Source organism: Theropithecus gelada, chromosome 19 (assembly GCF_003255815.1).
Source record: "Theropithecus gelada isolate Dixy chromosome 19, Tgel_1.0, whole genome shotgun sequence".
In the NCBI taxonomy this organism is placed as follows: domain Eukaryota; kingdom Metazoa; phylum Chordata; class Mammalia; order Primates; family Cercopithecidae; genus Theropithecus; species Theropithecus gelada.
The window spans coordinates 32991600-33053870 of record NC_037687.1 but is presented as its reverse complement, the minus strand read 5'-3'; the positions used below and the strand labels follow the sequence as shown (position 1 = coordinate 33053870).

Sequence of the window (62271 nt, the reverse complement as noted above, 5' to 3'; positions counted from 1 at the left end):
TGTGTGTGTGTGTGTGTGTGTGTGTGTGTGTGTGTGTGTTTCTTGAGATGGAGTTCTGCTTTTGTCACCCAGGCTGGAGTGCAGTGGTATGATCTCAGCTCACTGCAACCTCCGCCTCCAGGGTTCAAGCAATTCTCTTGCCTTAGCCTCCCGAATAACTGGGATTACAGGTACCCGCCACCATGCCCAGCTAATTTTTTTTTTTTGTACTTTTAGTAGAGACCAGGTTTCACCATGTTGGCTGGGCTGGTCTCGATCTCCTGACCTTAGGTGATCTGCCCACCTCTGCCTCCCAAAGTGCTGGGATTACAGGCATGAGCCACCGTGCCCGGCCTCTCTGTATGTTTTCATCAGGTTTTAGTAAATATTAACATTTTTCTGTTTAACACTAAGATTTTCTCTACCACTGGGCCATGGAGTTTCCATCCCCTCTGATTTTCTTTTCTATTGACTCTCTCTCTTTTCCACACGAGGAGCTATGTCCTCCCGTGTTAGGTCCCAACCTTAGCGTCACTTCCTCAAAGAAGACTTCCGGGGCTGCCTTATCAAAACAAAGTTCCTTTTCACAATCAATTACTCTCTAGCCATCTAATATTCGAGCAACTATAACATGCTAGGTGCTGAGCCAGGTGCTGGGGTGCCAGTGGCTAAGGAGTCATTGGGCACCCAGTCTCCTGTTGTTTATGTTTAGAATTGTGGAGCTGATGTCTTCTCCATTCTTACTGATGAGACTGACTACTTGTAAGCTATTGGGAGAGGCGGGTTCACAGCTCCTATCATGTTTCTGGATTGGTGTATTTTCCCTTTAATACAGTAGTCCCCCCTTCTCTGCAGGGTCTATGTTCCAAGATTCCCGGTGGATATCTGAAACTGTGGATAGTACTGAACCATGTAGATACTGATTTTTAAAAATACATACCTAGGCTGGGCGTGGTGGCTCACGCCTGTAATTCCAGCACTTTGGGAGGCTGAGGCAGGCAAATCACCTAAGGTCAGGAGTTCGAGACCAGCCCGGCCAACATGGTGAAACCCCGTCTCTATTAAAAATACAAAAATTAGCCGGGCGTGGTGGTGCGCACCTGTAATCCCAGCTACTAGGGAGGCTGAGGCATGAGAATTGCTTGAACCTAGGAGGTGGAAGTTGCAGTGAGCTGAGATCGCACCACTGCACTCCAGCCTGGGTGACAGAATGAAGACTCCGTTTCAAAATGGAAAAAAAAAAATACATACCTAGTTATGATAAAAGTTTAAATTATAAATTAGGTACAGTAAGAGATTAACAATAATAATGAAATAGAACAATTATAATACTATACTATCATAAGCAGTATGTAAATGTGGTCTCTCTCTGTCTCAGAATATCTCACTCTACTATACTCATCTATTTTTGACGATGATCGGCCATGGGTAACAAAATTCAGAAAGAAAAACCTTGGATAAGGGGACGACTGTAGTCCAGCTCTGCTTTATACATATGGAAGATGAGCTTTTGGATTACAGCATCCTCCAGTGGGATTAATCCTTTGTTGCTGCAAAATGGCCCTTTAAAATCTTTAACCTTCTTGCTTTAAATATAGCACTGCTGACATCAGCATAGCCACACCAGCTTTCTTCTGTTTACTGTTTCCACGGCATACGCTTTTGCACTATTTTACTCCCTACTTCTCTATGTCTTCATTTGACGTTCACCGCATTTAAGCAGTATTCAGTTAAGTTTTTAAAAAATATGCCCATATGGGCTGGGCGCAGTGGCTCACACCTGCAATCCCAGCACTTTGGGGGACCAAGGCAGGCGGATTACCTGAGGTCAGGAGTTCGAGACCATCCTGGCCAACATGGTGAAACCCCATCTCTACTAAATATACAAAAAAAAATTAGCTGAGTGTGGTGGTGGGCACCTGTAATCCCAGCTACTCAGGAGGCTGAGGCAGGAGAATCACCTGTATCTGGGAGGTAGAGTTTGCCATGAGCCGGGATTGTGCCATTGCACTTCAGCCTGGGTAAGAAGAGCGAAACTCTATCTCAAAAAAAAAAAAAAATTAAATTAAAAGAAATGCCCATATGAGAGTCTTCGCCTTTGGGTTAGATCTAGTATCTGCCTCCACTGTTTGCATTCTTGTTCAGATGGCCAATAAGCGATAGGGGTGGCGAGTAGAGTATTTAGCTGCCCTGCAGCCAAGCCCACCCCGAGTTTATCCACCAGATCAACACTCACCATTTATCTCTCTGTGTACTAGAGCACACATTTTATCACGCTTCATAACGGCAAAGATGTTTGAAGTCACATCCCAAGCTCGTCGTCCAGGGAAACGTTCTATCAAGAGATGAACCACCTCTGCCCAACTGGCTCTCTTGACCTGGTCCCAGGTGATAGGCGTGGTGCCAGCTCTGAGCTCATTCAGTAAGAACTGCTTGAACCATTGTAGCTCCTCGTTGCTCACATATCTCATGTACAGCATGACCCCATTTTCACAGGGGGAGCCGGGGTAGCAAGAGAATGTCCAGGGTGGATTACAAGAACTGTGAGTGGAGGAGGATGAAAAGGGAACGGGGGTGTCAGAGGGTGGATTCACATCACTCATCTTTAGTCAAGGCAGAGAACACCTCAGTGTCCACGATAAACACAACTGATTGGAAGAGAGAAACACGAGACCTGCGGAAACATAAAACAATAAAACAAGAAGATGAAAACACCACCCAAGAAGACAGATTAATGTAAGGCTTACTTGGCAGAGTATTCTGTGTGCCATGTACTCCCTTTACCTCCTTTCCTCAAAGATTCTCTGCCCTGTGGAAAAACTGAAGATGCATTGAATGTTTGGGATTAGTCCATTAGACTGATGGATTGTTTGTAGTTTTTATTCTCTATGCTTCCTGGGGAAGCATATTCTTCTGGGGAAGAAGCAAGCAAAATATCAAAACCTTCACAAAAGCTTAGCACAGGTTACCTGTTCCTGTGTTAGTTTGCTAAGGAATAATAGTCTCCGACTCCATCTATGTTCCTGCAAATGACATGATCTCATTATTTTTTATGGCTGCATAGTATTCCATGGTGTTTATGTATCACATTTTCTTATCCAGTTTATCACTGATGGGCATTTAGGTTGATTCCATGTCTTTGCTATTGTGAATAGTGCTGCAATGAACACTTTTCACAATGAGATGACATCTCATTGTGGTTTTGATTTGCATTTCTCTAATACATGATCCATTTTTTAAGAATAAAAACTTTGTTGAATTTGAGATCACTTTTAATCTAATAGAGCCTTCTAACCAACCATATATTTTCTAGATTTTAGCTTCACTGAATTATTTTACCTGCTTCTCATTGTTCTTTTCGCTAAACTTTTTGTGAAGGCCTTTGGGAGGCCTTTTGCTAAACCTTTTGTGAAGACCTTTGGGAGGCCAAGGCAGGTGGGTCACCTGAAGTCAGGAGTTCCAGACCAGCCTGGCCAACATGGTGAAACCCTGCCTCTACTAAAAACACAAAAATTAGCTGGGCATGGTGGTGGGTACCTGTAATCCTAGCTACTCAGGAGGCTGAGGCAGGAGAATTGCTTGAACCCAGGAGGCAGAGGTTATAGTGAGTGGAGATTGTGTCACTGCACTCCAGCCAGGGTGACAGAGCAAGACCCTGTCTCAAAAAAAAAAAAAAAAAAAAGAAAAGAAAAGAAATTTGCAGGGCAAGGGAGGATGTTGACAATTACATCATTGTTTTGCTTTACTTTCATTCACTGCCGAAGGGAACATAAGCAGGGGGAACCTCTCTGAAAGGCGTTTTCACAATATCTAGCAATCATGTGTGCACTGCTAGGGAACCCAGTGGTTCTACTTCTAAAACTGCAACCTGAGGCTGGGTGCGGTGGCTCATGCCTGTAATTTCAGCAGTTTGGGAGGCCGAGCGGGGAGGATCACGAGGTCAAGAGATCGAGACCATCCTGGCCAACATGGTGAAACCCCATCTCTACTAAAAAAAAAAAATAATACAAATATTAGCTGGGCGTGGTGGCATGCACCTGTAGTCCCAGCTACTTGGGAGGCTGAGGCAGGCGAATCACTTGAACCCAGGAGGGGGAGGTTGCAGTGAGTGGGCTGAGATCCCGCCACTGTGCTCCAGCCTGGTGAGAGAGCAAGATTCCGTCTCAAAACAAAAACACAAAAGGCAGGCGCGGTGGCTCACGCCTGTAATCCCAGCACCTTGGGAGGCTGAGGTGGGCGGATCACGAGGTCAGGAGATTGAGACCATCCTGGCTAACACGGTGAAACCCCGTCTCTACTAAAAATACAAAAAACTAGCCGGGCGTGGTGGCAGGCGCCTATAGTCCCAGCTACTTGGGAGGCTGAGGCAGCAGAATGACGTGAACCTGGGAGACGGAGCTTGCAGTGAGCCGAGATCACGCCACTGCACTCCAGCCTGGGTGACAGAGCGAGACTCTGTCTCAAAACACAAAACAAAAACCAAAACTGCACCTCACAGATGCACTTGCACATGTGAGATGGTATCTGCACAGGCCAGTCTGTCTTAGGCTGTCTGGACTGCCATAACAAATACCATACACTGGGTGGCTTAGTAACAACAGACATCGATTTCTCTCAGCTCTGGGGGCTGGAAGTCCAAGATCCAGGTGCCGGCAGATTTAGTATCTGGCGAGGGCGGCTTCCTGGTTCATAGACAGCACCTTCTTGCTGTGTCGTCCTCACATGGAGGAAGGGGTGAGGGAGCTCGCTGGAGTCTCTCTCATAAGGGCTGGAATCCCAATCATGAGGGCTCTGGCCCCATGACTTAATCACCTCCCAAAGGCCCTACCTTCTTCTACCATTACCTTGGTGGTTAGAGTTTCAGCCTGTGGATTTTGGGAAGGATGCAGACATTCAGTTCATAACACAGTCCTTCTGGATTCACTCACTGAAATATCCCAGTGTCAAATATTATGCTCTCTATTTTTGGCACTGGGGATATGTTGGTGAGCAAAAGACGCACAAAAAGTTGTCCTCCTGCGGCTAACATTTCAGGGGAGGAAAAACTTCTCTCTCTCTCTCTTTATTGATCTTAGATTCATTGGCTGGAGCCTTGGATGTTATGCTCATGAAAGACAGATTCACAAAAGCATAGCAAACAGAAGTTTATTTATGTGTGCATGCCCATGGGAGCACACTATGATGTGATGGAAGATTATATGCACCATGGAAAAAAGAGCCAAGAGAGATAACAGAATTGAGAAATACCCTGCTGCAATTTGTAAAAGGTTGACGGAAGGGCTCACTGAAGCAGGGATGTCTGAGCAAAAGGTTGGAGGAGAGAAGGAGGTAAGAGGTCATGGAATGGGCTGTGTGGATATCAGATGAGTTCCAGATAGAAGGGCAAGGACCACGGCCCTGTGGCCAGGATGTGCCTGGAGCTGTTGAGAAACCGCAGGACCGGCATGAGTGGAGGTGAATGGGCGAGACGAAGACAGTGGAGATGATCACAAGAGGTCACACGGGACCTGATTGGACTGGTGTGGGATGGTTATAACTTTTAGAAGGATCTTTCTGGCTGGCTCTCCTACGGAGAATAAGGGTAGGGAGCTATAGACATAATCCTGGAAAGAAGAATCGTGACCTGTTGCACTAGTATGACAAATTTACCATGAACTTAGTGGCTTAAGACAACACAGTGTTTTTTTTTTTTTTTTTTTTTTGAGACGGAGTCTCACCCTGTCACCCAGGTTGGAGTGCAGTAGTGCAATATCGACTCACTGTAAGCTCCGCCTCCCAGGTTCAAATGATTCTCCTGCCTCAGCCTCCTGAGTAGCTGGGATTACAGGTGTGCACCACCACGCCCGGCTAATTTTTGTATTTTTAGTAGAGACGGGATTTCACCATGTTGGCCAGGATGGTCTCGATCTCTCGACCTCGTGATCTGTCTGCCTCAGCCTCCCAAAGTGCTGGGATTTCAGGTGGGAGTCACTGCACCCGGCCGACAACACAGCATTTTTAAGATAAAACATTCAGTTATGGAGGCTAGAAGCCTGAAATGGGCTAAGATCACTGGACTAAAATCGAGGTGTTGGCAGGGCTGGTTCCTTCTGGAGGTTCTAGGGGGAGAATCTGTTTCCTGGCCTTCTCCAGCTTCTAGAAGCCTCATGCAGTCCTTGGATTTTTGCTCTTTCCTCCTTCTTCAAAGGTAGCAGTGGGACATCTTCTATCTCATTCCCTCTTCCATTTCTAATATCCACGAATCAACCTCTCTTTATCCCTCCTCCCTGCCACCCTTGCCATAAATACATAGTTATTATGCATCAATAAAAAAAAAAAATCAGGCCGGGTGCAGTGGCTCACGCTGGTAATCCCAGCACTTTGGGAGGCCGTGGCAGATGGGTCACAAGCTCAGGAGTTTGAGACCAGCCTGGCCAACCTGGTGAAACCCCATCTCTACTAAAAATACAAAGATTAGGCAGGTGTGGTGGTGAGCGCCTATAATCCCAGCTACTTGGGAGGCTGAGGCAGGAGAATCGCTTGAACCCGGGAGGCAGAGGTTGCAGTGAGCTGAGATTGCGCCATTGCACTCCAGCCTGGGTGACAGAGTGAGACTCCGTCTCAAAAAAAAAAAAGGTTTTCCTAAAGATGGAAATGCTGTGGGATGTCTGTACATCCAAGGGGGTAGAGAAGAGAAAAGCAGTGTTGGCAAGTGAGGAAATAACAGCAGGAGAAGGGGATAATTGAGGACACAGGCTGGGTCTGAAGCGCTCTTGGCAGGAAGAGGGTGGAGAGCCCACATCCAGATGCAGGTGGGTTTGTGGGTCTGAGCAAGGAGTTCCTGGCTTTTCAGAGAAATGAAGGATGGCAGAATACACCACCCTCAAATATTCCAGTTTGGTGTACTGAGTTTTAAAAATTGGTACATGATAATGGTACATATTGACAGGAAAGGCAGGTGGGAGGGGCTGGATGAAGAGGGGTTGGTTAACGGTCACAAAAATACAACGGATAAAGGAGTAAGTTCTAGCGTTTGATAGCACAGTAGCGTGACTATAGTTCATAATAATTTATTGTGTATTTCAAATGGACTATTTTGAGCTGAAGATGCTTGAGAAGGAGCAGACACAAGAAAAATTCTCTGCCTTCCCTTGATTTGCCGAAAAGCAAGACATCAGTTTGTAAAGGTGCCCCCTTTCCCCTTCTCTACCGGGAAACACAGAAGTTAATCGCCGGAGACAGCTCCAGACACGTACAGCCCTGAGAAGGCACCAGACGAATCTACACAACAAACCCTTATGAGCCAGCCCTCATCCTCCATTTTTTCCCCCACACATTTACCTTCTCACAATTTACCATCCCAGGAATTTGAGGTCTTTCTCATCTGTCTTTTCACTTTTCTAAGAATGTATTGTTCTGGCCACAGGTGCGATGGCTCACGCCTGTAATCCCAGCACTTTGGGAAACCGAGGCGGGTGGATCACCTCAGGTCAGGAGTTCGAGACCAACCTGGCCAACATGGCGAAACCCCACCTCCACTAGAAGTAGAAAAATTAGCTGGGTGTGGTGGTGGGCGCCTGTAATCCCAGCTACTCGGGAGGCTGAGACAGGAGAATCACTTGAACCTGGGAGGCAGAGGTTACAGTGAGCCTGGGCGACAGAGTGAAACTGTCTCAAAAAAAAAAGAATGTATTGTTCTTTTGTTAGCATGACAGATAAGCCTAAGTTCTAACCACGCCTTAGTGTTACTCATCGCTGAGTGCTCCCATGGGTATGCACACCTAAACTTGTTTGCTGTGCTTTTGTTCATCTGTCGTTCATGAAACTAATGCACAGGCTCCAGCCAATGAATCTGAGATCGATAAAGACAGAGAAAGGGAAAAGCATACTTCCATCCCCTACGGAAGTATATCAAGATCATCTACACATGAAATAAGCCAGGCACAGAAAGACAAACATTGCATGTTCTCACATATTTTGGGGATCTAAAAATTAAAACAGGTCAGGCACAGTAGCTCAAGCCTGTAATCCCAGCACTTGGGGAGGCTGAGGTGGGCAGATCACTTGAGGTCAGGAGTTTGAGACCAGCCTGACCAACATGGCGAAACCCCATCCCTACAAAAAATACAAAAATTAGCCAGCTGTGATCCCAGCTACTCGGGAGGTTGAGACATGAGAATTGCTTGAACCCGGGAGGTGGAGGTTGCAGTGAGCTGAGATTGCACCGCTGTATTCCAGCCTGGGTGACAGAGCGGGAACGTGTCTCTAAAAAATAAATATCAAAACAATTGAACTCATGGATATAGAGAGTAGAAGGATGGTGACCAGAGCCTGGGGAGGGTTGTGGGGGGTGGGGAGGAAAGTGGATGATGGTTAATGGGCAAAAAAAAATTAGAAAGGATGAATAAGACCTTGTATTTGATAGCACAACATGGTGACTATAGTCTATAGTAATTTAATTATACATTGAAAATAACTAAAATAGTATAATTGGATTGTAACACAAAGGATAAATTTTTGAGGGGACGGATACCCCATTCTCTATGATGTGGTGATTATGCATTGCATGCTTGTGTCAAAGTATCTCATGTACCCCATAAATACATACTTCTACTATGTACCCAGAAAAATTAAACATTAAAAAGCAGGCCGGGTGTGGTGGCTCACACCTGTAATCCCAGCCCTTTGGGAGGCCGAGGCAGGCAGATCACCTGAGGTCAGCAGGAGGAACCGTCATACTGTTCTCCATTTTCCATCCCCATCAACAATGCACTAAAGTTTCATTTTTCTCCACATTCTTGCCAACACGGATTATTTTCCATTTTAAACATCGCTATTCTAATGGGTAAACATTTTTAAAAGATAAAAGTCTGTCATCTCCATCTGGTTCTGTGGTCGAGTCTTGATCACCCTAGAGTCCATATAACTTTAAGTTTTGGTAAGAATTATATCCCATGAATCCTTTTCCGTCCATTTTACAAAGGAGAAAACGAAAGTTGAACTAAGTTAAGTAAATTCAGCCCAAGCTGTGAGTGTTGGAAACCAGCAGTTGGAACCTGACCAAATTCCTAAGCCCATGAGCTGAGCCGTGTGGGTGACTGACACCTGCATTTATTGAGAAGGAATATTTGCAGAGGGGCAGTGTCAAAGTCAGTGCTGCTGAATCCTGCAGCTTTCTTCTCTGTGCCTCGCGATTTCTTCTTCACGTCTACAGCTATCTTGATTTTTTCCTGACTGCATCTGCCAGTGGCTACCCTGGACCTCTGGACACCTGGAGACCCCACGAAGTCTCTTTCAGGTCTTAGAATTTTGCTAGTGCTATGAGTCTCCTGGCTCTCAGATCCTCAGAGCTGAAAGAAAACTTGGGAATTTAGGACTCCACTTTGGGGTCAGAAAAGCTGAGTTTCAGAGATGGGCAAGGATTTTCTGAATGAGAGCTGGTAATGTCTGCAGTTGAATCTCTAGCTCTCACTTGTGATTTTCAATATGGACCCACTGGGTGCGGCCAGCTGGAGGGTCTAGCCATTGTAACTGTAAGGAAGTGGATGATGAGGAAAAGAGAAGAGAACAAAAAACAGAACTCACCCCTGCAGAGAATTATTCTTGCTGGCTCCTTCCTGTCCAAAGCATCTCCCAAAGCAGACATCACCTGCTCTGCCCCACCCCCCAACCCTTATAGGGGCCGGGGAAGTCAGGCAATTGGCACCTTCTCTTCCCATTGGCGGAGGCTGGCTCACTAGAATTCCTCTGCGTTGCACCAATTGGAAGGCATTTAGCTCCCTTGATTCAGAATGAATGGGCTGCAGGTCTTGATCCTACAGGTGCTTCCAATTTGTAAAGGAACCTCTCCCTTGCCTCTTAGGTCTAGAAGAGCAAGCAACAGGAAGTTACATGTTTCGAGAGCTTCCCAGGCTCCTTAGAAGGCTAACACCGTGTTCAGTCTGAAAAAGCCACTTCCCATTTGGAAACATCGAGAGCCATTCATTGGCTCATCTTATTTACATGTTCATCTCTTCTACTTAGGATAGAATTGTATCGAGCAAAAGGAGGGTCTCAAGATCATCAGGGCCCAGTCTAGGGCCCACATACAATGGGCTGAGTCTCAGGGAGACCCAGAGACAGAGCTTGTGGGAAAAGGAAAACTCACCAGCAGAGTGCAAGGTAGGGGCGTTGGGAAGGACTGGCTTGAGGAATTTTCTTTAAAAAAAAAAAAAAAACAAACACCTACAGTTGGCCGGGCGCGGTGGCTCACGCCTGTAATCCCAGCACTTTGGGAGGCCGAGGTGGGCGGATCACCAGGTCAGGAGATCGAGACCATCCTGGCTAACACGGTGAAACCCCGTCTCTACTAATAATACAAAAAATTAGCCGGGCGTGGTGATGGGCACCTGTAATCCCAGCTACTCAGGAGGGTGAGGCAGGAGAATGGCGTGAACCCAGGAGGCAGAGCTTGCAGTGAGCCGAGATCGTACCACTGCACTCCAGCCTGGAAGACACAGCGAGACTCCATCTCAAAAGAAAAAAAAGTCACCTATAGTTGTTGGGGAGAAAACCCACAAGATAACCAACTTTATCAAGTTTGCATCAACTCATGTTGGAATATCAGCAGTTTTTACCTAGGAGTTTTAAATTTTTTTCAATTTTATCTTATTTATATATTTTTGAGACAGGGTCTCGTTCCACAGCCCAGGACGAAGTGCAGTGGCGTGAATCATAACTCACCCCGCAGCCTCGGCTTTCTGGGCTCAAGTAATCTTCTGCCTCAGCCTCTCCAGTAAACGGCATTACAGGAAAGGGGTCCCGGTCCAGACCCCCAGAGAGGGTCCCTGGATCTCGTGCGAGAAAGAATTCAGGGAGAATTTGTAAAGTGAAATCAAGTTTATTAGGAAAATAAAGGAATAAAGAATGGCTACTCCATAGACAGAGCAGCCTAGAGGGCTGCTGGTGGCCCATTTTGATGGTTATTTCTTGATGATATGCTAAACAACGGGTGGATTACTCATGCCTCCCATTTTTAGACCATATAGGGTACTTCCTGACGTTGCCACAGCATTCATAAACTGTCATGGTGCTGGTGGGAGTGTAGCAGTGAGGACGACCAGAGGCCACGAACTGTCATGGTGCTGGTGGGAGTGTAGCAGGGAGGATGACCAGAGGCCACGAACTGTCACGGTGCTGGTGGAAGTGTAGCAGTGAGGACAACCAGAGGTCCCTATCGTGGGCATCTTGACTTTGGTGGGATTTGGCGGCTTCTTTACTGCAACCTGTTGTATCAGCAAGGTCTTTATGACCTGTATTTTTTGCTGTCCTCCTATCTCATCCTGTGACTTAGAATGCCTTAAATATCTAGGAATGCAGCCTAGGAGGTCTCAGCCTCAGTTTACCCAGCTCCTTTTCAAGATGGAGTTGCTCTGGTTCACATGCCTCTGACAACAGGGACCATCGGTGCATGCCAGCGCTCATGGCTAATTTTTTGTAGAGACAGGAATATCACTATGTTAAACAGCCCAGGCTGGTCTTGAACTTCTGGCCTCAAGGGATCTCTTGCCTCAGCCTCCCAAAGGGCTGGGACTACAGGCACATGCCATCAAGTCCGGGCTATGTATGAGTTTTATATTCACAAAGGGTATGATAATGTGTCTTCAGACATCAGCAGAGAGAAAAATCAAAGGTAAAATAGTTTTCATTAGGTTTACAGGAAATAGCCAAGAGTGTGTTGTCAAACTTTGAGGATTTTCGGCCATCTCATAAGTAAATAATGAGACTTCCATATAATTTTGAACTTGCATTTATCTTATTATATAGGAGATTCAGCATGTTTTCAGATGGTCAAGAGTCATTGGCATTTCTTTGTTTACAAACAATTATTAATTTCTCCATTTCATTTTGGTAATTTTTCAAAGCTCTTATAGACATATAGGCTGGGCATGGTGGCTCACGCCAGTAATCCCAGCACTTTAGGAGGCTGAGGCAGGTGGACAATTTGAGGTCAGGAGTTCAAGACCAGCCTGACCAACATGGTGAAACCCTGTTTCTACTAAAACTACACACAATAAAAGATTAGTGAGGCATGGGGGCACATGCCTGTAATCTCAGCTGTTTGGGAGGCTGAGGCAGAAGAATCACTTGAACCCGGGAGGTGGAGTTTGCAGTGAGTGGAGATGTCACCCCTGTACTCCAGCCTGGGTGGCAGAGTGACACTCTGTCTCAAAAAAAAAAAGGCATGTAAACTTTCTGATATAAGTTGCAAATATATTTACCAGTTTATAGTTTGTCTTTTTACCTTGCTTAACACATCCTTTGTTATGAATGCTTAAAAAACATTTGTAATAAAATTTGTTTATTTTTTCTCTAATTGCTTTTGAATTTTAAATCTTAGCTAAGAAAGCTTTCCCCACCATCAAGTTTGAGAGGAATTCAATTGTTTTCTTCTGGTGCTTCTCAGGTTTTATTGATGCATTTAAATTTCTGATGTGCTTGAAAATTATTCTGTTGTATAGGAAACAGATCTAGCATCACCATGCTTATTAAAAATCAATTTCCCTCACTTATGAGTGCTACAATATTTATCAAATTTGTATATGTTAATAATTCTATTTTTGGATTTTCTACTCTGTTCCTTTGCTCAGTCTATTTGCACATGTGCCAATACTATATTTTAATCATAAAGGCCTCATGGTATATTTTAATATCTGCTAGGTTTAGTCCCTCTTCCTTACTCCTTTTCAGGATTTTCCAGGCCATTCCTACAAATTCGATTTGTCCAGTTGAATTTTATAATCAACTTCTGCACCTCCAGGTAAAACCTTGACGTATTTGTATTAGAGAGAAGTGATATATTTATGAGGTGGAGCTTTCCATGCAAAAACGTGGTATTTATTTCTTTAAGGCTTAAGTTCGCTCTTGGGTCTTGCAGACATGCATTTTATAGTTTTTCTTATGTCAGTTTTAGATATTAAGTTTTTAAGCAAGCATTTTATTTTCCTTTTTTTTTTTTGCTATAGTAAATAGGGGTGTTCTTTTCCACTGTTTTATTTTTGTTTGCATATTTGAAGTCTATTGATTTTTGAATACTTATTTCATTACCTGCTGTATTACCAATTTCTCTTGTCATTAGGAGTTTTCTCATGCAGTCTTTTGCATTGTCCCGATAGGTAATCAAGTTTGCACATATAGTTTTACCTGTTGCTTTTCAATTATTATACCTCTTGCTAATTGCTTTCCAATTACCAGTTTAAAGCCTATAACCTGAGCTTAAAACTAGCTAACACTGTTGATAGAATTGGTTGACATCTGCAGCAGAATGTTGAATAGCAATGGAGTTATGACTATCCTTGTCTTATTTCTGACTTCAGTGGAAAATCCTTTGTGTTCATGATGAAGTGGATGAAGGAGCATTTCTCCTGCATTTGGAAGAAGAAACAGTCCTGGAAGTGGCGGCAACGGTGATTTTAATGTCTCACGAACTCGTTCTCCCTTTCATCTTTCATTACCCTGTGAGATCTCCCAGATGGTAGGAGGGGCAATCACAGGCATTACTCACATCTGTGGCCCTTTGCCGGCGTGGATGGCTCCTTTTACTTCAGGACAGTATGGTTTTTAATTAGAAACCCAGTTCTGCCTCCCAGCCTGAATAAGCCTGTGATTAGCTAGACCTGGAGGAGAAAAGCCAGAGCTCGTACGTCGCAGCTGAGTCTTGGCTTCTCAACTGATCCCGAGTTGTGCTGGGGAAAGGGAGCGGGAAGAGAGCTATAAACCAGGAGGCCCTGAGACACGGCTAAGAGGAGGAAGACGGACCCAAGGGCTGGTCACAGGTGAGGACGGGGTGGCGGTGACTACTTCCATGGGGGTTTCCCGAGTCAGAGCCTCTGGAAACTCGTGTGCGATTCAAAGCCCGTTTGGTAAGAGATGTCTCCTCTCTCTGCTCTAAGGTTTCGTCTTTCTCTGGGACCTTTCCCTCCACTGCATCCTGCTGGTGTTTTCTTACTCAGGAGCAGGAATTGATTGCACACGCTTCCTTCTTCAGTTGGAAGCTTTCCACCTCCTCAACCAAGGGGATTCCGCAGTCGTGTGAGACTTTCTAGCTGAATTTCTCTGTTCCTATATATTTTTTCCCCTCCAGCGTTTTTGCACTTGCTGTTTTCACTGACCGCTCTACCTCCTAATCCTCTTCCCGCCCTCCTTGGCTCATTCTGATGCATGCTTCCAGTTTGGAGGAATTTCCTTTCGAGTCGCACATACCTGGTCTCCTTGCTGTGTAACTTCATGGCACCGTGTGGGTCTCACGCCCAACGTGCTTCATCCTAATTACAGTCGACCCTCTTTGTTTGTGGATTCCATGTCTGTGGAATTCATCTACTCTCTAAGATCTGGCAACCCCCAAATCAATATTTGCAGAGCTTTCCAAGTCATTCGGACATGCACAGCCTCAGGGAAAATTCAAGCTGAGGTCAGAGAAGGCAGTGCTGGCGGGCTACTTAGGGCCCTATTTTTGTATTTTTGGGCTTTTCTTTGGTGACTTTGCTGTCTAAATGCCCCCTTGTGTAATGTGGAAGTTCCATCTGGTGCTCTACACACAAGAAGGGATGTGAGTTCTGAAGACAATGCATGTGTTAGATGAGCTTCATTCAGGCATGAGCTATAGTGTTGGTGGCGGTGGGCTCAGTGTTAATGAATCAACAATATGTATTCAATTAGGTGTCCTTAAACAGAGACACGTATAAAACAAGGTTACGTATTGACTAGTGGATGAAGATGTGACCAGAGGCTCACGGGAACCTAACCCTATAATCTTGGAGGAGTTGTTGATGGCTGATGTGATACCTCAGTTCTTGTCTCCTTGGTTTAAAAATTTAAACAAGAGACATACGAGAAAAGAAGTGCAGCATGGAGTAACTTTTTTTTTTTTTCTTTTTCAAGACAGTCTGGCTCTTGTCGCTCAGGCTGGAGTGCAGTGGCGCCATCTCAGCTCACTGCAACCTCCGTCTCCCAGGTTCAAGCCATTCTCCTGCCTCAGCCTCCTGAGTAGCTGGGATTACAGGTGCCCACCACCACGCCCAGCTAATTTTTGTATTTTTAGTAGAGACGGGGTTTCACCATGTTGGCCAGGATGGTCTCAAACTCCTGACCTCACGTGATCTGCCCACCTCGGCCTCCCAAAGCGCTGGGATTACAGGCATAAGCCACTGTGCCTGGCCCTCTTGCTCAGCTTCTACTCGGTGTTTAATGATGCCTTAATGCCATTTGAATCTCAAATAAGCTTTTTCCCTGGTCTTTACCCTCCCTGCTAATACCTGAAAGGGTTTTTTTTCTATAATGTTTCAAGTTTTCCTCTGTGTGCCCTTCCCCCATCTTTTCTCCAGCAATTTCTGGAGTAGTCCAATGAATTTGGACTGCCAGGGTAGGTCCTAACATACATCTCTTCTGGAGATGTCTCTTTGGGAGACATGGGGGTGGAGGGGGGGTCACACACCAGTAGCTTCAAGCATAGTGTTTTGAGCCAGGCACTGTGGCTCATGCCTGTAATTCTAGCACTTTGGGAGGCCAAGGCCTGTGGCATTACCTAAGGTCAGGAGTTCGAGACCAGCCTCACCAACATGGTGAAACCCTGTCTCTACTAAAAATACAAAATTAGCTGGATGTAGTGGTGTGCACCTATAGTCCTAGCTACTCCAGAGGCTGAGGCAAGAAAATCACTTGAACCTGGGAGGCAAAGACTGCAGTGAGCCGAGATGGAGCCATTGCACTCCAGCCTGGGCAATGAGAGCAAAACTCCATCTCAAAAAAATAGTCTTTTGTTCTGCTGTCTTTCTGTTGCCTTCAATGCTACCTGGTATTTTGAGATGACCCAGCACACGTGCCGGACCAGGTTCTACAGGGGAATAGCGGCAGATTCGTCTCAATCACCGTTAGTTGCCCGGTGGCCAACATCGTGATGGGCAGAACTCAGCCTTGACTTCTGTTTTCTCTCTTCGTTACCCCTTCTCCCTGATTAGTTCCCCCGTTCCCATCTCTCAAATGTCTTTGATCTTTACTGTGACTAATTCACTTCAATGTTCTTTTTATCCACATTTCAGGTGAACCCTCTAAATGTGAGTTGGTAAGTACTATCAGGAACCTGTAACTTTTCTAGGACAGCTGTCACTGTTTTAGTAAGGCAGATAAATCAGGTGCTGATGGCATCCTTCCTTCTGGGATGGGATGAAAGCGAGTGAACTCCAGTCTAGATAAGGTTGCCAGAAAAAATACCCAGTTGAGTCAGGATTTCAGATAAACAACAAATTCTTCTTGGTGTGTGTATGTTCCAAATAACACTCTTGTGTATCCAAAATTAAAATTGAACTGGAATCAGCACCCTATGGAATTGCATTTAAGAAAACAACAAATAACTTTCTAAGTATATCCCAAATATCATTCATTGTTCACCAGAAATTCGAATTTAACTCAGCATCTTGTATTTTTGCTGGTCAAATCCGGAAACCCTAGTCAATGTTTACCACCACCATTTCCTCCCTTCCTTTATTCTTGCCTTGAGTTTTCTCAGGGGTGGGAAACAAGACATTAAGAGCTAGGTTCAGGGTGGGAAACAACATTAACAGCTAGGTTCAGCACAATTAATTGATCCTTAGTTTACCAGAAGGAGGAGTTCGTATTTTCAGAATATTACTGGTTTTCTTATAGAAACAAGTGCTTGCGTTTTAAGTGAAAAGACGTTTGTATTTATAAATCTTTTCCCTTCTCCCCCTTCCCCTAATCACTGAAACAACCAGGGGCCGGGTGCAGTGGCTCACGCCTGTAATCTCAACACTTTGGGAGGCCAAGGCCGGTGGATCACCTGAGGTCAGGAGTTTGAGACCAGCCTGGCCAACATGACAAAACCCCATCTTTGCTAAAAAGACAAAAATTAGCCAGGTGTGGTGGCACATGCCTGTAATCCCAGCTACTTGAGAGGCTGAGGCAGAAGAATTGCTTGAACCTGGGAGGCAGAGGTTGCAGTGAGCTGAGATTGTGCCACTGGGTGACAGAGTGAGACTCCCTCTGAAAAAACAAACCGAAAAAACAAACTACCTCGGTCTTGGGGACAGTGCTTGTCTTGGGTGTTGCTATCTGGTTGGTGTAGGAGAGAAAGGAAACTCTGGGCAGAGTGTGAGTCTTTTTGACCGGGATGTTTTGAAGGCCTATCACAGGATAGAGAAGGGCTCAGAAACTTTCCTGGATAGTTCTTTTTTTGCATTTAGGGAGTTGTCTTAGTCTGTTCCTGCTGCTATAACAAAATATCTTAGACTGGGTAATTTATAAAGAACAGAAATTGATTTCTTGCAGTTCTAGAGGCTGGGAGGTCCAGGGTTGAAGTGCCAGCGGATTCAGTGTCTGAAGACCTGCTGTCTGCTTCGTAAATGGCACCTCTTGCTGTATCCCCACACGGTGAAGGAAAGGAAGGGCAAAACGAGATGCGGTGGCTCCATTCAACCTCTTGAGTAAGGTCCCAACTCCCATTAATGTAGCTTCCTCCATCATGACTACCTCTTAAAGACTTAATAATATCGCATTCATGGTTAGGTTTCAACTATAAAATTTGAGGGACACAAACATTTAGACTGTAGCAGGAGTGACACATTGAGGATTAAGGGTTTGGTTAGATCAGGTGGCTTCTCTGTTCTGGCTTATTTGCTCAGCTCCTTCCTGTCCAGAGGCAGGCATTTGAACTACAATGAATGTTTTGCTTAGGCCAGTTACAAAGTGGCTTTCACACTCTCACAAGTAACATGTGGGAGTTCCAGTTGCTCCCCATCTTTGACAACATTTGATAATATCAGCCCTAATCATTTCAGTCACTTCACGTAGGTGTAGTATTATCTTCTTTTTTTTTTTTTTTTTGAGATGGAGTGTTGCTCTGTTACCTAGGCTGGAGTGCAATGGTGTAATCTCAGCTCACTACAACCTCTGCCTCCTGGGCTAAAGCAATTCTCCTGCCTCAGCCTCCCAAGTAGCTGGGATTATAGCTGTGAACCACCAGGCCTGGCTAAATTTTTGCGCTTCTAGTACACACAAGGTTTCACCATGTTGGCCAGGGTGGTCTCAAACTCCTGATCTCAGGTGATCTGCCCACCTCGGGTTCCCAAAGTGCTGAGATTACAGGTATAAGTCACCGTGCCTGGCCTGGGTGTAGTAGTATCTTACTGTGGTTTTAATTTAAATTTTCCAATGAGTCATGCGTTTTGGCCATTTGGATAACTTCATTTCTGAGGTGCCTGACGCAGCATTCTTCCCATTTACAAAAATGGAAGTGTTTTTACTGCATTTGTTGCGTATATTACTCTAATTGTTCAACCAATTAGGTCAGATTGGTTAATTATGTGATTCAGATATTCTGTATCTTGATCATTTTCTTTCTGTGTGTTCCTCCAGTTACTGAGATGTCTGTTTAAATCTTCAACTAATCAATCTTTTAACTGTATTTTTGTGTTACGTATTTTGAAGCTATACTGTTGGGTACATACAGATTAGCCTTACTGTATCTTCATATGGGAATGATCTTATAAAATGTTCTCTATATTTAATGATTAATTTTGCCTTAAAATCTACTCTGAACGTGATACAACTGTACCTACTTCAGGTTAGGGTTTTTATACTGTATCTTTTTTCATTATTTTAAATGTTTTATGCTCTTATATTTAAAGTATGCCTTTTTGTATCTAATCTAGTTTAACAGATATTCTTCAATTAAAATATTTAGTCCATTCACACTTATGTAATTGACTCATTTTAGTTTCAGCACACCATCTTATTTGTTTTCTATTTGTTCCGTTTGTCTCCCGTTCTCTTATTTCTCTTGTTATCTTTGTTTAAATTTAAGTTCATGGGTAGATGTGCAGGTTTGTTACATAGGTAAACTTTTGTCATGGGGGTTTGTTCAGGTTATTTCATTACCTGGGGGTTAAGCCCAGTACCCATTAGTGATTTTTCCTGCTCTTCTCCCTCCTCCGTCCCTTCCCACTCTGATAGGCCCCAGTGTCTCTGGTTCTCCTCTGTGTGTCCATGTGTTCTCATCTTTTAAATAGATATTTAATTTCTGTTAACTTTTTGGTTATACATCCTTCAGTCTTATGGTTATCCTAGAAATTTGAATATTGATTTTTAAAATTTGTTTATTTATTTAGAGACGGAGTTGCTCTGTAGCCCAGGATGGAGTGCAGTGGCACAATCTCAGCTCACTGCAACCTCCGCCTCCTGGATTCAAGGGATTCTCCTGCCTCAGCCTCCTGAGTAGCTGGGATTACAGGCACCTGCCACCATATCTGGCTAATTTTTGTCTTTTTAGTAGAGACGGGTTTGTCGTGTTGGCCAGGCACCTGGTCTCAAACTCCTGACTTCAGGTGATCCACCCTCCTTGGCCTCCCAAAGTGCTGGGATTACAGGCTTGAGCTGCCGCACCCGGCCTCAGTACTTATCTTTGACTTCAGCTTTATGTATTTCCCTCTCCTCCTTTGTTACTGTCTTCATATTTTACACTGTATGTTATAAATTCCACAAGATGATGTCAAGAGTCATTTTTCCTTTAAATTTATCCTCATACTGACCATTTCTGTGGCTCTGTCTCTTGACACACTTCCATCCTTTCCTCTGATAAACTGCTTCTTAGGTATTTTTGTGTGATATGCATATCTGCTGGCAGCAAATCCTCACCTGTTGACTGGAAACATCTTTATTTAGTCTCCCTATGTGAAGGACATTTTCATGGCCATACAGTCTAGGCTGGCAGGTTTTAAAAAATAGCAATTAAAGATGTCATTTTATTGTCACTTTTAAAATTTATTTTTATTATACTTTAAGTTTTGGGATATATATGCAGAACGTACAGATTTGTTATATAGGTATACATGTGCCATGGTGGTTTGCTGCACCCATCAACCCATCATCTATATTAGGTATTTCTCCTAATGCTATCCCTCCCCTAGACCCCCACCCCCATTGTCACTTTTATAAAATAGAGATAATAACCATCCTATTCCTCTGGTTGTTGACAGAATAAAACAAAGGTCATAATGCATGGTGTAGAGTCAATGCTCCGTATCCTTTATGGCCGAGTTCCTCCTAGATGCCAGGCCCCTGTTGTAGGCAGAGCATAGAACACTCTGGTGTTACACCCAAGAGTAAGGCAAGGTCTCTGTCTAAATGGAGTCCGAGTTCTTGCAGAAGAGAGACAAAAATAAGTGTACAAGGCTGAGTGCAGTGGCTCACGCCTGTAATCCCAACACTTTGGGAGGCCAAGGTCCATGGATCATGTGATGTCAGGAGACCACCCGTGGCCAATGTGGTGAAACCCCATCTCTACTGAAAACACAAAAATTAGCTGGGCGTGGTGGCGGGCACCTGTAGTGCAGCTACTCAGGAGGCTGAGGCAGGAGAATCGCTTGAACCCAGGAGGCGGAGGTTGCAGTGAGCTGAGATTGCGCCACTGCACTCCAGCCTGGGGGACAGAGTGAGACTCCATCTCAAAAAACAAAAAAGTGTACTAACACAAGTAGCAGGAAGTACTGTGAAGCGAAAATACTCAAATGTGTAGTCTAGACAGTGAGGAGGTGATATTTATGGCTTATGATTTCAACTCTCTCCTCCTTTTCTGTAGGCCCCAAGTGTCCTGTGGACGTAGGAGAACATTGCTGAAGTGAGAAATTGCACGTGTCGGGCAACATGAGCTTTTCTGTAACCACCTGGGCCGATGGCGGTACCAACCAAGGGCTTCTGCCTTACCTGGTGGCTCTGGATCAGTATCAGCTAGAGGAATTCAAGCTTTGCCTGGAACCCCGGCAGCTGATGGACTTCTGGTCGGCCCCCCAGGGGCACTTCCCGCATATCCCCTGGGCCAATTTGAGAGCTGCCGACCCCTTCAATCTGTCCCTTCTTTTGGACGAACACTTCCCAAAAGGTCAGGCATGGAAAGTGGTCCTCGGCATCTTCCAGACAATGAATCTGACCTCACTGTGTGAGGAAGTTAGAGCCAAGATGAAAGGTAAGAGGCCTCGAGAAGGAAGGCGGGGGACTGCTTGGCACTCCTGAGAGCAAGGAGGTAGCCGCTGGGTTTCCATGGGGTCATTCTATGTGGCTGGTCTCCCCCTACAAATCCTCCTTGATAATCTACAACGGTGTAAGCTTTAAAGGCCTGAAAGCTTAAAGATTTAGTGCTCTAGCCTGGGAAGGAGTAGCAAAGACAAGAAAGGGAATTGGAAGAGGTACATTCAGTTCTGTTATAAGTCTTCCTTTTTTTTTTTTTTTTTTTTTTTTATTTGAGACTGAGTCTTGCTCTGTTGCCCAGGCTGGAGTGCAGTGGTGTGATCTCAGCTCACTGTAACCTCTGCCTCCCAGGTTGAAGTGATTCTCCTGCCTCAGCCTCCCGAATAGCTGGGACTACAGGCATGAGCCATCATGCCCGGCTAATTTTTTCTATTTTTAGTAGAGACGGAGTTTCACCGTGTTAACCAGGATGGTCTCAATCTCCTGATCTCATCATCTGCTCGCCTCTGCCTTCCAAAGCGCTGGGATTACAGGTGTGAGCCACCGCGACCAGCCCAGCCTTCTTTTAAAAATGCAAATTTGTCCCAATGTGATTGTTGTATTAGGGAACAACTTGAGCACAGCACAAATGTCATGTTAGCTCACGCATGGTTTTGCCTAAGAGAAACACTGAGAAAGCACAACAAACACACCCCCAGCCCCCAACCCACTGACCCTGCACTCCGCTGAGCAGAGCCACGTAGGATTGTACAAAATGCGCACAGGCATACACCTAAAACATCTACCCGCTTCCTCAGTACGGGCCCTGCCCATTCTACAGATTATTGTTCTTCCACCACTTCACAAAAACTCACAAGCTGCAACACTTCCCATGTTCACAAAGTTCATGTTTTACTCAAGGTAAAATTTCATGCCACATCTTCCGTGGTATTGCAGGGCCGACTGTGGTGTTGTAGGATTCTGCAGAGTTTATTGTGTTATTTTGTTTGTTTGTTTTGAGACAGAGTCTCGCTCTGTGGCCCAGGCTGGAGTGCAGTGGTGTGGTCTCGGCTCACTGCAAGCTCCGCCTCCCAGGCCCACGCCATTCTCCTGCCTCAGCCTCCTGAGTAGCTGGGACCACAGGCGCTGCCACCACGCCCGGCTAATTTTTTGTATTTTTAGTAGAGATGGAGTTTTACTGTGTTAGACAGGATGGTCTTGATCTCCTGACCTTGTGATCTGCCTGCCTCAGCCTGCCGAAGTGCTGGGATTACAGGCGTGAGCCACCGCTCCCGGCCGTTTATTGTGTTATAAAGTATTTTCTAATTAGCAAGTGCAAAACCATGCTGTTTAAGCTTCTGCTTAAAATTATATATATAAAATAACATATATAATATATAAAATCACTGATTCTGTTTCCCATAAGTTGTGTGGTTTTAGTGCACAGTTGAATCTGCTGTGGTGAGTTTTCAGAATGTATATGTCACTTTATAGCAGAACTGACCGCCTATGAGATCTGTTGAAAATACTCATAATGTTTCCTGGTGCCTGTTATAAACCAGACATTGATTGATTGATTGATTGATTGATTTTGAGATGGAGTTTCGCTCGTCACCCAAGCTGGAGTGCAATGGTGCGATCTTGGCTCTCTGCAACCTCTGCCTCCCGGATTCAAGGGATTCTCCCTGCCTCAGCCTCCTGAGTAGCTGGGATTATAGGCACTCACCACCACGCCTGGCTAATTTTTGTATTAGTAGAGACGGGGTTTTGAAAACCAGGCTGGTCTCGAACTCCTGACCTCAGGTGATCTGCCCGCCTCAGCCTCCCAAAATTCTGGGATTACAGGCGTGAGCCACCGCGCCCGGCCATAAACCAGCTTAATGCTCTCTATGCGTTTGTACTGACTCTTCACTAATATTATAAGAAGGAGGTCCTATTATTCGTGTCTTACAGAGAAGGAAACTGAGACACAGACAGCTTAAGTACATTTTCCAAGGTCACAGAGCTGGTGGAGCAGGAGAGCTGGGACGTGAGCCCAGGCAGCGTGTCTCCAAAGGCTCTGAGCTTGACCATGTACAGCTTCTCCTACCCCCAAATGAGTGAGTTCTAAGGAAGGAGAGTGGGCAACACTGAGTCTTTCATATCAGAACCCCAGGTACTGGGCGTTCTGAGTCATACAAGTTCGGGCTTTGTGTATCTTCCGGTGGGCAGGAGGATGGAATGGAAACTAGAACACCACTCCACCCTCTTTTTCCCTGTCCCTCTCATTTTTAAAGCCTTCAGATATTCTTGTTTGTAATAGGCAGATATAAAGCAGAAAACTAGGGAATGCGATTTAGAATTTTTTTTTTTTTTTTACTGTCTTAATTTCTTTTTTTTAAAATATACTTTAAGTTCCGGGGTACATGTGCAGAATGTGCAGTTTTGTTATATAGGTATACACATGCCATTGTGGTTTGCTGCACCCATCAACCCATCATGTACATTAGGTATTTCTCCTAATTCTATCCCTCCCCTAGCCCCCCACCCACTGACAGGCCCAGTGTGTGATGTTCCCCTCCCTGTGTCAATATGTTCTCACTGTCTAGCTCCCACTTACGAGTGAGAACATATGGTGTTTGGTTTTCTGTTCTTGTGTTAGTTTGCTGAGAATGATTTCCAGCTTCATCTATGTCCCTACAAAGGACATGAACTCATCCTTTTTTATGGCTGCATAGTATTCCATGGTGTATATGTGCCACATTTTCTTAATCCAGTCTATTGTTGATGGGCATCTGGGTTGGTTCCAAGTCTTTGCTATTGTGAACAGTGCCACAATAAACATATGTGTGCATGTGTCTTTATAGTAGAATGATTTATAATCCTTTGGGTATATACACAGTGATGGGATTGCTGGGTCAAATGGTATTTCTAGTTCTAGATCCTTGAGGAATCACTACACTGTCTTCCACAATGGTTCAACTAATTTACACTCCCACCAACAGTGTAAAAGCGTTCCTATTTCTCCACATCCTCTCCAGCATCTGTTGTTTCCTGACTTAATGGTTGCCATTCTAACTGGCGTGAGATGGTATCTCAATGTGGTTTTGATTTGCATTTCTCTAATGACCAGTGATGATGAACTTTTTTTCATATGTCTGTTGGCTGCATAAATGTCGTCTTTTGAGAAGTATCTGTTCATATAATTCTCCCACTTTTCGATGGGGTTGGTTGTGTTTTTCTTGTAAATTTAATTTCTTTGTAGATTCTGGATATTAGCCCTTTCTCACATGGATAGATTGCAAAAATTTTCTCCCATTCTGCAGATTGCCTGTACACTCTGATGACAGTTTCTTTTGCTGTGCAGAAGCTCTTTAGTTCAATTAGATCCCATTTGTCAATTTTGGCTTTTGTTGCCATTGCTTTTGGTGTTTTAGTCCTGAAGAAAGGATATCAGAGATTGGAAATAGAGATTTAGAACTCTTAAATTCTGTTTCCAACCAAATATCTCTCTTTATAGAGTCCTGGAGAGAGGAATTTGCACAGAGAATGCTCTCAAAGGAAGAACTTTCTTTCTTGTTGCTGAGTTTTAAAAATATAAACTTAGTTTTTGGATACATAGTAGGTGTATATATTTATGGGGTATATGAGGTACTTTGAAACTGGCATGCATTGGGTAATAGTCACCAGGGGTAAATGGAGTGTCCATCACCTCAAACATTTATCCTGTTTCTTGTCACTAATTTTTTTTTAATTTAAACTTAAATTTTAAAAATTCTGCATGCATAGTAGGTATATATATGGGGTATATGAGATATTTTGATACTGGCATGCATTGCGTAATAGTCACAGGGGTAAATGGAGTGTCCATCACCTCAAGCATTTATCCTGTTTCTTGTCACTGATTTTTTTTAAATTCAAACTTAAATTTTAAAAATTCTGGATGCATAGCAGGTATATATATTTACGGGGTATATGAGATATTTTGATACTGGCATGCATTGGGTAATAGTCACAGGGGTAAATGGAGTGTCCATCACCTCAAGCATTTATCCTGTTTCTTGTCACTGATTTTTTTAAAATTTAAACTTACATTTTAAAAATTCTGGATACATAGTAGGTGTATCCATTTATGGGGTACGTGAGATATTGGGATAGAGGCCAGCGATGCCTCATAACCACATCAGGGTAGATGGGGTGTCCCTCCCCTCAAGCGTTTCTCCTTTGTTTCTTGTTGCTGATTCTGAATGGCAGCATCAACTTCCTGCCTGAAGGCTACAGGGCCGGGCGGGGCACATCAGAGAAGCCCCATTTCCCTGGTCCTTGTCTGGTTCCTACTTGGCCTTCTAAAGGCGTGGGTCATGTGGAAGATACCTCTCAAGCAGGAGAAAGCCCTGGGCCACATCCACCTCACCAGTCACGCAGGGGATGATAAAAGCCCGGCAGGTGGATCCTGTGGTTCTTAGTGCCCCGTTAGCCCCATCATCTAGGAAACTGTACCATGAGTATCTGAGTATCTCTGTACTTGACCAGTGCTGTGGGATATGCATTTGAGAGTGAGTTTGCGGACACACATGTGTATACAGGGACCCATGTACTGTCTTTTAGGGATTATTGGCTTAAGGGCTCAGGTTCTAGAGTCAGGATGCCTGGATTCAAAGGCTAGTTCCAGCTGACGAACGGTAACCTTGGACAAATGATCTTACCATGGGGCTGCAATTCTTTCTTAAACTGGGTGCACTGTTCCAATCTCTACATTTCTAGGGTGAAATGCTTAGAAGGCATTGGGCACGGAGAAGGAACTCCCATGTTAGTTGATCTTTGGGGTGGTTTTTTATCTGATAGCGTCACTTGCCCTGGTGGTTTATGAGTGATTGTTTAAGCATGGTGCCTCGCCAGCAGTATCAGAGCTGGGAGAGTGTCACCTCACTACACACACACCCTCCACCCCACCCAAGGATATGGTCTGCAAATTTGCAGTCGAAGAATCTATTTCTTCCACTGGTGGATCAGATGGTTCTTAGTGCCCTGTACACTGGCTTCCATAGGTGTACAAATGGAAGTCAGAATTGGGATTATTTTGAAAGGAATTAGACTTTATTTCATAGCCAAAAGAGAATAATCAAAGGCAAATGTGTCATAGTTTTAACTTTTTTTTTTTTTTTCCTAGATGGAGTCTTGCTCTGTAGCCCAGGCCAGAGTGCAGTGGCATGATCTTGGCTCACTGCAACTTCTGCCTCCAGGGTTCAAGTGATTCTCCTGCCTCAGCCCCCGTAGCTGGGATTACAAGCGCCTGCCACCATGCCCAGCTAATTTTTCTATTTTTATTAGAGACGGGGTTTCCGCACGCTGGTGAGGTTGGTCCCAAACTCCTGACCTCATGATCTGCCTGCCTCAGTCTCTCAAAGTGCTGGGAGTACAGGTGTGAGCCAACGTGCTGGGCTGGTTTTTACCTTTTATACTTAAATCTATTCTCTCCTTTGGGTTGGTTTTTTTTTTTTTTTTTTTCTCCTGAATAAGGTGTAAAGTTTAGGTTGCCATCCCTTTTCTTTTCTTTATTTTTTCCATGTATAGATATCCACTGGCTCCAGCACCGTTTGTTGAAAAGAACTTTCTCTATTGAATTGCTTCTGCAACTTTGTCAAAAATCATCTGGCCATGCCTGGGTAGAATTCATACTTTTCAAAGTTATTTCGTTATATACATAAACATTTAAACGTTTAAAAGTACTCTATATTCTTCCTGCATTGCATTTTTAATTATGTAGGAATCACTTCCCACTAAAGCATTTTTTGGGGGCAACCTTGAAGACAAGGCCAAACTTTCCCCCACCATCCTCCACATTGGCAGTGAGGTTTAACACATGCAATGGGAACAGGGACCACACTGACTTAAGTGCATATTTATGTGTAAACCACCCGTGCTTCCCTCCATTCAGGGGTGGCTAGGATTAGGATAAAGACCCTACTAAGTAAATCGATGGGGCCTGGGGGAGTAATGCTGGGTGTAGGAAGAATAGGCTGGTGATCTAAAAACATGCTCCTCTGGCATTTAAAACATACTCAGATAAGTGCGCCTCACCAGAGAATGGAGGAATACCTAGGCCTGGTGAGGGACCAGTGGAACGTCCATACACCTGCTCTTTGCTATTTCTTCATGTCCTTGCAAAGTTCCCTAAGCATTAGGGAGAATAAGCAAAAACTTACTAATTTTTAACCTTTGTTTTCTCTTTGAAGCCATGTACTGGTCCTGCTAGGCTGTTCATCTAGAACAGCGTGGCTCTTATGACAGGTGGTCCCCGCTAAATCTAGAGTCTTCATCTATTAAGACCCAGATGGTGATGCCTGATCCTTGACAGTAAAGCTATCACCTGGAAGGCTCACAGCGTTGGATTCGTTTGCAACAGAGGAATGCCACGTGTCAGACAGTTGGCTTTTGGATAAACCAGAGCCAGCAACGGGGGAAAATCGTCTACTTTTCTTCTGCTTGGGTTATGCCTAGCAAAAGGTTCCTACTTGGGTTCCCTGCTTCTAGGAGGTTTAGAACTCAGGACAGATTTCAGCTTGAATATATGGACATAGGACTCAGACTCCATAGGTAGGGTTTGTAGAGCTTCAGAGAGCTGGGATTCTTTGACCTAGGCGACCATGGTTAGAGAAGGATGGATTCTTGTTCTCTAAAGGAACATGGAACATCTGGAGGAAGTACAGGACTCAGCTTGCTAACCAGAACAAGCCATGTAAACAGTGACAGTCAGTGGAGTTGTAAATATTAGAGCCATGTCTCTTTAGATGCAAATCCCTTATAAGGTATTGGCCCATAGCAACTATGTACTACACAGTAAAATGAGTTTGGCCACTGAGTCATAGACGAAGTCTTCTAGCTCACGAGGAAGGGGGACATTCAGAGTGGTGATGGTGCAGCAAATTGAGGGACTTGGTTTGAACCCAATTCTTGGTGCTTTTATTCCTATGGTATTTTATTCCAAAGATATTAGAGCGGCTTCTCTGTGTGGGGTACTGTTCTACACATTTGGGATGAATCCATGAACAGACTAGCCATCTCCCTAGACAGGCAATAGACATAATACATAAATCACATGGTGTGTTGAAATGTGACAAGTGCAAATGTGGAGGATAAGGCAGATGGGGAGAGGCTAAGGTATGTGATTAAAGATATAGGTGGTAGTCATAATCAGGCTTATCAGGCACCATTGTGGAAGTGAGATTTGAGTAGAGCCTTGAGAGTGAACTAAGCAGATGTCTGGGGATCCAGGCAGCGGGGAGGGCTGGAGCCAAGGACCTGAGGCAGGAATGTGCTTAGCGTGTGCTGTGGACTTTCCCGAGTGCACACTGCATCTTCAGTTGGGCTAATGGAGCTTGAGAAAACTGAAGGAATCAGACCTTCAACCTCCAGTTTGTCATAGAAGGAGTTGGTTCTACTGAGAGCCTCCATTATTGCTGGTCCATTTTCAGTCTGGGTTATTTTCACATGTCATCATCACTGTTTGTTTCAGGGAATGTGCAGACCCAGGAGCTCCAAGGTCCAACCCAAGAAGACGTGGAGATGCTCGAAGCAGCAGCAGGTGTGTACACTACTTTAAGTTGATCACGGACAGGTTGCTTGATGGAGTACTCGTTTCACTGGTCCACATCCGCTGCCTACTCTGAAATTTCTTGAGTTTATAGTGCATAAAAAATTAAAAACTTTCCAACTAATTCTTTCAGTATTGCTTATTAAATAATAACTTACTGTAAACTGGGCATACTGATTGCTCCAGTCTCTTCAATCCCATTTGCCATAGAAAAAGTTGGTTCTACTGGGGGCTTCTGTTATTGCTGGCCCATTTTCAGTCTGGGGTACTTTCATATCTCATCATCCCTGTTGATTTCAGGGAACGTGCAGACCCAGGGATGCCAAGATCCAAACCGGGAAGAATCAGAGGAGCTAGAAGAAGAAACAGGTGTATATACTACTTTATGTCAGTAATCAACAGGTTGCTTGATGGAGTACTCGTTTCATTGGTACACATTTGCTGCCTACGCTGAAATTTCTTGAATTTATAGTACATAAAAAAATTAAAAACTCTTTCCATCTAGTTCTTCCAGTATTTCTTATTAAATAATAACTTACAGTCAGGCAAGAAGGCTCATGCCTGTAATCCCAGCACCTTGGGAGGCTGAGGCAGGCGGATCATTTGAGGTGAAGAGTTCGAGACCAGCCTGGCCAACATGGTGAAACCCCATCTCTACTAAAAACACAAAAATTAGCCAGGCCTGGTGGGTGCCTGTAATCTCAGCTACTCGGGAGGCTGAGGCAGGAAAATCACTTGAACCCGGAAGGTGGAGATTGCAGTGAGCTGAGATTGCACCACTGCACTCCAGCCTGGGCGACAGAGTGAGACTCTGTCTCAAAAAATAAATAAAAAATATAAACTAGGCATTCTGATTCTTCCAGTCACTTCAATCCCATTGGCCACAGAAAAAGTTGGTTCCACTGGGGACTTCTGTTCCTGCTGGCCCATTTTCAGTCTGGGGTACTTTCATATCTCATCGTCACCGTTTATTTCAGGGAACATGCAGACCCAGGGATGCCAAGATCCAAACCAAGAAGAACCAGAGGAACTAGAAGAAGAAACAGGTGTGTACCTTACTTTGTCAATAACTGACAGGTTGCTTGATGGAGCACTCGTTTCATTGGTCCACGTTTGCTGCCTACGCTGAAATTTCTTGAATTTATGGTACATAAAAATATTTTAAGTTCTTTCCATCTAGTTCTTCCAGTATTTATTAAATAATAACTTATGGCTGGGCAGAGTGGCTCATGTGTATAATCCCAGCACTTTGGGAGGCCAAGGCGGGCAGGTCACCTGAGGTCAGGAGTTCGAGACCAGCCTGGCCAACATGGTGAAACCCCATCTCTACTAAAAATACAAAAATCAGCCGGGCCTGGTGGTGTATGCCTGTAATCCCAGCTACTCAGGAGGCTGAGGCAGGAGAATCTCTTGAACTTGGGAGGCAAAGGTTGCAGTGAGCCAAGATGGTACCACTGCACTCTAGCGTGGGTGACAGAGCGAGACTCCATCTCTTAAATATAAACTGTGCGTTCCGATTCCTCCAGTCTCTTCACTCTCAAGTTTGCCATAGAGTTGGTTCTACTGAGAGCCTTTATCATTGTGGCCCATTTTCAGTCTGGGGTATTTTCATATCTCATCATCACTGTTTATTTCAGGGAATGTACAGGTCCAGGGATGCCAAGATCTAAACCAAGAAGAACCAGAGATGCTAGAAGAAGCAGGTGTGTACACTACTTTATGTTGGTAATGGACAGGTTGCTCGATGAGCACTGGTTTCACTAGGTCCAGAGTAGAGTTGCCTCCTACTGACATTTTCTTCAATTTATGGTATGCAAGAAATTAAAAGCTCTTCCCAACTACTTCTTCCAGTACAATTTATTGAAAAATGCCGGGTCTAATCCACAGACCCTGGCCGAATGATGGATGAAAAAATGCACTCAGACACAGATATCCAGCAAAAGAGCAGGCTAGGGGACTGGGCTGCCCAGACACGGAGGAGGGTGCTGTAAAGAGTTAGCAGCTGTGGCCCTGACAAGCTGGCATTGCGGCATTTATTTAGAACAGATTTAATGACAAAGGCCTTGAGTCAACACACTTGTGGGCAATTCACATGGTCATGCCCCACCCCTGCACATGGGTGATGAAAGGCTGTGTTTCTGGAGACATGATAAACAAGCTATTAAGATAAACTCCCCTGCATTCTTTTGTACCTACTTCTTACCCTTTGCCCCGGGGTAAGAACCACTGCCTTCAACTCATTTTTAGCTGAAGCTTTGCAACCCCCCCGCACCCCACTGCCTTCCAAGGTTTGCGTTTTTCCTACAATTTCTCCCACCACCCTGACCAATCTCCTACAGAAAAATAGGTTACTATAAACTGGATTATCTGCTTTTCCTGCAGGTTCTCACACACTGGTGTCTGCTTCTGGACTTTGTGCTTTTGTTAAATAACTGATATTGAGGTATTGAGGTTACCTATTAACAGGGGAATTAATAGGCATCTGTAGTTTTTGTGTCAGTGGCCCTATGGAGATTTTCACACTGAGAAAGTAAAACACACATTCTAGTACTCAGTTTAGTTTTATCAAAGAAATACCTGTGCATGTATGCAAGCCCCAAAGAGTCACAGAAACAGAACTTGTAATGCAAACCATCAATCCTCCAGGCCAGCTCTTGAGGTCTGCTCTACTCTTGGGGGCTACTTCTGATATTTGTTTCTATGGTCCTAAATGATTCATATTTCCTGCTATTTCTTAGTTTTCCAATCAGTTATCTACTGACTTCTTGTCATGGTAGGTATCTCTCTTTCCTTCTATCCTCCCATAACATCATTTCTCCTGTGTGTGACAGCATTAGCATTCAGTATCCTGGGCCTATAAATTGATGCTGAGTCTTGCAATGGAGGTTGTGTGCTGCAGTAGTTTCCTAGGGCCACTGTTAACCAATTGTATGACAAACTGGATAGCTTAAAACAAATCTGGGCACGATGGCTCACGCCTGTAATCCCAGCACTTTGGGAGGCTGAGGCAGGCAGATCACGAGGTCAAGAGATGGAGACCATCCTGGCCAACATGGTGAAACCCCATCTCTACTAAAAATACAAAAATTAGCTGGGCTTGGTGGCATGTACCTGTAGCCCCAGCTACTCGGGAGGCTGAGGCAGGAGAATTGCTTCAACCTGGGAGGCGGAGCTTGCAGCGAGCTGAGATCGTGCCACCACACTCCAGCCTGGTGACAGAACAAGACTCCATCTCAAAAAAACAAAAACAAACAAACAAACAAAAACCAAAAACAAAAAAAACAACAAAAACCAACAAAACAGCTCTTTGAGAGGCCAAATGATATGGTTTGGCTGTGTCCCCACCCAAATCTCATCTTGAATTGTAGCTCCTGTAATTCCCATGTGTCATGGGAGGGGCCTGATGGGAGGTAACTGATTCATGGGGTGGGTCTTTCCTTTGCTGTTCTCATGATAGTGAATAAGTCTCCAGAGACCTGATGGTTTTATAAAGGGGCATTCCCCTGCACGTGCCCTCTCACCTCCCAGCATGTAAGTCGTGTCTTTGCTCCCGCTTCACCTTCCGCCATGATTGTGAGGCCTCCCCAGCCATGTGGAACTGTGAGTCCATCAAACTTGTTTTCCTTTATAAATTACCCAGTCTTGGGTATGTCTTTATTAGCAATGTGAGAACAGACTAATACATCAAATAACTGAAATCAAGGTGTTGGTAGAAAGGCTCTAGGGGGAAGATCTGTTCTGGTCTCTTCCAGCTATGGTGGCTGCCGGTATTTCTTGGGTTGTGGCCTCATGACTCTCATCTCCACCTCTGTGGCCTCATTGCCACCTGCTATGTCTTTTCCTCTGGGTGTCTGTGCCTCATCTCCCTCTGCTCCTACATTAGGAGGATATCGTGCAATTGTATTAGCCACCCCACCTCCACCAGATAATCCAGGATAAGTTCCTCTTCTCCAGATCCTTAATCATTTTTCTGGGATCACATCGAGTAATTATTCTTTTGCCATATACCTTTGTATGGATACGTCATGGTTTATATTTAACCTTTTCCTGTTGACAGAAATCTAGGCTTCCAGGCTTTTTTAAAAACTTTAAGCAATACTTTGATAAATGTCCATATCATATTGTGCATATCCATAAATATTTCTGTAGAAGACAGTCTTAAAGTAGGACTCCTAGACAAAAAGATATATATAATCTAAAGTTTATAGTCAAATTGATCCACTAAAAGGCTGTAAAAAAATGTCATCCACTGTGATATTGTGGGTGTCTTTTTCCTTCCAACTATCAATAAAAATTCTTTCAAATATTTGCCAAATTAATAGAAATATCATCTTGACTCAATACATACTTTGCATTCCATTTTGTTACATGGATATATCGTGTAGTGGTAAAGTCTGAGCTTTTGGTGGAGCCATCACCTGAATCGTCTGCATTGTACCTATTAAAGGAATTTTTCATCCCTCAATTCCCTCCTACCTTCCCACCCTTCTGGGGTCCAATGTCTATTCCATTGTATATGTACATGTGTACACATTATTTAGCTCTGACTTATAAGTGAGAACATGTGGTATTTGTTATCCTGTGTCGGACTTACTTCACTTAAGATAATGGCCTCCGCTTCTATCCATATTGCTGAAAAATACATTATTTTTTATGAATACTCTTCATGTGTATACACACACCACATTTATCCAACCATCCATTAGTAGACACTTAGGCTGATTCCATATCTTTGCTATTGTGAATATTGCTGCAATAAGCACAGGAGTGCAGGTATCTTTGATTTTTTTTTTTTTCTTAGAGTAGATACCCAGTAGTGAGATTGCTAGATCAAATGGTAGTTCTATTTTTAGTTCTTTGAGAAATCTAATATTTTCATAGATTTTTGTACTAATTTACTTTCATACCAACAGTGTACAAGTGTTCTATTTTCTCTGAATCTTTGCGAACATTTGGGTTTTTTGACAGAGGCTTTAATTTGCATTTCTCTGCCTAGTGGTAATGAGTATTTTTTTAATGCTTCTTGACTATTTGTATGTTTTCTCTTTAAAAATGTCTGCTCATGTTCTTTCTCTATTTTTTAATGGGATTATTTTGTTTAAACTGAGTTCCTTGTAGGTTCTGGATATTAGCCCTTTGAATGTGTACTTTGCAAATATTTTCTTCTATCCTGCAGGATATCTGTTCACTTCATTACTTCTTCTGCTGTGTAGACACTTTTTAATTAAATCACATTGGTTTATTTTTGTTTTTCTTGCATTTGCTTTTGAGGTCTTAGTCATGAATTCTTTGCCAAGGCCAATGTCCAGAAAAGTTTTCCTTAGATTTTCTTCTAGGATTTTTACAGGGTCTTACATTTAAATCTTTATTCCGTCTTGAGTTAGCTTTTGGATATGGTGAGAGACAGGGTCCAGTTTTATTCTCCTGCATGTGGCTAGCCAGCTTTCCCAGCACCATTTATTGAACAGACTGCCCTTTCCCCAGTGTATGTTTTTATTGACTTTGTGGAAGATCAGCTAGCTGTAGATATATAGCTTTATTTCTGGTCTCTCTATTCTGTTACATTGATCTATATGTTTATTTTTGTACTAGTACCATGCTGTTTTGTTTACTATATCCTGGTAGTATAATTTGAAGTCAGGTAATGTGATGCATACAGATTTGTCCTTTTTGCTTCTGATTGTTTTGGCTATTAGGGCTCTTTCTTGGTTCCATAAGAATTTTAGGATTGTTTTCTCTAATTCTGTGAAACATGTCACTGGGAGTTTGATAGGAATTGCATTGAATCAATATATTGGAAAGTATGGTCATCTCAATGACATTTATTCTTGTGATCCATGAACATTACTTGTGTCATCTATAATCTCTTAAGTTTTTTGTAGTTTTCCTTGTGGAGATCTTTCACTTCTTTGGTTGAACATTCCTAGGTGTTTTTTTTGTTTTGTTTTGTTTTGTTTTTTACGCTATTGTAAATGGATTGCCTTCTTAATTTGGTCCTCAGCTTGGTCGTTATGGTATTTAGAAAGGCTACTGATATTTCTACATTGATTTGTTTTAATACTAAAACTTTATGAATTCATTTATCAAATCTAGGAGTCGTTCGAAGGAGTTTTTAGCATTTTCTAGATAAAAGATCATATTATCAACAGATAATTTGGCTTCTTCCTTTCCAATTTAGATACCTTTTATTTCTTTCTCTTGCCTGATTGCTCTGACTATGACTGTCAGTACTGTATTGAATAGGAGTGGCGAAAGTCGGCATCCTTGTCTTGTTTCAGTTCTTGGGGAGACTGTTTTCAACTTTTTCCCATTCAGTATAATGTGGGTTGTGGGTTTGTCATATATGGCTTTTATTAATTTGACATATGTTCCTTTTGAAGCTTAGTTTGTTGAGGGTTTTTAATGAAGGGATGCTGAATCTTACCAAATGCTTCTATGCATCTATGGAGATGATCATATGGTTTTGTTTTTAATTCTGTTTATGTGGTGAATCACATTTATTGATTTGTAAGTGTTGAACCGTCCTTGTATTCCTGGATTAAAACCTACTTGGTCATGGTGTATTATCTTTTTTATATATTGTTGGATTCAGTTTTCTGGTATTGTTGAAGATTTTTACACTTACGTTCATCAGGGATAGTGGTCTGTAATTGTCTTTTTGTGTCCTTGTTGAGCTTTGGTATCAGGATGATACTGGCTTCATAAAAGGAGTTAGCGGGTACTCCCTCCTCTTCAACATTTTTTTCTGCAACAGTTTCAGTAGGATTGGTACTGGTTCTTTTTTGTGTGTCTTGTACAATTTGGTTGTAAAATACATCTGGTACTGGGATTTTTTTTGTTAATTATTTTAAAAATTACTGATTCACTCACTCCTTGTTTTTGATCTGTTCAGGATTTATATTGATTCAATCTTGGTAGGTTGTATGTTCCCAGAAATTTATTCCTTCTTCGTTTTTTAGTTTGAGTATAGAGTTGTCCATAGTAGTCTCTGATCTTTGTTTCTGTGGTATCAGTTGTAATGTTTCCTTCTTCATTTCTGATTGAGTTTGTTTAATCTTCTCTTCATTCATTAGTTAGTATAGCTAGCCATCTATCAATCTTGTTTACCTTTTAAAGTAACCAACCTTTGGTTCTATTGATCCTCTGTATTGTTATTTTGGTCTCTATTTCTGCTCTGATTTGTTATTTTTCTTCTAGCTTTGGGTTTGATTTGTTCTTACTCTTTTTTCTTTGAGTTGCATTGTTAGGTTGTTCATTTGTATTTTTTTTTTAATGTAAGCATTTAATGTTATAAACTTCTTAAAACTGATTTCGCTGTATCAGAGGTTTTGATGTGTCTCCATTTTAGTTTCAAAAAACTTAATTTCTGTCTTAATTTTGTCATTGACCTAAAGATTGTTTAGGAGCAGTTGTTTAATTTCCATGCATTTGCATAGTTTTGGGAGTTTGTCTTGAGATTGATTTCTAGTTTTATTTCACTGTAGTCTGAGAAGATACTTGATACAATTTCAATTTTTAAAAAATTTATTGAGCCCTGTTTTGTAGCCTAACATATGGTCTATTTCAAGGAATGTTCCATGAACTGATGAAAAGAATGTATATTCTGCAGTTGTTGAGTAGAAGGTTCTGTAAATGTGTGTTAGGTTCATTTGGTCTAAAGTCCAATTTAAATTCAGACTTCCTTTGTTTATTTTCTGTCTTGATCTGTCTAGTGCTGTTAGTGGGGTGACAAAGTCTCCCACTATTATTGTTGTTTTGCTGTCTTTAGGTCTAGTATTTGTTTTATGAATCTAGGTACTCTGATACGGATTTATATATATTTAGGATTGTTATATCTTCTTGAATTGATCCTTTTATCATTATATAATAACCTTCTTTGCCTTTTCTTAAGCTATTGCTGGTTGAAAGTCTCTTTCAATTAATATAAGTATAGCTACTCCAGTTTGCTTTTTGTGAAGCAAAGGGGGAAAAGTGGAATCTTTTTCTAACCTTTTACCTTCAGTCTATAGTGAAGTAAGATGAGTTTTTTTAAAAGCAACATATATTTGGCTTATGTTTTAAAATCTATTCTTCCAATTTATATCTTTTAAGAAGAGCATTTAATCCATGTATGTTGAAGGTTAATATTGATATATGACCTTTTTTTCCAGTTACAATGTTGATTTCTAGTTGCTTTGCAGATTTTTGTTGTTGTTCCTTTTCTTTGTGATTTGATGGAATTCTGTCATGTTATCATTTGATTTCTTTCTCCTTTGTGTAATTGCTTTATAAGACTGGTGTATTCCATACTTTTGTGTGTTTTTATGATGGCAAGTATCAACCTTTTATTTCCATGTTTAGAACTCCTTCCATTATTTCCTGTAGTACAAGTCTAGTGGTGACAAATTCCCTCACTGTTTGCTTGTCTGAGAAAGACTTTATTCATTTATAAAGCTTATTGTAGAAGGATACAATAACTTGGGGTTAACAGTTTTTATTTCTTTAAACAAAACACCTTTGAAAATAGAATTCCAATTCCTTCTAGCTTGTAAGTTTTCTGCTGAGAAGTCTGCTGTTAGTCTGATGGGATTTGCTTCATAGGTGACTAGATTCTTTTATTGATTTTAGGAAGTTTTTTCCTTCACATTAAACTTAGTCTGATGAATAAATATCATAGTGAGGACCTACTTGCAATGCATTTTTTTGAAGTTCATTAAGCCTCTTATATCAGGATGCCTAGATCTCTTGCCAGAGTAGGGAAGTTTTTCTCAATTATTACCACAACAGGTTTTTAAAACTTTTTGCTTTTTCTTCTCCCTCAGGAATACCTATGATTCATAGGTTCAGACATTGTATGTAGTCCCATACCTTTCGAAGGCTTTGTTCATTTTTTTAAATCTTGTTTATTTTTGTCTGACTAAATTAATTTGAAAGTCCTTCAAGTTCTGAGATTCTTTCTGCTTCTTTGTCTAATCTGTTGTTGAAATTTTCAGCTATATTTTGTAACTTCAATGAATTTTCACTTCCAGAAGTTTTGTTTTATTTTTCTCTCAAATCTCTTTGGTGAATTTCTCATTCATATCCTGAATTTATTTTCTGATTTCTTTGAACAGATTTTATGATTTATCTTGGATCTCACTGAGCTTCTTTAAAATATTTTAAATTATTTATCTGGCATTTTTTACATTTTCATTTTGGTTAGGGTCCATTGGTTAGGATCCATTGCTAGAGAGTTAGTACAATCCTTTGGGGGTGTCATAACACCCTGAGTTTTTTCATATGCCAAGAATTGTACACTAGTTTCTTATGTGAAGAAACTATCACTTCTTATTTTTGCATTTACTGTTTAGATGGGACTATTTTTTTCCCTCGAGGATATGACTATAATGTATGTTTAGTAGGGTCATTTGGCTTTTCTGAGTGCTTTCATTGACAAAGACTCTGTATGAATTCCTTGGTTATAGACAGTATTAGTGCAGTGGCTTTCTTTTTTTTTTTTTTTTTTTTTTTTGAGACGGAGTCTCGCTGTGTCACCCAGGCTGGAGTGCAGTGGCGCGATCTCGGCTCACTGCAAGCTCCGCCTCCCGGGTTTACGCCATTCTCCCGCCTCAGCCTCCCGAGTAGCTGGGACTACAGGCGCCCGCCACCACGCCCGGCTAGTTTTTTGTATTTTTAGTAGAGACGGGTTTTCACCATGTTAGCCAGGATGGTCTCGATCTCCTGACCTCGTGATCCACCCGCCTCGGCCTCCCAAAGTGCTGGGATTACAGGGTTGAGCCACCGCGCCCGGCCAATGCAGTGGCTTTCTAAATGTGGTTTTAGTAGTGGTTTACTAGGTGTGTGTGTAGGCTCTTGGTCTCCTGTGGAGCCAGGTTGGTGAGGTCTTGAAGCTTATCTGGTTCCCAAGCACTGTTTACTTGTGTCAGCAGCTTTCATATTGTGTTGTGTAGTTTGACATCTAGTCCAGTAGATGACACTTGCAGGTTAGAGCCAGCTGCAGCAGTTGCAGTAGCTTTTATGCTTGATCTTTGTTCACCAGGAGAAACTTTCTTGTGCATCAGGCGATGGGCTGATCTGTGGAATGCATAGTGGCTCGGGCTTCATGATCAGTCATGGAGGGGTGGTAGTGAAGTTGGGTGCAGCTGGGCAAGGCAAGCCTATCCTAGCTGATCTCTGCTGGCCAAGTTGGCCTCTCTTCCTTTTTCTGTGCCCCAGCTTCTTCCTATGAGTTCACTGTTGGGCTCGAGTATTCTCTCCTGATACTCTATTTGAATTGTGATTATCTATTTGTTCTGTTTGTTTTTGAGACAGAGTCTTGCCCCATTGGCCAGGCTGGAGTATAGTGATACGATCTTGGCTTGCTGCAACCTCCACCTCCCTGGCTCAAGTGATTCTCCTGCCTCAGCCTCCTGAGTAGCTGGGATTACAGGCGCCCGCCACCACGCCTGGCTACTTTCTGTATTTTTAGTAGAGATGGGGTTTCACCACGTTGGTCAGGCTGGTCTTGAACTCCTGACCTCAGGTGATCCACCTGCCTCGGCCTCCCAAAGTGCTGGGATTACAGGCATGAGCCACCGCACATGGTTGTAATTACCTATTTGTAATTTTGGTTCTAAGAACTGGCACCCAATGTCTCTAGTCAGCCATCTCGAACCTCCTCAATCCACAACACTTACTTTTTCTTTGTGGTAAGAACACTTAAAATCTATTCTTTCTGAAATGCTGAACTATATAATACATTGTTATTAACTACAGTTACATTGCTATGCAATACATCACAGAACTCATTCCTCTTGTCTACCTGAAACTTTGTACCCTTTGCTCAAAATTTATCCTCTTCCTCTCTCCTTCCCCCACCCCATTCCCCAGCCTCTGGTAATCACCGTTATACTCTCTACTTCTGAGTTTCACTTTTTTAGATTCCACATACAAGTGGCATTTGTCTTTGTGTCTGGCTTATTTCACTTGGCAAGAAGAAATCAGTATGTCAGAGATTTTCACTCCCATGTTCATTGCAGCACTATTCACAATAGCCAAGATATGAAATCAACCTAGGTATCCATTAACAGATGAATGGATAAAGAAAATAAGGCCTATAGATGTAATAGAATACTATTCAGCCTTTAAAAAGAAGGAAATTGTATCATTTGTGACTATATGGATGAACCTGGATATTATGGTAAATGAAATAAGTCAGGCACAAAAAGGCAATTACTGCCCCATCTCACTAATATATGGGATCTAAAAAACTTAAACTCATAGAAGTAGAAAGTAGAATGGTGATTACCACTCATTCCTAATTTTTTTTACAGATATGTAATAGTTATATATCCTTATGGGGTATATTCTGCAAATACATTCTAGTCTACCAGGTGCCCACTTTCACTTAGATGAAGATAGTAGCAGCTTTCTGCCTGTTTTCCCTGCCTCCTTTCTTACACTGATGCATCATAATCTATTCTTTACAAAACCAGGAGCTTTAAAAAATTAGGGTGTCTCATTCCTTGGTTTTCGAAGCAAAGATATTCACGATCCAGCCTCCTACCACGTACCTTGGTCACTGTACTCTAGAATGCTCATTTCTGTCTCAGGATACTTAACAGGCCCCAGAAGGCCTCTAAGAACAGCTAGGCTCAATCCCTTCTCACCCCAGCCTCTCTAGATATGCTGGCTCTTCTGCTGTGACTGACCCCACAGTAGTCATTTTGGGAAGAAACCCAGGAATGGGAAGAATGGGAGAGACAAAGCCTTGATCTTCAGGGCAGCCTAGAGTCTAAGCCCTCACCAGCTGAAGCTGTATGGGCACAGGGACCTGGGAAACTGGCAGGCTCTACAGTTACCGGTTCCCTAGTGAGCTGGGTCAGTCTTCAGTGAGTGGGGGACTCTCATCTGTCCAAATCCCTTGTTGCCCTCAAGTGTTTCGAGGAAGTGAGATACAATCTCATAGCTGGTGAATGAGGAGGGCTCATGGGGCCCCCTCTATTGGCTAGAAGGTGTTTCTGGGATTCTGAGCTGATCAGAGAACGGGGTAGGCACCCTCAAGGGGCTTGCAGAAAAAATTCTGGGTAGGCATTCACCTTGGCTTTCCACCGTGTCTGAAAGGACTTCAGACTGACTTCTCTTCTGATGATTCTTCTCGACTCAGTGTATTTTCCTCTAGTGAGAGACTTCTCACTATGATCCCTTCTCTGCCCTCTCCTAAAGGTATTCTTGATCTCTTACATTGTTGTGTATTTTTCATTTGTGTATACCATCAAATTATTTAACTGTCTTCACCTTTTGCAATTTTTTTTTTCTTTTGAGACAGAGTCTCTGTCACCCAGGCTGGAGTGCAGTGGCACGATCTCGGCTCACGGCAAGCTCTGCCTCCCGGGTTCACGCCGTTCTCCTGCCTCAGCCTCCTTTTGTAACTTTCTACCACTGCATTCCCGCAAAACCTGGGAAGGCAGGGTTTATCTTATTCAAGTCTTTGGGGTAGGAACTTTGTAATTGAATCATTCCTAATTCTGAAACTTACTTTTACCGTTGTTCTCCCCCCTTCCCCATCTCTAGACCACAGAAGAAAATACAGAGAGAAGATGAAGGCTAAACTTTTGGAGACATGGGACAACGTCGATTGGCCTAAAGACCACGTATATATCCGTAATACATCAGAGGGTGAACATGAGGAACTGCAGCGCCTACTGGATCCTAAGAGGACTAGAACCCAGGCTCAGACGATAGTCGTGGTAGGGAAGGCAGGGGTTGGGAAGACCACCTTGGCAATGCAGGCTATGCTGCACTGGGTGAATGGAGTTCTCTTTCAGGAAAGATTCTCCTATGTGTTCTTTCTCAGCTGCCATAAAATAAGGTACATGAAAGAAACTAGCTTTGCTGAGTTGATTTCTTTGGATTGGCCCGATTCCGATGCCCCCATTGAAGAGTTCATGTCTCAACCAGAGAAGCTCCTGTTTATTATTGATGGCTTTGAGGAAATAATCATATCTGAGCCAAGCTCTGAGAGCTTGAATGATGGCTCACCATGTACAGACTGGTACCAGGAGCTCCCGGTGACCAAAATCCTACTCAGCTTGGTGAAGAAAGAATTGGTTCCCCTGGCTACCTTACTGATCACGATCAAGACCTGTTTTGTGATAGATCTTAAGCCCTCCTTAGTGAATCCCTGCTTTGTACAAATTACAGGGTTCACAGAGGAAGACCTGTGGGTATATTTCATGAGACACTTTGAAGACTCAAGGGAGGTTGAGAAAATCCTGCAACAGATAAGAAAAAACGAAAATCTCTTTCATTCCTGCAGTGCCCCCATGGTGTGTTGGACCGTATGTTCCTGTCTGAAGCAGTCGAAGGTGAGGTATTATGATCTCCAGTCAATCACACAGACCACCACCAGTCTGTATGCCTATTTTTTCTCCAACTTGTTCTCCACAGCAGAGGTGGATTTGGCAGATGAAAGCTGGCCAGGACAATGGAGGGCCCTCTGCAATCTGGCCATGGAGGGGCTATGGTCTATAAACTTCACGTTTGACAGAGAAGACACTGAGCTCGAGGGCCTGGAAGTGCCTTTCATTGATTGTCTCTACAAGTTCAATATTATTCAAAAAGGCAATGACTGTAGGGGTTGCATTACTTTCACCCACCTAAGTTTCCAGGAGTTTTTTGCAGCCATGTCCTTCGTGCTAGAGGAACCTAGAGAACTCCTTCCCCATTCCACGAAGCCACAAGAGATGAAGATATTACTGCGAGATGTCTTGCTTAACAAAGAAGCCTACTGGACTCCAGTGGTTCTGTTCTTCTTCGGTCTTTTAAAAAAAAACCTAGCAAGAGAACTGGAAGATGCGTTGCATTGTAAAATGTCTCCCAGGGTAATGGAGGAATTATTAAAGTGGGGAGAAGAGTTAGGTAAGGCTGAAAGTGCCTCTCTCCAATTTCATGTTCTACAACTTTTTCACTGCCTACACGAGTCCCAGGAGGAAGACTTGGCGAAGAAGATGCTGGGTCATATCTTTGAAGTTGACCTTAATATTCCGGGGGACGAAGAACTCCAAGCTTCTTCATTTTGCCTAAAGCACTGTAAAAGGTTAAATAAGCTAAGGCTTTCTGTGAGCAGTCACATCCTTGAAAGGGACTTGGAAATTCTGGAGTGAGTATTACAAACCATTTCTTTCTCAACTTTCTCCTATTTTCTCAGGCTCTGTGCAAATTCTTTCATGCAAAACCAGGGATGTGTTGTCGTTCTGTATTCATGCTTATTTCTGACCAGATGGTCTGGAGCAGCTCCAGCTTGAAAGAATATTGTCCTTTAGGCATCATCTAGTTTCCTAGCTAATTTAATTGATCTACTTACAGACAGATCTTTATATCTTAGACATACAATATGGAAGGTTTAAGTACCAGGCATTATGCTAAGACATCTACTCGTATGTAACTGAATGCCCATGACTGAGTGGTTATTAATTGGGTGTGGTGGCACATACCTGTGGTCCCAGACACTTGGGGACTGTGGTGGGAGGATTGCTTGAGCCAAGGAGGCAGTGGTTGCAGCGAGTGGAGATCACATCACTGCACTCCAGCCTGGGCAACAGAGTGAGACCCTGTCTCAAAAACAAAATAAAGAATAACCACCCCCCAGGTGAGGCTGATACACATTAAAATTTGAGAACCACTGCTCCACACATAGATACATTTTCCTTTGCTCATTTCTCTGTCTCCTTTTGCTACAGTGCTGAGTGCTGTCAACCCTCCCAATGGATCATGGGAACTAGGGGTGGTTTTGCAACCCCCGCCCCCCCACCCAACAGATCTAGGGAGCCAAAGACTTACCACAGATACTTGAGGTTGTAAGCTGAGTGTCTCAAAGCTTTAAGAATCAGGGGGATAGTCATTCCCAGCTCGTTAGAGCTGAAGTTCAGATGGGTCAGTTTGCTGTAACCCAGAAGGACAAGAATGAGGTCCTGCAAAACTAAGCTTATGATTTTTACTTCAGTAAGGGAGAGGATACCTTATAGAGTCTAGTCATGTCTTGGGAGCACGAAGTCGGAGGAGGACATGTATAGAGTTCTAGAACCTGAGCTGGATGATTTTTAAGGTGGGTGAGTTTTAGGGTGGGTAATGAAAGAGAATTGGTTTGGATTGGACAGAGTTTCAGATAATTGCCTTGCATTGATGGGCCAGAGTCTTGAAGCAAGTTTTGAAGATTAGCATGGGTCAGTAAGCCAGGAAGTTGGCTCCTAGTCTTATCTTCCAAGAGCAGCTCTTTCCTGGAGCAGGTAGTGAAGGTGTTTTTGTCCGATTTCAGTATTATTTGGCACAAAAACAGGCCTGTATGCTTCATCCGGGATGGCTGAGTACAGGGACATTAAACTGCACATTGATTTCAGTTTTCAATTCCTATCCTGGGGATATTCTGATTAAGAGATATGAGATGGGCCCCAGAAATCTTTATTTGAAAATGGACGTGTGTGTGCACAACCCCCCTGCCCCACCCCCACCCACCTCTGCCAAAACTGGAAACATGACTCTTAACAGTGCTGCAGCTGTGGGCCTGCGGGGTATAACTGCATATACCCTTTAGGTACTTAAGAAATGTTTCTTCTATTTTACTTCCCTCATCTCTTGTGAAATAAAAAGCTTGATTTATGACTTTAATACTCGATTACTCTTAACATTCAGAGCCCATTGCATTAGGAAATTTCTTTTTTTTTTTTTTTTTTTTTTGAGACGGAATCTTGCTCTGTTGCCCAGACTAGAGTGCATGGCACAATCTCAGCTCACTGCAACCTCTGCCTCCTGGGTTCATGCCATTCTCCTGCCTCAGTCTCCCGAGTAGCTGGGACTACAGGCGCCTGCCACCATACCCAGCTAACTTTTTGTATTTTTTAGTAGAGACAGGGTTTCACTGTGTTAGCCAGGATGATCTTGATTTCCTGACCTTGTCATCAGCCCACCTTGGCCTCCCAAAGTGCTGGGATTACAGGTGTGAGCCACTGTGCCCAGTCTTTTTTTTTTTTTTTTTTTTGAGACAGAGTCTCGCTCTGTCACTCAGTCTGGAGTACAATGGTGCGATCTCAGCTCACTACAACCTCCACCTCCCAGGTTCAAACCATTCTCCTGCCTCAGCCTCCCAAGTAGCTGGGATTACAGGCATGCACCGCTACGCCTGGTTAATTTTTGTGTTTTTAGTAGAGATGGGGCTTCACCACGTTGGCCATGGTGGTCTCAAACTCCGGACGTCAAGTGATCCTCCTGCCTTGGCCTCCCAAAGTGGTGGGATTACAGGCGTGAGCCACTGCACCCAGCCCCATTAGGAAAATTGTAATAATTTTGTTAGGGCTTCTTTCTGTGTCCCGTAGGTGGTGTTCCAGGTGCTGCTTGAGGCTACTTTGCTCTTATGGTGTTCTCTCTCTCCCTCATGAAGGACAAGCGAGGTTGATTCCAGGATGCACGCCTGGAACAGTATTTGTTCTACATTGGTCACGAATGAGAATCTGCATGAGCTAGACCTGAGTAACAGCAAACTTCATGCTTCCTCTGTGAAGGGTCTCTGTCTTGCACTGAAAAATCCAAGATGCAAAGTCCAGAAACTGACGTAAGTGTGAGACGCCAGCAGCTCAAGAGGATACCCTAGGAGAATCACCCAAGTTCTCTCTTTTGATGAGTACTTCTCTTTTGAGAAGTATAACTTCTCTCTTTTGATGGATCATGAGGTCAGGAGATCGAGACCATCCTGGCTGACATGGTGAAACCCTGTCTCTGCTAAAAAATACAAAAAATTAGCCGGGCGTGGTGGTGGGCGTCTGTAGTCCCAGCTATCCGGGTGGCTGAGGCAGGAGAATGGCGTGAATCTGGGAGGCGGAGCTTACAGTGAGCCAAGTTCATGGCACTGCACTCCAGCCTGGGTGACAGAGCGAGACTCCATCTCAAAAAAAAAAAAATTCCCAGGAACTCAACTGCAGAGATCCTGCACGTTTGGGGTGGGACCTGAGCGCTTCTCACAGTCTACCACGTCATGCTGCTCTTGCTGGATCGTGGACCACACTTAGAGTAGTGTTGACATGCAGGCCATCCAACCTATGGCTACCTATTTGCCAGAAAGCAAGCTAGGTGTTCAGGAGGATACAATAAACTGTGTTTATATTTATGAAACTGCTACTTAGGTGAAGCAGGCTGAAATTTTAAAATGCCGATCTATCACGAATGATCTCACGCTAGAGGTACCTGTAGACAAAGTAATTTTTCCCTAGGGCCTCAGTCCTGCTGTTTTGAGCTGGATTTGAAGGAGTAGAAAACCTCAAGGGTATGGTGGAGTCAAAGCACTCAAGAGGAGCTGCAGACACGTGTAGTCTGAGACGGTTTCGTGTCTTAAGCAACAGTAGGTAGCGTTTGATGGGTCACTGCTGCCTTCCGTGAGTACCGGGCATCTCCTGTGTGCCAGGTTCTGTTCTCAGTTCGGAGGTTCTAGCCGTGAAGCCAACAGATGACTCCTGCTGTGTCGGGGATCTTACATTGTGTCAGGGAAGCAAACAAAATGATCAGAATAGGACCCAAGAGGGTGGCATCTCCTGAAGAAAACTGGGGGCTCAGAAAGGATGTGTGAGGAGGAAGGTGGGTTGCAGGTTTTCAGTAGGAGAGGCAGAAGGGCCTCACTGAAAAGGTATTTGGGTAAAGACCGACGTGACTCGGCGTAGGGGAGGAGGAGGGACTGTGTCCGTGGATACCTGGGGGAAAACATTCCAAGACAAGAAAACAAGATAGAAGGCACCATGAGGAGAATGTACTTAGTATGTTCAAATGATATCAAGAAGGCTGTCAGCACTTCTATTACCAGTTCTATACATTTATTTCTGTCCAGTGACATGTTGCAGCCAGCTCCTACAAGCTGGTGAGAGCTACTTGTGTGTGTACCTGTCTTTGTTACTCTGTTTAGTGACAGCAAGTGGGCAGTTCGAAATTGGCCATGACCGGCTTGGAGAATTTACACCACAGAAATTGGCAAAGCTATAAATTAGGACTTTTTTTTTTTTTTTTTTCCCGTGGAGATCCAGGGGTAACATTTATCAGCATACCACTGCATTTGACATGTATGTCCTTCCTCTTGGAGGCAACACCAGGGTTTTCTAGGCTTGTCCTGGGATGAATTATGGAGAAAGATGAGCTGCAGAAAAGGGAAAAAGTATGTGAATTAAAAACAGAACCTTTTAAAATAAAGGTGAGCAGGGGGAGTGTCCTCTCCAGAGCTGGAGGACAGCTATGGACGGAAGCATATTGGTCCCCTGCTAATATGATCCAAGGAGGAATGAATGACAGGGTCTCAGATCTGGCTTGAAAATAGGAAGAAATTAGCAAATGGAGGTGGACCTTGCATAACAAGGGGGGAAAACTAGAGAGAAATGTATAGCGTTGAATCTGAGGTAGGATTTGTCTGAATGATCTGGCATCTAGGCCAAGGAATTATACCTTGGTTTTTGCCCACCATTAGGTCTTATTTTTCCAGGTCTAAAGCCTAGATGCGTGCATCGATTCAACCAGTTAAGAGTGAAAGGTTTGATCAGAATTTTCCTCAAACCTCAGTGGTACTGAGTGAGCTGGACCAAACTCATGAGAGACAGGAATAGAGGGCTGTGGCCTTCATTTATTTTTTAAAAATAGATTTAAGTTGGCCGGGCGCAGTGGCTCAAGCCTGTAATCCCAGCACTTTGGGAGGCCGAGACGGGCGAATCACGAGGTCAGGAGATCGAGACCATCCTGGCTAACACGGTGAAACCCCGTCTCTACTGAAAAAAAAAAAATACAAAAAACTAGCTGGGCGTGGTGGCGGGCGCCTGTAGTCCCAGCTACTCAGGAGGCTGAGGCAGGAGAATGGCATAAACTCGGGAGGCGGAGCTTGCAGTGAGCTGAGATCTGACCACTGCACTCCAGCCTGGGCGACATAGCCAGACTCCGTCTCAAAAAAAAAAAAAAAAAAAATTTAAGTTCATGGGTACAACTTTATGTTTGTTACACAGGTAAATGTGTGTCATGGGGTTTGTTGTACAGATTATTTCATCACCCAGATATTAATCCCAGTACCCATTAATTATTTTTCCCGATCCTCTGCCTTTTCCCACTCTTCACCTTCCAACAGGCCCCAGTGTTCCTCTCTGTGTCCATGTGTTCTCATCATTTAGCTCCCACTTATAAGTGAGGACATGTAGTATTTGGTTTTCTGTTCCTGCATTAGCTTCCTAAGGATGATGGCCTCCAGCTCCATCCATGTTCTCATAAAGGACATGATCCTGTTCTTTTTTATGACTGCATAGTATTCCATGGTGTATAGGTACATTTTCTTGTTTAGTCCATCATTGATGAGCATTTAGGTTGATCTCCTGTCTTTGCAATTGTGAATAGTGCTGCAATGAACAAACATGTGCATGTGTCTTTATAATAGAACGATTTATGTTCCTTTGGGCATATACCCAGTAATGGGATTGGGCAGTCTTCTTTTTAAATTTTTCTTTTAATATTAAAATTTTGGTCTTAGTTAGTTCTCAAGATAAGAAGAAAGAAGTTCAAGAAAATGCAAGAGAGTTATTCTTGCTGGGCTTGAGTTTTTCTTTCTAGGTTGGATTGTATGTGTGTAGCGGGGGGTCACACATACAATACACCTACTCCTAGAAGAGTAGGTGGCCCCAGGACCTCTTCATGGCAGATCTCTAGGAGAGGTGGAGAGGGAGGGAGGGACTCCTCACTTCGTACATGCAACTGAGTTTACTGATTTTTGAGGGGAGTATGTTAGTTTTTATTTTCAAGGTCCAGTACCATGGTTCAGCCCTTGTTTTAGATACCTTGTGTACCCTGTATAACCTTGGCAGTGCGTGTGGTAGAAGGCAGGGTGAGGAGGCAGACGGGATCCTGGAAACCAGTCTTCTCCCCCCATCCAGCTTTCCATGTCCCTTCCCTTCCTCAGGTGCAAATCGGTAACTCCTGAGTGGGTTCTGCAGGACCTCATTCTTGTCCTTCAGGGTAACAGCAAGCTGACCCATCTGAACTTCAGCTCTAACAAGCTGGGAGCGACTGTCCCCCTGATTCTTAAAGCTTTAAAACATTCAGCTTGTAACCTCAAGTATCTGTGGTAAGTCTCTGGCTCCCTAGATCTGTCAAGGGGGGTTGCAAGACTACCCCTCGCTTCCACGATCCATTGGGAGGGCTGACAGCACTCAGCATTTTAGCAAAAGGAGACAGAGAAATGAGCAAAGGAAAATTTTCCTATGTGCGAAGCAGTGGTTCTCAAATTTTAATGTGTATCAGCCTCACATTGGGGGAGGTTATTTCTTATTTTGTTTTGTTTTTGAGACAGGGTCTCACTCTGTTGCCCACACTGGAATGTAGTGATGCAATCTCCGCTTGCTGCAACCACTGCCTCCTTGGCTCAAGCAATCCTTCTACTGCAGCCCCTGAGTGGCTGGGACCACAGGTGTGTGCCATCACACCCAGTGAATTTTTCTACTTTTTGTAGAGATGGGGTTTTGCCATGTTGTCCAGACTGGTCTTGAACTCCTGGACTCAAGCAATCTGCCTGTCTCGGCCTCTTGAGTGCTGGGATTACAGGCATGAGTCACTGTGCCTGCCCCGACCTAGTGGGTGTTTTAAAATACAGATTCCAGGCCAGGCGCGGTGGCTCATGCCTGTAATCTCAGAACTTTGGGAGGCCCAGGTGGGCAGATCACAAGGTCAGGAGTTCGAGATCAGCCTGACCAACATGGTGAAACCCGTCTCTACTAAAAAATATAAACATTAGTAGGGCATGGTGGCATGCACCTGTAATCCCAGCTACTCAGGAGGCTGAGGCAGGAGAATCGATGGAACCTGGGAGGCAGAGGTTGCAGTGAGCCGAGATCAGGCCACTGCCCTCCAGCCTGGGCAACAGAGCAAGATTTCAACTAAAAAAAAAAAACAGATTCCAGGAACTCAACTGCAGAGATCCCGCACATTTGGGGTGGGACCTGAGAATGAGCACTTCTAACAGGCTACATGTCATGCTGCCCTTGCTGGATCGTGGACCACACTTTGAGTAGCGTTGACATGCAGGCCATCCAACCTCTGAAAGGGAGAGGAAGAGGGAGAGAGTCAGCTTTCATTCATGGAGCAGGGGGCTCTGTAAACGCAGATCACTCTTTCGGAGAGTAACGGTCTGTCTCGGGGTCTCTGTGAAAGGTTGGAGTCCTGTGGCCTGACCCACCAGACTTGTCAGCTCTTTCTCAAACTCACTGAGAACACGAGTCTCAGCTTCCTCAGCCTGGGGGACAATGATCTCTCTGACGTGAAAAGCCTGAGGGAGTCCTCCACGCTACCAACGTGTCCCCTGAAGCAGCTGTCGTAAGTCTTGCGGCCTTCTCAAAGCATCTTCCTTGCAAGTTGGGGTGGCACAGCGGGGGTGGCAGTAGGGTATGTTTTGGGGAACCTCGGGGATTCCCCTACTGTCTTTACTTGTCACATTGACATACTTATTTTCTTTCTTTTTCTTTCTCTTTCTCTCTTTGTCTTTTTCTTTCTTTTACTCTTTCTTTCTATCTCTATCTCTTTCTATCTCTTTCTATGTTTCTATGTTTCTATGTTTCTGTCTATCTTTCTATCTTCTTTGTGTCTGTCTCTTTCTCTATCTCTCTATCTCTTTCTATCTCTATCCTTTTTCTCTCTCTCTTTCTATCTCTCTATCCCTCTCTCTCTTTCTATATCTCTATCTCTATCTCTCTATATCTCTCTATCTCTATCTCTCTCTATATCTATCTCTATATCTCTCTATATCTCTGTCTGTCTCTCTCTGTCTCTGTCTCTCTGTCTCTTTGTTTCTGTCTCTGTTTCTGTTTGTCTGTCTCTCTACCTGTCTGTCTGTCGGTCGTCTATCCTTTTTTTTTCTTTTTTTTTTTTTTGAGATGGAGTCTCACTCTATCACCCAGGCTGGAGTATAGTGGCACAATCTCAGCTCACTGCAACCTCCACCTCCTGGGTTCAAGCGATTCTCCCACCTCAGCCTCCAGAATAACTGGAATTACAGGCACACACCACCATCCCTAGCTAATTTTTGTAATTTTAGTACAGATGGGGTTTTACCATGTGGGCCAGGCTGGTCTCCAACTCCTGACCTCAGGTGATCCCCCCACCTTGGCCTCCCAAGGTGCTGGGATTCCAGGCGTGAGCCACCGCACCTGGCCTCTTCTTTCTTCCCACCACCTTAGGTCTCAGTTCCAGCCAGCTTTCCCCTCACTTTGATCATGGCTCTCACCCGGCAGCCTTTCTTTGCATGATCTCCTTAGGCTTCTTTGATCCTCCCCAGATCTAGGGGTTTTCAACTGAATTCTGTTAAATTAGTTGAAACTGGGGATGATTTGATTTTTTTCCCCCAGGGGATATTTGGCAATGCGTGGACAACATATTTGGTTGTCCCGATGGTGCGGGGGATGCTACTAGTGGGTAACACCTGGTGGGTAAAGGCTGGTTATTACTGATGTCCTGTAATGCACAGGGTGGTCCTGTCATTCTGCAACTAAGTGTGATCCAGCCCACACCTCAACAGGGCTGAGAAAATCCTACCTTGACTCACTGTTTTGTTTTGGTGTTGTTTTTTTTTTTTTTTTTTTTGAGATGGAGTCTCCCTCTGTCACCCAGACTGGAGTGCAGTGGTGCAATCTTGGCTCACCGCAACCTCCGCCTCTTGGGTTCAAGCAGTTCTCCTGCCTCAGCCTTTCTGAGTAGCTGGGACTACAGGTGCCCGCCACCATGCCCAGCCTTTTTTTTTTTTTTTTTTAAAGCAGAGATGAGGTTCCACCATGTTGGCCAGGCTCTTCTCGAACTCTTGACCTCAGGTGATCCGCCCGCCTTGGCCTCCCAAACTGTTGGGATTACAGGCGTGAGCCACTGCACCTGGCCCTTTTTCTCCTTTAAGCTTTTGTTCTTTCTCCAATTTAATCTTCCCATAGTGTTTGGGTCTCAGGGGTTAAGGGGTTGAGAGAGAAAAGTAGAGGAACCTGGGCATCATGGCTGAGGCTCACCTTGTACCCGCAACTTCCACAGCCTGGAGAAATGTAGCCTGTCGGCGGCCAGCTGTCAGGACCTGGCCTTGTTTCTCACCAGCATCCAACACGTAACTCGATTGTGCCTGGGATTTAATCAGCTCCAAGATGACGGCATCAAGCTGTTGTGTGCGGCCCTGACTCACCCCAAGTGTGCCTTAGAGAGACTGGAGTAAGTTTTCCCTGATTCCGTTTCTAGAAATGACTCTATGGGCACAGATACCAAGAATAATGGTTTCTTCATCTGCTATCTATTTACATTATTAAAAAGTAACATTCACTGAGTAATTACTGTGTGCCAGGAATTGCTGTAAAACAGATTCCGAGTAGCATCCTAGATCTGTTGATTCCATCTCTGGAGTTTATGCCAAGAAAATTAATTTCCACAAGGACCCCAGGAAATAATGAATTTTTTGGTCAACCCATATGTGAGCTCTTAGACAGAGAACAAGACTCAAGGCTGGGGTGGTAGATATGACATTTACTTCCTGCCCATAGGTGGAAGATACAGTTTTATGAGTGACATATAAAAACAAAACAATAGATATGAAGAAAAACAAAGTAGAACAAGAATAGAATGACAGGGATGGGGTTGATTTCCCAGCAGGGTCTTCTCTCACCAACCTGTTTGAAGAGGTGATACTAAAATTAGAGACTCAGATGAAGCAAGGGGAGGCAGCAGTATGCAGAGAAGAAACAGCAGAGTGAAAGGCCTGAGGTTGGGCCGGGCACAGTGGCTTGTGCCTGTAATCCCAGCACTTTGGGAGGCTGAGGCGGGCAGATCACGAGGTCAGGAGTTCAAGACCAGCCTGACCAACATGGTGAAACCCCATCCCTACTAAAAATACACACAAAAAATTAGCCGGGTGTGTGGCATGTGCCTGTAATCCCAGCTTCTCAGGAAGCTGAGGAAGGAGAATTGCTTGAACCCAGGAGCTGGAGGTTGCAGTGAGCAGAGATGGTGCCACTGCACTCCAGCCTGGACGACAGTGAGACTCCGTCTCAAAAAAAGGCGTGAGGTTGGAATGAGCACAGTATGTTGGAAGAACAATGAGGAAGCTAGCATGGTTGGAGTAAAGTGAGTGAGGGTGATAGTGGGAGGAGATGGAGGTGCCTGGGACATGCTGGGCTGTGTAGGAATCTGTTTTGTCTGGGGTGAGATAGAAAGTCATCCTTGGATTAGAAGTGGGACATGACCGTAATCTGACCTACTTTGAAAGGTCGTGCAGGCTGCTGTTGACAGGTAGACTACAGTCTGGACAAAAATACCAGTATGAGCAAGAGATGGGGCTCCTATCCACCAGGAGAGAGTGGCCCGTGGGGAGGTTACAGGATTTCAGGATAGATGGGAAGGTAGAACCAATGGGGTTTGCTGATGGATTCAAGGTGGTTGAGGAGGGAGGGTACCAAGAACACCTCCCAAAGGGTGAGGTTGGCAGCTAGGTAAAGGGTGGGACCATTCTCCAACACGGGGAAGATTGGGGGCAGAGCTGGGTCTGGGTGAAAAGAGTTTGGGTTGGGGATATAGGAGCTTGAGATGCCTATTGAATAACCACGCAGAGATGTTACATGAGCAGTTGTAGGCAGGACTGCGAGATGTTACCAGAGGATTGCCGTGCCAGGATGAGAGACCCCATACAGTGGTGGACACATAGTGAGATTCTTTAGATCTCCTTTCTCTAGCTGCATTGTGCTGCTGTGGTGCAGGTGTGGAATAGAGGGAAAGCTGGGTTCTCCAGAGACTGGACAACTTCCTGAGACTGAGTATAAAAAACAGAAAGGCCAAGGGCCTTTAGGTGTCACCAAGTTCATGATCCTGGAGAACCATGGACTCTGAACTGGCAAAGTAGCAAAGGGCCAGTGCCCACTGAGCACTGAGTCTGCAAGAACAGGAATATCGATAGGTGATTCATATGTATAATGTGAGTTAATCATACATGTGTGTGATTATGTATATGAGAATATAATGTGTAGAATTGTAACACCATTATTATAACTAATTATAATTAGTATTAGAACCCTAATATAAGTATAACCCTAATAATTAGTATAATTATAATTGTGTTAATTCTACCCACTGTAACATGATCATACACACATAATTACATGTTGTATTTTAACCAATTATAATTGTAATTATATAATTACAACTAATTATAATATAGTTATATATAACAAATTATTAAATTATAATTTATAATTGTAATTATATGTATATACATGTATAATTGTAACATATATTTCAATATATATTTTAGTGATATATGTATTATGTAATATGTGTACTATATATGTAATATATAGTTAATATTTAATATATTAATATATGATAGTATATAACTACATATATTTTCATAAAACTTACATGTTAACACAAACATATTATGCAATACATACATATCTAACGTATGCCATCTCTATTAGTGACATAATAATCTTCTATAACCTGCACACTGCCTGTTTGCCAAGTGCCATCCCAAGCACACGCACTGCTCATGGGCTCACTGGCAGCTCTCTCCTAGACCATCCTACTGCACTTCGGAAGGCAGTGAAGGCTGAAAAGAGTGCAGGAGCTTGCCGAGGGTCTCCCAGCTGCTGACAGACAAGCCCATTTGGACCCGTGCCCAACTGGCTCCAGAACCTTGGAGCCTTGAAAGTTGTTTTCTCTATTTTTTCCTAAACCAATCACTAATGAGAAGCACAGACTTGATATGCCCACTGTAGAAATCTGGACCGAGGGAGGGTTATGATACGCAAGGTACTAGCATAGACTGGGTTGGTGTCCAGTGGAAAAGAAAGGCCACGTGGTCCAGGGAGCTGCTGCATGTGTGGACTCGGAGGCGGCCTGAGGCTCTGCCCCGGGAGCCTCCATCTGGGCTGCTTCCCTGAGCGTCTGTCTCTGTGGCTCTCACCCTGCAGGCTCTGGTTTTGCCAGCTGGGAGCACCCAGTTGCAGGTACTTGTCAGATGCTCTCCTGCAGAACAGGAGCCTGGCACACCTAAATCTGAGCAAGAACCGCCTGGGAGATGAGGGAGTCAAGTTCCTGTGTGAGGCCTTGGGTCGCCCGGATTGTAACCTGCAGAGCCTGAAGTAAGTTTTCTTGGCTCCCTCTCAGTGAGTGGATGGAGGAGAGCGATGGGAATTGACGCATCCATGCCTGAGTTCCTGATGGGGTTTGAGTGAGGTGTGGACAAGCTCTTTGCCATAGAGGAGCTTCTGGTTTTGTTGGGGGTGTGGGACGGGGAAAGTGGGATGACTGTGAATGTGTGTGTGTCTGGGGGACCTCGAGACCAGCCCCCAGGTGTGATGTTTCAATGGGAGGACTGGGGATTCAGCCCGGAGTTGTATTCACCACTACACTTCATCAGGGTGAAAGGACACAAGGCAAATCAGCAAAGAGAAAGGGACGTGGGACAGAGTCCAGAGGAAACCAGACATAGGCTCCCAAGAGTCCTCTTCCCCATGTAGTTACATGTGGGATATGACAAGGTTTCTCTTCAAATAGCCTGATCAATCCTTTATTCTTTAATCCACAGTGCCCCTCCCCTTCCCTTTTCTTTTTCTGCCTTTACATGTCCAGGCTCCAGCGGCTTCTCAGTGTTAGCTCACATTCCTTTCCTTATTTGGGAAGAAAACTGGCTTTCTAGCTCATCATCGCAGAAGACTTCTTCGCCTTCTCCCCCTTCTCCCTTACGGGCCCACATTATCTAAGAGAAAGTTCAGATGTTTAGCCAATCAGGTCTAGTTTAGATTGTGCGGTTCGACCCCAGCCAATGGGGAAAGGGCACGGGGTCAGGATTTGCATCAGGGATAAAAACTTTCATTTTCCTTTGTTCTATGTGCTCTCGGGGCCACTGGCCAAAGAGAAGGATCCCTCTGGGCAGAAGTAAATTTGCTTTGCTGAGAACTCCTTGGTCTGAGTGCTCGTTTTCCTTAAGACTCCAAGCTTTATTTCCAACATCACACAAGACACACAATTCCTCCAGCCACCAGCTGTGGCAATCGTGCCAAGTGCAGTCTACCAGGGCAGCCCATTGGAGACCCTCTGCCCAGGGTTTTTACTGGGTGCTGGTTATGTGTGATCTAGCATGTACCAAGACATGAGGTTATGTGTGATCTAGCGTGTACCAAGACGCGAGCCACAGCACCTGGCCGGTCAATGGATTTTTTATTCTTCCAGGGGAATTTGAAACTTAAGCAAGAGTAGAGAGAAGAGCATATACTCCAATCCATGCTCAAACTTCAACAATTACTGATTTATGACCTATCTCCTTTCATTAAAGCTTCACCAACACTCAGTAATGGGATTGCTGGGTCAAATGGGATTTCTGGTTCTAGATTGAAGAATCACCACACTGTCTTCCACAATGGTTGAACTAATTTCTCCCTCTAAGATAATTTTGAGGCCCATCCCGTGGGTGATATATCTTCCTTTGTAAACACAAAATAGTTTTATATTTGCATCTGCATTTATAAGAATGAAGTTGAGTATGTTTTCAAATGCTGACAACCACTGATAAACTTTTTTTTTTTAACCAGTTGCATTTTGTTTTTTCCCTACTCACTCGTAAGGAACTCTTTCTTGTTTTTAAAAGCTTAATCTTTTTATTGTAAATTTACCATCTGTATATGTTTTGGGTGTGCAAAGTGTTACGATTATGAATACAAAGTGGAATAAAGTTAGTTAACGTGTCCATCACCTCAAATACTTTTTTGTGGTGAAAATATTTGAAATTATGTTAGCAATTTTGAAAGGTACAATGTTCTATTAAGTACATTCGCCATGACATGCAATAGATCTCAGAAAAAACAATCATATTCCTGCTGAGATTTTTGTACCCTTTGACCACCATGTGTAAACTCTAGGGAGACCTGACTGTCTTTGATTTGCATGTATCATTTATCAGGCTGGCAGTTCTCTTACACTTGGCCTTTGAGGGTTTAGCCACTGGACATTGTTCACATAGTCAAAACTGTTTCTATTTGTATTTATTTATTGTTTTGAGACGGACTCTCACTCTGTTGCCCAGGCTGGAGTGCAGTGGCACAATCTCGGCTCAGTGCAACCTCTGCCTCCCAGATTTAAGTGATTCTCCTGCCTCAGCCTCCCGAGTAGCTGGGATTACAGGCGCTCGCCACCATGCCTGGATAATTTCTGTATTTTTAGTAGAGATGGCATTTCACCATGTTGGGCAGGCTGGTCTCGATCTCCTGACTTTGTGATCCACCTGCCTCGGCCTCCCAAAGTGCTGGGATTACAGGCATGAGCCACCACACCGGCCAAACCTTTTTTTGCAGGGGAGAGGGGATTTAAGGATTTTGGATTGCTATGCACCTTCTCCACATAAGGGTATCAGCCTTCCAATGTTCCTCTCTCTCCTCCTGTCTCTTCCTTGTCCCTCCTCTCCTCATCCCTCCCCACCTCATCCCATATTTTCTCCAAATAGTCACCTGGATTAACTGTCTTGAACTTATTATGGTATAGTAATTTATTCTGGGAAATTCAGACCTGGTATCTTCAGCTCAACTGTTGAACTCGAGGGCTGAGAATGGTGCACTGTGATAACCAAGCCAACTCTGGGTGCTAGGGGGTAACCACCACAGAGAGGCCCTTCACACTCATGCACCTGCGGGGGGTGTGGGAGGGACAGGGCTGGACTGCTGTACCTTCTTCTTTCTATCTCAGGCAAACAGAGCACCTGCAGGTGTCTCGGCCCTCCTGACTCGCTTCCTCCTCATTTCAGGCTTGGGACAGAAGTCTGGCTTCAGGGTGTCTCCTCTCCTTGGACATGAGACTGGCAGCTGTAAATAGTCTGGCTTCGGTGTCTCCTTTCCTTGGACGTGAGATGGGCAGATGTAAACACAGCACAACTTCGGGACGCAATTAGTTTACCCCCTTTTGTACATTTCTATTTTGCAGTTTGTCAGGTTGTTCTTTCACAAGAGAGGGCTGTCGAGAGCTGGCTAATGCCCTCAGGCATAATCATAACGTGAAAATCTTGGATTTGGGACAAAATGATCTTCAGGATGAGGGAGTGAAGCTACTGTGTGAGGCTCTGAAACCTTCACATCGTGCGTTGCACACACTTGGGTGAGTTGATGCTGTTCTCCTCACAGAGTCTCCCTTCTCTACTTTTGCGGGTACGGAGATAAAATGACAGGATCCCATCAGGGGTTAGAAAGTGAGGCAAAGGAAGGACAAGTCCTCCTCTAATAAATCTCGGCCGAGCGTAGTGTCTCATGCCTGCAATCCCAGCACTTTGGGAGGCCAAGGTGGGCAGATCACCTGAGGTCAGGAGTTCGAGAGCAGCCTGGTCAACATGGGGAAACCCCTTCTCTACTAAAAATACAAAAATAGCTGGGAGCAGCGGCTCACGCCTGTAATCCCAGCATACGATGAGGTTGAGGTTGGGTGGATCACCTGAGGTCAGGCGTTCAAGACCAGCCTGGCCAACATGGGAAAACCCCATTTCTACTAAAAAAACACAAAAATTAGCCAGGTATAGAGGTGTGGGCACCTGTAATCCCAGCTACTCAGGAGGCCGAGGCAGGAGAATCGCTTGAACCCAGGAGGTGGAGGTTGCGGGGAGCTGAGATGGCACCATTGCACTCCAGCCTGGGGGACAAGAGCTAAACTCCATCTCAAAAAATAAACAAACAAAAAAATCTCTCCTGCTACATGATAAGCTTGAAGTTTTTCGCGTTTAGAGAAGTGTTTCACTCGTTACCACTATCCTCGGTACATTGCAAGTATTATTCCTCCCAATGCGTCCACGGTGGGCGCCAGGTGCTGGCGGGTGGGTGCAGCCTGCTCTCTGCACTGTGAATCTCCACTTCACGGTTGTTAACCGTCATGCAACATAGACTCAGCAGACTCAGATGAGTTGCTCTGAAATGTAGGAGTTTTTGCTAAATGTGGCTTAAATGACAGCCATTTCTCCTGTAGGGAATGGCTCCAGGGCTCGCTAATCCAAGAGCTCAGTGATGTTTTCCGAAAAGGTGTTCGTCAGGATTTGTTACTATCAAATGAACCGACTCAAACTGTAAACCACCTCCAGCGTTGTTGGGGTTTACCAGCCACCTCAAACCTCTATTCAGAGATTGTTAAATCTACTCTATAGACACCACAAATAATTGCTGGTTTAAACATAAACTAGACTTGTTCTCTCATAGGCCTGAAGGAGACATGAATAGGTTAATGGTATCTGCAGTGCCAAATTTAAGACAGTTTGGCATAAATGCATTCTGAACCAAGTTCGTCTTAAAAAGAATCAGTTAATGAAGCAACTTACTGAACTATTTCCTTAAGAGAGAGACTCATTCTGATCTTTTTCTTTCTAAAAGAAGGGCTTTATTGTTTGTTTGTTTGTTTGTTTTAAAGATGGGGTCTCTCACTCTCACCCAGGCTGGAGTGCAGTGGTGCGATCTCAGCTCAGTGCAACCTCTGCCTCCTGGGCTCAAGCAATCTTTTCACCTCAGCCTCCTGAGTAGCTGGGACAACAGGTGCACGCTACCACACTCACCTATTTTTTCCTATTATAGAGATGAGGTTTCACCATGTTGCCCAGGCTGGTCTCAAACTCCTGAGCTCAAGTGGTCTGCCTGCCTCAGTCTCCCAAAGTGTTGAAATTACTGACATGGGCCACGGCGCCTGGCCAGCGTGTCACAGTTATTTATGAACTCAGGTGGAGATTCCTGATGCGTTAAACTGATCTAAGGTACTTTCTCACTTTTGTCTTTGTGTTTCTAGTAGCTAGCCAACCATATGTTCAAATTTTGTATTGTTGAATTTAGAAATAAGATGGAAAAAAGTGGAAATCAGGAATAATAGTGCTATTTCAGTTCTTTCAGAGATCTAATAAACTCATATCCATTGTATACTAAAATGGTTTGTTTCACATTCTGCCAGGTTAAATTTTTGTTTCCCCCTCCATCAAATACAGTTTAAAATAGTATCTGCCTTTGATAGGATTGATGGATGGGTTAGATGAGTTACGTGTCAGTATTTAAAAGGTGCCCAGCATGGAATAAGTACTCCACTCAGTTTTTTTCCTTTTTTTTGTGAGAGGGAGTCTCACTCTGTTGCCCAGGCTGGAGTGCAGTGGTGCAATCTTGGCTCACTGCAACTTCAGCCTCCCGGGCTCAAGCAATTCTCTGCCTCAGCCTCCCGAGCAGCTGGGATTGGATTACAGGCTCACACTACTACACCCAGCTAATTTTTGTATTTTTTTGTAGTAGAGACAGGGTTTCACCATCTTGTCCAGGCTGATGTTGAACTCCTGACCTTGTGATCCACCCACCTCGGCCTCCCAAAGTGCTGGGATTACAGGTGTGAGTCACCGCACCCAGCCCTTTTTTTTTTTTTTTTTAAAGACAGAATCTTGCTGTCAGCAGGCTGAAGTGCAGTAGTGTGATCTCAGCTCACTGCAACCTCTGCCTCCTGGGTTCAAGCAATTCTCCTGCCTCAGCCTCCTGAGTAGCTGGAACTACAGATACGTGCCAACATGCCTGGCTAATTTTTGTATTTTTAATAGAGAGGGGATTTCACCATGTTGGCCAGGATGGTCTCGATCTCTTGACCTCGTGATCCACCCACCTCAGCCTCCCAAAGTGCTGGAATTACAGGCATGAGCCACCGCACGGGGGCAAGTGCTCCACTCTTAAGCAGTCTGTTTTAGTAATAGTTTTTCTGTAGATGTGATATCTCTTTACTAACTTTCCAGTCTCAGAGGATTATCTGTTATGCTTTCTTCCCGCCCGCCCCTAGGTTGGCAAAATGCAATGTGACAACTGCTTGCTGCCAGCATCTCTCCTCGGTTCTCAGCAGCAGTAAGAGCCTGGTCAATCTGAATCTTCTAGGCAACGAATTGGATCATGATGGTGTCAAGACGCTATGTAAGGCTTTGAGAAAGTCGACATGCAGGCTGCAGAAACTCGGGTAATCCCCACTGACTTTTCCATGGGCGAGAACCTACAGGGACAAGGCTAGATTGATTAGGCTTCTAGAGCACGCGTCAGGTTTCCATTGCACTCGGCTTCCTCGGGGAAGAACCTACAGGGACAAGGCTAGATTGATTAGGCTTCTAGAGCACGCGTCAGGTTTCCATTGCACTCGGCTTCCTCGGGCAGTGCTGGCCAGTGGAACTTCCAGTAAGGGTGGGAGTGAACTCTCTCCCTGCTGTGCACCTGCCACGTAGCCACTAGCGGCATCTCATCATTGGGAACTTGAAACATGGTTAGTGTGACTGGGAACTGTAGTTTTCTTTTTTTCTTTCTCCTTTTTTGAGATGGTGTCTCACTGTGTCACCCAGGCTAGAGTGTAGTGGTGTCATCTTGACTGACTGTAGCCTCCACCTCCCGGATTTAAGCAATTTTCCTGCCTCATCCTCCCGAGTAGCTGAGGTTACACGTGCCCGACCCCATGACCAACTAATTTTTGTATTTTTGTAGAGACAGGGTTTTGCCTTGTTGGCCAGGCTGGTCTTGAACTCCTGACCTCAGGTGATCCACCTGCCTTGGCCCCCCAAAGTGCTGGGATTACAGGTGTGAGTCACTGTGCCCAGACTGTTTTTGTTTTTGTTTTTGTTTTTGTTTTTGAGATGGAGTCTCACTCTGTCACCCAGGCTGGAATGCAGTGATATGATCTCAGCTCACTACAGCCTTCTCCTTCTGGTTTAAGCAATTCTCCTGCCTCAGCCTCCCCAGTAGCTGGGACTACAGGTGCATGCCATCACACTTGGCTAATTTATTGTTGTTGTTCTTGTATTTTTAGTAAAGACAGGGTTTCACCATGTTGGCCAGGCTGGTCTCGAACTCCTGACCTTAGGTGATCCACCTGCCTTAGCCTCCCAAAGTGCTGGGATTATAGGTGTGAGCCATGGCTCCTGGCTAGCGGCCTGTTTTCTTTAACATAAATTTAAATGTTTAGTTTTATTAGGTTGGTGCAATGTAATTGTGGTGTTTGCTATTACTGTTAATGCAGTGGTTTTAAACTAATGGTTTTTGCCATCACTTTTTTTTTTTTTTTTTTTTTGAGACGGAGTCTCGCTCTGCCGCCCAGGCTGGAGTGCAGTGGCCAGATCTCAGCTCACTGCAAGCTCCGCCTCCCGGGTTCACGCCATTCTCCTGCCTCAGCCTTCCGAGTAGCTGGGACTACAGGCGCCCGCCACCGCGCCCGGCTAGTTTTTTGTATTTTTTAGTAGAGACGGGGTTTCACCATGTTAGCCAGGATGGTCTCGATCTCCTGACCTCGTGATCCGCCCGTCTCGGCCTCCCAAAGTGCTGGGATTACAGGCTTGAGCCACCGCGCCCGGCCTGCCATCACTTTTAATGGCAAAAAGGGCAATGACTTTTGCATCAACCTAATAATTAAATCTTAACAGCCACTTGGGGCTAATGATCTTCATACTGGATGGTACAGTCCTGGAGAGTTTTGGGTATTTTGAGAGCCTGCTCGTTTTTATCATTCTTGTACCTATTCTACATTTCACTCCACAGCCATTAACTCATGGCTTCTTTTTCAATACTGACTCTGGGCCAAGCACCATGGCATGGTAGACAGACAAGTGAACATGAGCCTTGTCCTCACAAGTCTTGAGTTCTCCTCCAGATCACAGGTCTGAGACATAAAAGCAATCTCTGTTGTGACTAATGCTGTGAAAGAAACTCTGGGTTGAGATGAGACAGGAGGATGACCAGAATAGCAAGGGGCTTGCCTGAGGT

The 62271-nt window shown here is 44.1% G+C and overlaps 2 protein-coding genes across 2 annotated transcripts in view; one reads left to right on the top strand and one right to left on the bottom strand.

Moving 5' to 3' along the window:
* The window catches only part of NLRP8 (NLR family pyrin domain containing 8), a 49919-nt gene extending 47337 nt beyond the window's left edge, over positions 1 to 2582 (bottom strand). The window contains exon 1 of the mRNA XM_025365905.1: positions 2216 to 2582. Coding sequence (XP_025221690.1) covers positions 2216 to 2582 — 367 coding nt within the window. The remainder of the gene's footprint in view (positions 1 to 2215) is intronic.
* Positions 2583 to 20633: 18051 nt separating this feature from the next.
* NLRP13 (NLR family pyrin domain containing 13) lies at positions 20634 to 60491 on the top strand. Its single transcript, XM_025368822.1, has 11 exons — positions 20634 to 20971; positions 28448 to 28516; positions 29503 to 29571; positions 30163 to 30228; positions 41057 to 42644; positions 44919 to 45089; positions 48447 to 48611; positions 51551 to 51721; positions 54469 to 54639; positions 57470 to 57640; positions 60317 to 60491. Exons 1-11 carry the CDS (start codon positions 20653 to 20655, stop codon positions 60489 to 60491), a joined length of 3135 nt encoding a protein of 1044 aa, XP_025224607.1. The 5' UTR covers positions 20634 to 20652.
* The last annotated feature ends 1780 nt before the right edge of the window (positions 60492 to 62271 follow it).

Excerpts from the sequence above, each read along its gene's own strand:
- NLRP13 (XM_025368822.1), top strand. The coding sequence starts at position 20,653 with ATGAGCTTTTCTGTAACCACCTGGGCCGATGGCGGTACCAACCAAGGG. Across the intron at positions 20,972-28,447 it reads AGTTAGAGCCAAGATGAAAG|GGAATGTGCAGACCCAGGAG; the intron begins GTAAGAGGCCTC and ends TGTTTGTTTCAG. Across the intron at positions 28,517-29,502 it reads GATGCTCGAAGCAGCAGCAG|GGAACATGCAGACCCAGGGA; the intron begins GTGTGTACACTA and ends CGTTTATTTCAG.